Source organism: Suricata suricatta, chromosome 12 (genome assembly GCF_006229205.1).
Source record: "Suricata suricatta isolate VVHF042 chromosome 12, meerkat_22Aug2017_6uvM2_HiC, whole genome shotgun sequence".
NCBI lineage: Eukaryota > Metazoa > Chordata > Mammalia > Carnivora > Herpestidae > Suricata > Suricata suricatta.
The window spans coordinates 21,023,237-21,084,184 of NC_043711.1; the positions used below are offsets into that span (position 1 = coordinate 21,023,237).

The 60,948-nt window shown below is 48.5% G+C and overlaps 1 protein-coding gene across 5 annotated transcripts; it reads right to left on the reverse strand.

Annotated features, from left to right (window-relative positions):
• Window positions 1-16,516: 16,516 nt before the first annotated feature.
• Window positions 16,517-60,471, reverse strand: RFT1 (RFT1 homolog). 5 transcript variants are annotated; one of them, XM_029917094.1, is made up of 13 exons: window positions 60,246-60,471; window positions 56,625-56,710; window positions 54,256-54,372; window positions 53,070-53,259; window positions 52,174-52,275; window positions 47,987-48,124; window positions 41,177-41,255; window positions 38,278-38,328; window positions 37,218-37,348; window positions 35,919-36,063; window positions 31,760-31,865; window positions 26,679-26,928; window positions 16,517-17,120 (listed from the first exon to the last, which is right to left on the reverse strand). In XM_029917094.1, exons 1-13 carry the CDS (start codon window positions 60,306-60,308, stop codon window positions 16,530-16,532), a joined length of 2,049 nt encoding a protein of 682 aa, XP_029772954.1. In that variant the 5' UTR covers window positions 60,309-60,471; the 3' UTR covers window positions 16,517-16,529. The 5 variants fall into 5 exon arrangements, with proteins under 5 accessions (XP_029772954.1, XP_029772955.1, XP_029772958.1 ...); XM_029917098.1 differs by lacking the exon at window positions 16,517-17,120 and adding an exon at window positions 24,321-25,656; XM_029917097.1 differs by lacking the exon at window positions 16,517-17,120 and adding an exon at window positions 25,733-26,124.
• Window positions 60,472-60,948: the final 477 nt, after the last annotated feature.

Here is a 60,948-nt window from a genome sequence, read left to right on the forward strand (position 1 = left end):
GAGAGAAAGAGAAAGAGAGAGAGAGAGAGAACATGAGCAGGGGAGGGACAGAGAGAGGTGGAGGCATGGGATGTGAAGCAGGCTCCAGGCTCTGAACTGTCAGCACAGAGCCCGACACAGGGCTTGAACTCACAAACCATGAGATCATGACCTAAGCAGAAGTCGGATGCTTAACTGACTGAGCCATGCAGGTGCCCCTTTATTTATGCTTAAATCATCTTATTTTATGCATATATTCTACTCTAATAAAATATGACATATAAAACATATGCAAATATATAATTTTTAAAGGGAGTTGAGAAAATATCAAGTATTATGTTAAATGATTATATTAATATTAAAGAAAAGTATATTAATGATATCACTAAAGAAAAAAATGGGATTGAAAATGCTTTCTTTAAATTGCTGAAGTATATGAAGACATACAATAAATTACACATATTTAATGATACAATGTGATTAGTTTTGACACACAGCCATACCTATGAAACTATCAGTACAATAAAGAAAACAAATATTTTCATCATCTCCAGAAGTGTCTTCATATGTCTTTGCAATCTATCCCTCCCTCTGTCACCACCCCAGGCAGCCACTGTTCTGCTTCTTTAAACTACAGATTCATTTTGGGGTGCCTGGGTGGCTCAGTAGATTAAGCCTCCAACTTCGACTCAAGTCATGATCTTCCAGTTAGTGGGTTCAAGCCCCACCTCAGGCTCTGTGCTGACAATTCAGAGCCTGGAGCCTGTTTTGGATTCTGTGCCTCTCTCATTCTCTGTCCCTCTCCTGCTCGTACTCTGTCTCTCTCTCTCTCTGTCTCAAAAACTAATAGGCACTAAAAAAAATTTAAACTGCAGAGTAGTTTGCATTTTCTAGAATCTTATGTAAATGGAATTATATGATAGGCACTCTTTTTTGCCTATCTTCTCTCATATAGCATGATGTTGCAATCCTTTCATGCTATTACATGTGATAGTTGCTGATTCTTTCTTCTTGCTGAGTAGTATCCCTTGTATTGATATACCACATTTTGCTTATCCATTCCCTCGTTGATGAGCATTTGGGTTCTTTCCAGTTAAGACTACTATGAACATATAATTATTACTTAGTAATATAACATATGTATGAAAATGTAACATATAATAAAAGGTAGTGTGAAATATTAATGGAATCTGTATGTAATGTGAAATACATAATAAGGAAAGGAAAATATAATTTTATAATAATGCATATACTATAATTGTATTAGATAAAATATAACATGTATTAAATATATTCAATATATGTGTAAATGCCTTATTTACAGTCATACATATCAAGTATATACACATACTTTTATATGTAAATATATAAACATACCCTTTTATTTAACCTGTATGTCTTTAATGGGTCATTTAGTCCCCACTCCTTGTGGTCCTCTACCCATTTGCTGTGGATAGCACATTGAAAACAGCACCGGGCTTCACCCCAGAAAGGCAAATCTTAAGACCTAGGGGTCAGGCTGGGGCTGAGGGGCTGGCATTTGAAACCAGGACACCAAGCCTCCCTGTGCTGGCCAAGGATTCCTATCTCGGGCTGCTTGCAGCACAAGAGCCAGGAAGGAGTAGGGAGCAGAGCCAGCTTAGCCATAGAACATTCTACAGACCATTGTGGCCCTCTTGGAGGGTCAAAGGTAGAATGTTTGTGAACATAACTTGCTATTGCGCCCTTGGAAAGGAGTCGGCAGCTCAAGCTCTCTCAAGCCCAGGAGAGGAAAAGGTAAAGGGAGATATGACCACAGACCCTCCTATTCTCTCCCCAGAACCACTCGCTGGGCTTGGGCAAATATAGGCTGAATCCCTCTGATGCTCAGGGTTGTCTATCCATCGCCTGCCTGCTTGCTGTACTAGAGACCACAGTCCCCACCAGTCAGAGCCCTGTGTCCCACTTCCACCCTTTCCCATGCTGCCATTTTTCCTTTTTTTATTGAGGTATAGCTTATATACAGTAACTGTTAGCATATCGGTTTGAATCTAGAAAATGTTAACAAGGACATTTTATAGCAACAGTGCAGCTTAATCTCCCTGATGAACAAAAGCCTCACAGTTACCTTGCTGGGCTCACTAGCCAAAAGCATGGTGCCCCCAACTTGGTTCCTGCCTGTCAGCACTGGGTAGATTTGGGAGGAAAGAGATTTCTGCATAATATAGACATAATCCAGGAAAATGCCAGTGGACCTTGCTTTACCCAATGGCTTTGTACAAAATGAAGTGTGGTCAATTGAATCCTTATTTTCTCATTACTTACTATGTAATTCCTGGGATGTGTGATCTTCATTCATGCTGGGTCTTGCTCCTAAGGCCTCCAATTTCCATTCTCCACTGTCTTCATCCAGTCAGGTCTGGAGTGCAAAACCTGAGGCAGTCACTTCATTTCCTGATATCAATTACTTTATCCTTAAATTTCGGCTGGTAGCACATGGGCTGTTGAAAGCAAAGCACTGTACTCAACGATGTCTTCAGCTCTGAGATTCGGGATTTGAGCTGTGAACACACTTGTGACTATTTCAGAGAAGGACTTTTCTAGCATGTTTCCAAGCAGCAGAGCTAGACTAAAGCACTCATCCATCCTTCCTGTTGTTGACGCCTGCTCTGTGCCCATGCAGGCTGGGCTGATGCTCACAGGCAGGACTGTAACATGCCCTGCCCCCAGAGGTGCTCCCAGCCGGTGAAACTCTCCCTAGGGTTGCTTCCATGACAGAGGGGCATAGAAAAAGCCTCTCTCCAAGGGAAGAGGCCTAATTTCCTCTCCTAAGAAGGAAGCAGGAAATCTGAGTTGTAGCCCAGCTCTGCTTTTACTCTGGGGCTTCAATCCCTTCTTTCTCAGGGCCTTCTCTTCCTCTGTGCAGGGGGCTAGGGATAGGCAGGTTGGAGAGAGGGACTAAAGACCTTCTCAGTGCCTTTGTGCTGCGTCATGTAATATACCCAATATGGTGCTGGGGAAAGGGCTGCTAGGGACAAGCAGCCTTGATGGCAGGCTGTCTTCAAACAGCAAATGTCTTATCTGCCCTTTCTCACAGGACCCCAGCAACCAGACGATTTCATCCATAAGACCATGTATCTAAAGGTTTTTGTGTGGTGCTCAACTTTTAAGCTGCTGCTCACCAAGTGTGAGTTCCTTCCCCCTCTTAGAGGGTGTAGCCCTCACCTGCCCACATCAGCCAGACCCCTCTATTGCGGCAGGATTCCGGGTCCCCGGAGGATGTCTGCCACTTCTACCAGCCAGGCTCATCTCCAGATGGGGCCAGGGGGTGGGCTCTTGGAGGCACCTGAGGGTTTGGAGCACAAGGACTTCCAAGGATGAGAAACTGAAATTTGCATACATTGCTACTGGCAGTTTCTTACGAAGTTCAACACAGACTTACCCTGTGACCTAGTTTCTCCACTCGTAGGTGAAGAAATAAAAACATGTCCTCACGCAGACTTGCACAAGAACATTCACAACACTTTTATTCATTGTAGTAAAAAACTGGAAAGAACTCAAATGCCCACCAACAGAAGAAAAAAGGCCCAAATTGTAGTACACCCATACAATGGAACACCACCAGTGATAAAACGGGACAAACGAATGTTACATGTGACAGCAAGGATGAATCTGAAAAACATTATACTGATCAAAAGAAGACAGACCCCAAAATGGACATATCATGTGACTACATTTACTTGGTACTCTATCACAGCAAGACCAATCCCTGATAATAGAGGTCAGAATAGTGGTTCCTTCTGGTAGGATATATTGACTGGGAAGGGACACAAGGGAATTTTCTGGAATGACAAATCTTGCTCAGGGCCCGAGTTACATAGGCATCTGTCTACATAAAAGCCATCAAGTTGTACAGTTATGATCACTGCACTTTACTGAATGTAAGGTATTCTTCAATAGGAAAAATTAGCCTTCAGGGTGTACCCTTGGGCAGGGGCAGCTGTGGGAAAAGCAGGTGGTGGCTGGTGCCCACACCCTAGTGCTCCCTCCTTCCACCCCATCCTGCAGGACCCTGGCTGGGAACTCATCCTCCTCGCTTGAGTGTCAGACTGAACGTGTCGCCCACTGGCTGGAGAAGGAGCTCAGAAACATGTCTGGAGGGTTAACAGCATGGAGACTTTGAAGGCTCTTACCAGGGGCATGCCAGCAGATCACAGCCTGATAGGCCATATCCTGCCCTCCGGTGGGCTAGATCACCTTTCACTGCTGCATCCCTGTAGCCCTTGGGCTGCGTGGCTGGGGTGGATCCTGAGGGCCAGTGGAAGCCAATTTTACCGTGAGGTGCTGCTCAGCACAACCGTTTCCAGAGGGTCCACCCTGTTGTAGGAGCCAACAGGGCTTACCCCTAACAGACCTCAGCAATGGCACCCCAAATGGAGTGACCTGTCTGGGTTTTTTTTCCTGCCCTGTTTCTCCCCAGGCTCAACCTGTCCCCTCCTCCCTCCACCCATGCACCAGCCTTCCTCAGACTGCCGCCTACCTGCCTTCTGAGCACTGGTTCTGCGGGAGAAACGATACCCAGGGACTCACACCTACACCTGTGTCAAGACATGGTTGTCCTCATTTGGAAACAGACCACACACACACACACACACACATCCCAGGAGGACCCACAACAACAGACGTGGACTTACAGGGGTGCGTGGGGGCTGCAGACATGGCCCCACTGACAAGTGGCACCAGAGTAGGAGTCACCATGGATTGGACTTCGATCTATGAACTCCAGGGCAATTTTGGCTGAGCAGTCGCTTGTGGCCCACGTCATATGTGTGCAGCACCGCACCAGGTGGTCCGTTCCTGTGCCAGCTCAGTCAGTCCTGCCACGGCCCTGGGAGGGAGGCAGTAGCCTGCCGGCTTTACAGACTGTGAAGCAGAAGCTCCAAGAACCATCACCTGCCCGTGAGCCATCTACTCAAACATTCTCCAACATAACCTCCAAATCGCCTCAGTCAGGCAGAAGGCCCGGCCCACCCTGCCCCCTGCACACCTCCTCCCATGTGGGGCCTTCTTTGGTCAAAGGGAAGTGAGTCCAGACCTCCTAGGAACAGGCTTTTCCATCATGACTGGGGTTACCCTCTATTTCCCGGGAGCCCTTGGTGGCTAGCCAGAAATCTCAAGCGCCCTCTGTGGGAGGGCATGGGGGAGGGCTGGCGAGCTCAGGCAGGAAGTGTGGAAACGCTCGAGACCCAGTCCAGGACACTTGAGCCTCTCCTGGCACCTCGAATCCACCACACGGAGTTCCCAGGACCTGAGCCCAACCTTCTGGCTGCTCAAAGCCTCTCAACCTCCTGTCCCAGGTGCCCCTTAACCCCATTTCCTGGAGGCAGAAAGTAAAGCCAGAGACAATGAGATTACTCATCCAGAGGCAGAGGTCCAGGAAACGTTGACCTTTTCCAAGTGGGTCACCCAATAGGCCCAAGCAAGGGCCATGTCCGCCCTGTCTTCAGCCAGCCCTGCTGTCAGATGTCAGGGAAAACTTGGGGCCAGGGTGTAGTCCAGGTCCAGCCAGGAGGACAGGGCCCCTCAAGCAGCTGACCCCAGTCTCCAGGGTCTCCCAGGCTCAGGAAAGGAGCCTCGGTCAGGAGCTGGCAGGCTGTGCTTCCTGAGAGGCCTTACCAGACAGCTCCTGCCTCAGTAGGCACAAAGACCTTTGGGACCAGGTACCTCCCACCTCTGTAATCTGGGCATGTCCTAGGGTGATCAGGCCCTAGGGTGATCGTCCCCTGCCCCTCCGTGTGAGCTGAGTATGAGAGGTACCTCCTTGGTTCAGTAACGCAGATAGGAGGGCACGATAGGCTGCAGGCTCCAGTGAGACCCTCAGCTGGGCGGGGGAGGGCAGAGGTAATAGAGCTGAGTGACACCCAGCTTCCCTCCCCGAGAAGAGCACTGTCAACAGGAAGCCCAGCTGGACCCAAAACCAAGGCAGCTCAGGATCAAGGGCAGGGGCTGGGCCTCAGGAGAGGGAGAAAAGTGGGAGGGGTCCTGGAGTGGGGTGGAGTGAAGGGGCTAGGTCTCAGCCAATGGAGGAGGGATGGATATTTAGTGGGGGTAGACTAAGAAATTGTGAGAGGCCTGGGGAGGGGAGGGACAGAGAAGGATGAGACATGTGGAGACAAGGTCCGGAGGTGGGGACATGGGTACGTGCAGGGAACAGTGAGTGGAGCTCCTGGCTGAGCGCGGGAGAGAAGACCAGAAATGGTTTGGGGGAATGATCACAAAGGGCCTTGATGTGGGGAACAGTAATGAGACTGACACTGATTGTACCAAGGGCTCACTCTCACTGTGATCTTCCCACCACAGCCGCCAGAGGCGGGGACTGTCCTGAGCCTTATTGACAGCTGTGAACCCTGAGGCTCAGAGAGGGCCCCTCAGGGAAGGACAGTAGAGCCCCAGGCTTTCAGTCCCTGAGCTCCCCCGCCAGGCTACAGGCATGTACTGCACTCTGTGGATACAGCCAGGAATTTGTGCAAGGAAGACGCAAGCTCAGGCATGCATTTTAGAAAGCAAGTATATGTCCGTGTAACAAGTGACACCATACGCAAAGTTATAATGCAAGTGAAAGGCTAGAGAAAATATCTGCCATATGTGTAACAAAGGATTAAAATCCCTAATGCATAGTGCTATGAATCAGTAAGAGACAGATAAAAACAGTGGGGAATGGACAAAGGGTATAAACACTCTTGGGGCACCTGGGTGGCTCAGTCAGTTAACTGTCTGACTCTTGGTTGTGGGTCAGCTCATGATCTCACAGTTTCCTGAGTTCGAGCCCTGCATCTGGCTTCATGCTGACAGTGGGGAGCCTTCTTGGGATTCTCTATCTTCCCCTCTCTCTGCCCCTCCCCCACTCGTGTTGTCTCTCTCTCTCTCTCTCTCTCTCTCTCTCTCTCTCTCTTAAAGATAATAAAACTTAAAAAAAAATTTTTAAAGAGGAAACAAAAGTGATCACTAAATTAGAAAAGACGAGTCATCAAAATGAAAAGGCAACCTGGAGGGGCGCCTGGGTGGCTCAGTCGGCTGAGCATCTCACTCTCTTGATTTTGGCTCAAGTCATATCTCATGGTTCATGGGATGGAGCCTGGGTCGGGTTCTGTGCTGACAGTGCAGTGCCGGCTTGAGATTCTCTCTCTCTGTGTCTCTCTGCTCCTCCCTTGCTCATGCTCTCTGTCTCTCTCTCAAAATAAATAAACTATTTTTTTTAAACTTTAAAAAAAGAAAAAATGACCTGCAGAATGGGAGAAAATAGTTTGAAACCTTGTATCTGACAACGGTTAATATCCAAAATATAGAAGGAAGCTGAACACCTAAAAAGCAAAAACAAAATTACTTAAGAAATGGGCAAAGGAACTGAATAGACATGTTTCCAGAGAAGACACACAGACGACAAATAGCCAACAGGTATGTGCAAAAGTGCTCACCATCACTAATCAAAACCACAATGAGAGGCGCCTGGGAGGCTCAGCCAGTTAAGTGTCCAACTTCAACTCATCAACTCATGGTTTGTGAGTTCAAGCCCCATGTCAGGCTCTGTGCTGACAGCTCAGAAGCCTAAAGCCTGCTTCGCATTCTGTGTCTCCCTCTCTCCGCTCCTCCCCTGCTCGCACTCTGTCTCTTTCTCTCTCTCAAAAATGAACATTAGAAAAATTTTTTTAAAGCCCACAAGGAGATATCACCTCCCAACTATTAGGATGGCTATTATTTAACAACAACAACAACAAAAAGATAAGTGTTGGTTAGCACATGGAGGAAAGAGAACCCTGGTACATTGTTGGTGGGAATGCAAATGACATAGCCATTCGGAAAACAGTATGGAGGTTTTCCAATTAAAAATAGAACTACCTATGACCCAGCAATGCCACTTGTACTTAACTTATCTACAGAAATTGAAACCGGGATCTTAAAGAGACATCTATACTCCAGGTTCAATGTAAGCATTGTTCACAATAGCCAAGACATGGAAACAACCTAAGTGTCCATCAACGGATAAGTGGATAAAGAAAATGTGGTACACACACATACAGGAATATCATACAGCCTTAAAAAAAAAAAAAGGAGGAAATTCTGTCACTAGAGACATGGATGAATCTGGAGGGGGTTATGCCAAGTGAATTAAGCCAGACACAGAAAAACAAATACTGTATGATCCCACTTATATGTGATTTCTAAAATAATCAAACTCACGGAAGCAAGGAGGAGAATGGTTACCAGGGTCTCGGGGGAAGGGCTATACTGGGGGATGTTGATCAAGGTGTGCAAAGTTTCACTTATGCAAGATGAATGAGGTCTGGAGATCTAATGTGCAATATGGTGACTGTAAGTAACTATCCTGTACTGTGAACCTGAACTTTGTAAGAAAGTGGACCGTAAGGTCTCATCATACATACACAAAAAGGTAACTATGTGAAGTGATGGATGTGTCGATTATCTTGATGATCACAATGCATATGCATTTTTTCTTTTTCTTTTCTTTTCTTTCATTTTTTTTGAAAGAGAGAGCGTCCAAAGGAGGGGCAGAGAGAGAGAGAAAGAGAGAGAGAGAGAAAGAGAGAATCTCAAGCAGGCTCTGCCCTGTCAGCACAGAGTCCAATGTGGGGCTCAATCTCATGACTGTGAGATTGTGATATGAGCCAAAACCAAGAGTTGGATGCTTAACCAACTGAGCCACCCAGGTGCCCCATGTATTACATTTTTTAAATGAGGATGTGTTTATGTATTTTTTACATAATAAAAACTAAATATTTCATTTTAGAAGTTAAAATAATTTCTTTTTGAAAGCTGAAAACAAGGAAGAAAAAGAAAAAACTGAAGTCCGGGAGACCCATGAAGAAGCTGTTGGCCAAAGGGTGGTGAAGACTGAGCCAGGGCGTCCTCATCTGTAAAATGGGAACACCGGCTCCTTGGGTGCACTCTGTAGTCTGGGTTTGTTCTCCAGATACTTGGCTGGATGGTGGGGTTCCTCTGTGTCCAAGTTTGTACCTGCCAGTAGAGCTACCCTCCCAGGCCTGCCTGACGCTCATGGTTTTAACACACCAGGGACCAGTATGGGCTGTAGAGAAAGAATGCTTTTAGGGCTACCTCCCCATTGGACCCCAGCCCTTGACGGGGTCCTGATCTCCAACCCAGCAGCCGAGCTGGGGTCTCCATTCAAATCAACCTCATGAGCTCTTATGGGCCACAACACAGCAACAGCTTCACAAACAGGCCCCCAAGACACCCTCGATCTCCAATGCTCCCTGGCAGTGTTGGGCCAGCCAGGATCAGCTTCTTGTTTGGGGTCTCACTAGGGATATGATGCCCAGCAGCTCCAGGGCTCCAGGGCTTCTCCCTCTCTGTCACAGGGCAGAAGTGGGGCTGCCTGAGCCAGGAACTACCCATCCCCTGCCCCAGTCAGAGAGCTCCAACCTTGGTTGAAGGAGCTAGACCAAGCAAAGGGCTCAAAGTGGGTCCTGATCTTGCAGCTGCAGGCACGGCCTCAGGAGGTCAGCAACCTGCCATTAGTCCCCTTAATCAGCACCCACTTCCCCATAGCACCAAGGGGCCCTATATGAGGAGTGGTCAGAGCATGGAACAGCTTCTTGCCCAGGGACGGCAGGGGGAGGGGGTTAATCCTCCTGGAGCAGGTGCCCGAGAGGCAGTGCTCCTTGGGCTCACTGTTGGCCAGGTCCAGATGAGGGCAGATGCCTCAGACTGGGAGAGGACCGCATCGCTGCCATAGCTGCCAGGGGCCCTGTGGGCATGCAGACACATACTCATGTCAGGGGGATTACAGGAGAGTGTCTCTAACCTGTTTGATCGAAACCATGTGGTGGCTCAAACAGAGGCTCTTCCGTTACTCTGCCTGGGCTGGAACCTGGGTACCACCCTTGCTAAGGCAAATGAAAGCTTCTCTGAGCCTCAGTTCCCTCGTCTGCAAAAACAGGGTAATTCTAACAGTACTAACTCCGCAAGGAGTTACCATGTGAATGCCTGGCTCATGGTCAGCCCTCAGAAAATGTCTACCCCAACCCAAACGACGGGATGCAGCCAGGTGAATCCTTCCCTGCCTCAGTTTCCTTAATGTACCCAGAGGAGCTAGAGGGCCTGTTCTAATTGCTCCTCGCCTGCTGAAGGGGAGACTAACTGGGCAGGCTCAGGACTGCCCCCCTCCTCCCACCCCGGAAGTGAAAGCCTAAAGGGAGGTCTTGTGGGGTCCGGTGCCAGCATCCCAGCCTCCGCTGGAACCTAAGAGCAGCCTGTGGCATAGGACGTCTGCATCCAGGGGCCTGTTGCGCCATTGTTTTCCTTCAGCCTGGCTCACCCACTCACTAGCCTCCTGGAGGAAACACATGGGAAGGTTCTGCCCTCTAGTGGCCACTGGTGGCGGGGCCTCTCCCCAGCTCGTGGGCCTCACAGGAGCCCACCTCCCCCACTGCCTTCTCTAGTGCCGGCTTGCTGCATGGGAACAAGCCCATTTCATAGGGATGGAAACTGAAACTGGTCCCTGGACCTAGCACCCAGGAATCTTAATCTCTGAGCACTTTTGAGCCCTGAGGCCTTGCTCCCAGATATGAGCCCCCAGCCCGAGGCCCTGAATGGTCCTAGGGTGACAGGGTCTATGAGGGATACCTGCCCATGCCCAGCATGAGGGTGCTCATGGATGGTCAACACAGCACTCCAGGGGTTAGGAGAGCCTTAGCTCTGGAATGGGGAGTGTGCTCCTGCCCAGTCTGGAGAGGGGCCTTCCCCAACTGTAGCCTTTGTCATCAGGCTGTTCCCAGTGCTCATGGGGGTGAAGTATCAATGGAGTGGAGAACTTAGCCAAGAGCTTGACACAAAAAGTGCTTTGCCTCTGGACACCCCCATCTCTGCCCCAGGAGAAAGGGGGCAGGGGACATGGGGGAGGAGGGGAATCTAAGGGGCAGTCCCACTTCTCCAGGGAGGCAAGAGTGTGCCTGAGCAGACAAGCAAGGCTTTCTTTGCCTTTACTGAGCCATGGGCTGAAGCTAGAACCTCAGCTTCAGGAGCCCCCCAGCCGCTCCATGCCAGGCCCTGAGTCCTTCTACCCTTTGTTTCTAGAGTCTGAAGCTAAAGAGTTGTGGATCTTGCCAGGCACAGGATTCAGCATGAACAAGGTGGGCCTGCCCAGCCCTGGGGGCAGCTGGGACCCTGGCTAGGAAGTGGCCAGGACAGCCCGAGCCCTCTGGACAGAAGGACTCTATGCACATGTGGTTCGGTATGATCCCACTTGGGTCCTACAGGAGACCCCGCAGCTCTGGATAGGGGCCTGTTCCAGGAAGCCTCTAGGTTCTGCCAAGAGTACCCCCCCCACACACTCTTTCCTGTTCCCAATTAGCACTAATTAGACAAGAGGGAGAACTTGCAGACTGTGCAGCAAAAGCAGCCATGTCTGCAGGGTCCCAGAGAGGCAGGCCCCATGAGGGGCCAGGTGAGTGGGCTTTGGGGGTATGGGCCCTAGGGTCCCTGTCTCTCTGAGGGGGCATCAAGTGACAAGGTCACATCTGCCAGGGATCCCAATGGTCCCTCTGGAAGGTGGGAGCTTCTCCAGGGCTAGGGCAGAAGCTGGGGGATGGGGGAACTGACATATCGCCCCCTCTCAACCTCATGTCTGAGGCCTTCACACCAGTCACTCACCCCCAACCTGGCCTCTCATTTCCTCTGCTCCCAGTCCTCACACATCCGTCCATCCATCCATCCATTCACTCACTCATTCATGCATTAAGTGGCCATTGCGCCCCTCCTGTGGCCAGGGCCCGCAACCACAAAGATGACATACAGCTATGGGCAGAGACTTCGGGGCCAGCTCAGGGCCAGGGCCTCATCCCAAGGGCACTGGATGGTCAGAGACAGACCAGTGATTAGGTGGGCCTCAGGGTAGGAAGGTTCTGGTACTTCATTCCTCCACCGGAACAGCCCTCTCCTCTACTCACCCCCACCCAGGCCTGAGGCCAGGTTGGCATGGACCACGCTGGCAATCCTTTAGGCTGGCTCCATTTTGTTCTTGGTGGGAAGAAAAGGCCGGGAGGGCAGCATGGTGTGCTTGTGACTGGAAGGGCCAGCCCCACCTCCTCCTCCATGAAGCTGTGGTTGGCACTCTCTGGGTGAGACTGTTGTTCCCTCGGTCATTCAGACTGGACTTAGCGGGTGTGCCATTCGTGAGCGGGCCTGTGGGTGCAAGCACGGGCAGGAAGGCCCAGGACAGGGGGTCGGGGAGAGGTCGGGAGGAGCAGGGGGCTCCAAGTCCAAGGTGCCATGCAGTGGGGCTGGAACACCTGTGCCTAAGCAACCCAATCTCAGACCCCAGAGTGAGTGTCCTCAGCCAGTTACACCATGCGGCTCAGGCCCTCAGTCCTGAGCTGGGGTGATGGGAAGAATGCAGGTGTGTCCAGCCTGGCCCGCCTTCTCCAGAACATCCCCGCCAGGGAGACTTGGCTCTGCTCCCCTCCCTTCCCCACCTTAGAGATCAACCAGTCCTGGGCAATTTGGTGTTGCCATGACAACCACACACCTTCTTCTTTCCTACTTAGCAGATTGAATCCGAATTGCAGATTAAATCCTGGTGAGTTGTCTGTTTAGAAAGCATGCAGCTGCTTGGAGAGCTCTATGCATCTTCAATTTCCCAAGTGCCTCTGACGCCCACTCCTTGTTTCCTGGCGGCTGAGGCAGGGGCGATATGCCGTGCACTGCTTCCTATGCCCCTGGGGGGGTGGTCCTGGCCTGAGATCTGGCTTCCCACCTGCTCAAGCACATGGACAGCATCTGGTGTATAACCTCTGAGGTAAGCTGGACGGCGCCGACCGTGGCCCAGACAACAGGTCTCTGGCGAGAGCTCTGGACTCAGGAGACTCTCTCTGTCCCCTTCAGGGGCGTGTGCTGCTTTTAGGGACTTGGACAGCCATGGCTGGCAGTTGCCTTTGTGTGAACAACCGAATGAGCAGGCCCACGGGCCCCCAGCATGACCTTAACCTCCACACTTTCCTCAGAGCTGAACTTAGCCAACTCTTCCCAGCAAAGGTGGGGAGTGGGGTCAGAGATCAGCCTTCCAATGAGGGAGACCTGGAGGGTAGGAAAGAATGGCCCCGTCTGGGATGAAGAGGGTACTGGTGGTCCTGGGAGGCATGCAGGGCAGTGGGAGGGGGCATCACATGCATGGAGTCCTCTCCAGAGGGCTTGCGCTGTCATGAGTCACCTCCTACCCTGGGTACCAGCCTGGGTGGGCTGGGCAGGCCCACCTTGTTCATGCTGAATCCCCAGCGCCTGGTAGGCAGCCACGACTCTTTACAGTTTCAGCCTGGCAGTTTGACGGGACCTGGTGTGGCGGATTTAAGGGAAGGTAGTCAGAGGGTGATCAGAGACAGGAGTGGCTTTGCCTATGGTCAAGTCAGCCTAGGTTCAGGGCACCTTCCCAGGAAGGGCCATTCACAGTGAGCAGCAGGACCTGCCTCTGTGCTCTGCACCCCGGACTGACGTGCTGGCCGGCTGCACTCTAACCCCTCTGAGAGGTTATGTGGACACGGCCGCCACCCTGCTGGGCGACAGCAGCCTCGGGCCCCCATGTCCACCCGATCGTACCGCATCTATGCTGTCAGGCAATGGCCCCCAACTTGTCTTAGTCTCAGTATTCTCTCTCCAGGGAAGGAGGGCCCATGGGTGGGATAGTGAGGGGTGGGGCAACATCTCTGGGGAGAACATGCAGTTCACCATACTGCAGGGCTTAGTCACGTTGGCAAGAGCTTTATGGTGTTTGCTCAGAGTTTTCTGATTTTATAGGGGAGAACACAGCGCGCGCGCGCACACACACACACACACACACACACACACACACCCAGAAGCAGCAAATGGAAAAGAGAGATAATTAATAGCTTGAGGAAAAACAATGGATTATAGTGAAAGGAAATAGTGTACTACTTGGGTTAGCAGAGAACAATGTTTACATTGCTTTAAACACATAAACACTGAATATCAATTTGCCCCAGACTGTGACACTGGAAGGATGGGAGGGAAGTGTTTGGAGAAGTGGCTATCAGAGCTCATTTTCCCATACTCTGGGGTCTATATTCTAAAGGGAGGGGGGAATCAAGAAATAGCAATATAGGGTCACCTAGATGGCTCAGTCAGCTAAGCATCCAACTTCGACTCAAGTCATGATCTCACGGTTCGTGAGTTCGAGCCCCGCATCAGGCTTTCTGCTGTCAGCACAGAGCCTGCTTTGGATCTTCTGTCCCCCTCTCTCTGCCCCTCCCCCGCTCATGTGCCCCCCTTTCTCTCAAAAATAAGTAAAAATTAAAAAAAAAAGGAAATAGCAATATAAGCAAATTGAGAAATAAGATGGGAGACAGAAGAAGAACTGGCCAGCAGAAAAGAAAGGAGAGCAGACCTTGAGGTGGGGTCAGAACCTGCCAGTGTGGAGTTATCAGCCTTGTAGTACTGTTCCATGTTTAAAACTCTGGACATGTATTATTTTGATCAAAAGAAAAATTGAGGGGGACCTGGGTGGCTCAGTCAGTTAAGTGTCTGACTTCAGCTCGGGTCATAATCTTGCGGTTTGTGAGTTTGAGCCCTGATTCGGGCTCTGTGCTGACAGCTTAGAGCCTGGAGCCTGCTTTGGATTCTGTGTCTCCCTCTCTCTGCCCCTCCCCTGTTTGCATTCTGTCTCTGTCTCTCAAAAATAAATAAACATTAAAAAAGAAGAAAAACTGAAAATAAAAACAGGTAGGGTTTTAGATAGAGAGTAGGCTGAGGCCCAACAGTGAGTAATCGCCCACAGTCAGTCAGGAGATAGCATCGCACTCAGTTCTGTGGCCAAAGGCACAAGAGCTTAGGGTGAACTTCTCAAGACCAGGGACCGAATCTATGGGCCAGACAGCTCACCAAGTGCCCACAAAGGCTGCAAAAATGGGCCTCGAGCCTAAGGGGATGCACGCCATGCTTCTGGGTAGGGAGACAAGGTCCAAAGCCACTAACCAGTGGAGGGCACGTCATCCCAGACACAGAGCAGGAGCAGGGGGCAGAGATGCCTTCCCAGGTTGTTCTGCCTCCTTTCTGCTTAGTGGTCGCTTTTGTCCCCAAGTCAGCCAGGCTGATTAATCAGATTAAACAGAGAACTAGGGCATCAGGGACTTCCCTGACACTTTTTGGGAAGCAATTCCTTCTGACAGATGTACACTCTCTGCACTGAGCCTGCTGCACCCTTCTGTCTGCGGCTGAGGATGCAGTAGAGCCTGAAGTATCAGGTCTTGGTTGCCAGCTGCGGTCACCATGGAGGGCTGTTTCTCCATGGTTTTCCTGGCCTTGGCAATTGTTGCTTGAATGACCAAAGGACAGGCTGTCATGACACCACAGTTAATGTTCACCACTGCTGGGTGCCTGACACAATGTGTAGCCCTTTCCAGACATGGAACTCAAGTGAAAGGAGGGATTCAGCCCCCTGGCTGGCAGGTTGAGTTCGGGGCTCCAGGCTGGCCAGTTGGTCATGACCTTGGCGTGGCCTGGGCAGTCTTCTCTCCATTCCGGGCTTCCATTTGGGGCCCAGGTGAGTGCTGAGAGACAGTGACCTGCTCTGTTATAGTAAGTGCACTATCAGGGCTAATCTGCAGGCAAAATGCAGAAGAAGGCCGACTACTTAGAGGTCTCCACATCAGGACAGTCACGGCCATACAGTTTATAACAGCAAAAACCTGCCAGCAGCCTTACATTGTGTACCGCGAGGTCAGGAGGAGGGTCGCAGAGGGCAATATCAGCCGGGCAAGATGAGTGCGCCACGTGCAAAGTGAAGAGACCACGGACAGGATGTAGACTTTTTCACTGTCTACAGGGCACTGGCTGCCCCAGCATAATTTATAATTTACAATTTAATATTATGAAATATTTAACATACATAATAGTAGAAGGAGATAAAATCATTTAAAATTTTTTTTAATTTGAGAGAGAGGGAGAGATAGCATGAACAGGAGAGGGACAGTGAGAGAGGGAGAGAGAGAATCCTAAGCAGGCCCTACACTGTCAGCACAGCACCTGATGCGGGGCTTCAACCCATGAAATGTGAAATCATGACCTGAGCCAGAATCAAGAGTTGGACACTTAACTGAGCCACCCAGGCAGCCCATAATATCATTTGCTATCAGGAAAAACTGTGCATGCAGACTTCTGACTCTAGTCTACTTCCCCTGCCTGGACACAGCCCAGGCTTCCGCCTCGGAGTGGACAGGCACGCCCACTCTCCAGCTCCCCTCACCGGCACCCAGGAAATGCTGCACAGTGACTTTTCCTTGGCTTCCATGATGGCACCAGAGCAATAGAGGGCAGGGATTAGAACCTTCTAGAGATAAAAAAAGAGGTCAAGTTAGCCCCCAGGATCTTTTTAAATTTTTTTCTGTTTTGTGTTTATTTTAGAGAGACGGTGCGAGCAGGGGAAGGTCAGAGAGAGAGGGAGACACAGAATCTGAAACAGGCTCCAGGCTCTGAGCTAGCTGGCAGCACAGAGCCTGACATGGGGCTCGAACCTACAAACCATGAGCTCATGACCTGAGCCGAAGCTGGATGCTTAACCAACTGAGCCACCCAGGTGCCCCAACCCCCAAGATCTTATGAAGAAACAAAGGCAGGGCTGGAGTTAAAATGTGCTTCTCAGGCTCTCTGGTTCTGTTGATTATCTGGATCAACAGCTGGTCCCAGGGCCAAAACATCTCCCAGGCTGTGAAGGCAACAGGAGCCCTGGCAGAGGTTGGAGGAGTGGCCCACAGAGGCAGATAGGAATGGGGGGGCGTGGAGCAGTGGGTGGTACGAGACACAATCAGGCACACCCAGGTGACAGTTTTTTGAGGAGTAGCAAGAGGAGGCAGAGGTGCAAAAGGAAGGCCTGATGGAGCCCCTGCTAGATACCGAGTGTCAACAGCCTCACCAGGGCCCGCACATCTGGGGCCTCTACGCCTGGCTAAAAGTCCTAACTGCGGCCAGAACACGTGTCCCTTCTTAGGAAACCCCACCTTAATGGTAATACTCAAGACAGCACCAGCTGGGTACCCCCAACAATGGGCCTTTCTCTTCCTCCCGGCTGCTTCAGGAAGGAGAAATCCAGTTGATCTGCATCTGGCACCCTCCTCCCAGTCCTGTGAAGGAACAACAAGAAACAAGCACGGAGTTTGCAGAGGTTAAATCTGACGGGCTGATTGCAGAGGCAGTGCTTGGTTTTCATGGTTTTTTGGGGGTAAGGAGGAAGAGCTCAACAGGTTTTTTTTTTAATTTTTAACGTTTATTTATTACTGAGAGACAAAGAGAGAGACAGAACATGAGCATGGGAGGGGCAGAGAGAGGGGGGAGACATAGAATCTGAAGCAGGCTCCAGGATCTGAGCTGTCAGCACAGAGCCCAACGCGGGGCTCAAACTCAACGAACCATGAGATCATGACCTGAGCCCAAGTCAGACGCTTAACTGACTGAGCCACCCAGGCCCCCCTCAACAGGTTTTAGATCAGCCATGATGAGTGGGTTCAAGGTGAGGGCCCTGGCAAACTGTTGAGTGAGGCTGTGTAGGGGTGCCACGGCCGGGGGCCTAAAGCTGAGGCCACGGGGCTGAGCCAGAGCCTGGGCCGCCCACCCGCACAGCAGGACCAACTCAGGTCTTCTTTAGGAGCTGCCGACAGTGACTGGCCCTCCTGGGATAAAACCACATTCTCTTTTATCACCAGGGGCCCTTTTTCTTTCTGCTTTAATCTAAGGCTGCAGGGAAATCTAAACAACCAGCTGAGGCAATTTCTGAAATTGCCGAAAATCATTTAACAAGCTCTGAAGCATCCCCTCTTGTTCTGGGGGCTGCTCAGGCTGGGTTCCCCAGAAGCTGGGGCTTTGCCTCTCTGGGCCTGGCCACCAGAATTCGCCAAGATTCAGGGGCCTTAAGGCCTGGTTCTTTGCAGTCTCCCTGACCCACATTTTAGCCTCATAAGCCCCTCTGGGCAAGCAGAGCTGAGAAAGAGCTTTCACTTCCTCCTTGGTTATAGCTTTGCCTTCAAGGAAAGGGGAAAGAAAGGTTTCTATTTAAGGAAGAAAGGACTCTCCACCACATGCACATAGCTTCTGTGGACTGGGGTTCGATGGGGAGGAGGAAGCAGGTAAGGGTGAAACAAATGTTCCCAGGACCACAGTTCCTCACTACCTCTGGTAGACTTATCATTCCACCCACAGGGCAAACCCTAGGCTGGCGCTGGGCACCCTGGCTCAGTGCCCCTGCAGCCTTAAAGCAGGGGGAGACACAGAATCTGAAGCAGGCTCCAGGATTGCCACACATTGCTCTTATGCCCATTTTTAGATGAGTAAACTGAGACTCAAAGGGAAACTGCCTTGCTCAAGGTCACACAGTTTGAAGTGGGGCTGGGTTTGCCTCCAGGCCCCTCTCTGGAACTCCCACCACAACCTGCCTTCCGACAGAGAAAGAAAACAGGGCTGTTGGAAGAAAGGGAAAGGCATGGGCTGGGGACAGAGCAGCTTGGAAGGTCAGAGCACAGGTACCTGAGCCTGACTGGGACAAGGGGCCAGCAGCTGGGGAGGAGAGGAGAGGTGTGGGGGCTGGAGGCTGGACAGCAGGTGTGGACAGCAGCTGGGCTCCCCACAGCACCCTTCCCATCAGCTAGGGCAGGAGCTGAGGAAAGCAATGGGGGCTATGTTTATAATACAGCACATTCTGGGTCAATGCCTTTCGTGGGCAACAGAGCCAAGGAAAAGCAGTGAACTTCAAGGGTGTTAATGTCTGTGCTTCTCTCTCCTCTGCTAGCTCAGCCAGAAACAGGCCTTTGAGTTGGGTCCACAGGGTGGGAGAGTGGAGCCCCGGTGGGTACGGAGGCTGGTGGGGTGTCCTCAGAGTGAACCTGGCCAAGGGATGGAGGGCAAGAGAGAAAGGCAGGACCACGAGGTGCACAGGAAGCCTTGCTGTGGGCCGTTTCCCATGCCTCTCAGAGCTGCCTCTGTTCTTCCATGCCGCCGGGGCCCTGCGGGGTGGCTAGTGACAGATGACAGACAGCAAGATCTCCTGGTAAGAAAGTGGCCTGGGAGTTTCAAGGGCAGCCACCCTCCCAACTCCTTGGTGGGGTCACCTGGGGTCAAGGATGCCCATACACAGGGGGCGTGGGCTTCTTTGTAATGCAGCATCATTTTTTGGCCAGATTTATTTCTCCCAGATATTTCTTACTCAAGTCAGTGCTAACGGCCGTGCAAAGCAATGACCTTACATTCTTCAAGGCTGAGGCAGGGGAAGAGTTGCAGGGGAAAATGAGCCCTAGAAGGTCAGAGCTCTCAAACATCAAACCCTGTGGATTTCAGGGTTTACTTTGTTTTGTTTTTTAACAAAAACAACTCTTCTGTCAAGCAAACTCTTAAACTAACCCCAAATTTCAAAATGAATAAAAGCCATGCTGCCCCCGCTGGAACAGGGGCAGGAAGAGGTCAGCGCCCCGGCCAGTGCGTCAGGGAGGCAGGCCCGGGGTCCAGGGCAGGCTCAGGAAGCAGGCATGCGGGGTCAAACCAAGTCCCACCACCTTCTTCTTCTTTTTTTTTTTTTTAATGTTTATTTGTCACTGAGACAGAGACAGATAAGAGTGGGAGGAAGGGCAGAGAGAGAGGGAGACACAGAATCCGAAGCAGGCTCCAGGCTCTGAGCTGTCAGCACAGAGCCTGAGGTGGGGCTCGAACCCACAAACCATGAGATCATGGCCTGAGCCGAAGTCGGAGGCTTAATGGACTAAGCTACCCAGGCGCCCCTCGTCACCTTCTTCCTAGCTGGGTGGCCCAGGGCAAACCAAGCCACTTCTCCGGGCCTCAGCTTCTTCAGTGGCAGACAACTGATGAGGCAGCTTGAAGGTCTAATCCGCTGACACATACCAAGTGTGCGGTCACCTAGGACCCGGCACGCGCTCAGTGCTCCATAATTGGCAGAGTGAGAGAGACTTGTTCAAGGTCAGCCAGTGAGTTAGGAAAAGGCAGCCATCCTGGCATATAACTGATGGCATGTGTCCATCACCAAGTGTCATTTAAAAAAACAAAACCCTGCTGTGTGCTTCTGAACGCAGACACGGACACAAGTGGGTTTCCTCAGTGACCCCACGGATGGAAGAAACGCTGCAGGCAGGACGCCTCTGGGGTCCTGCCGCCCAGAGCCTGGCTCTCAGTCCTGTGCTTGCAGGTTTGCTGCAGGAAAGCCGAGGAGGCGAAGACAAGTCGCCAGCGTGCCCGGGCATTATGCCATCAGCCCCGCCAGGGAGCCAGAGCACCACATGATTTCACTCAGATACAAAAGAAATAATGGCAAGGAGCTCTGTCCCTTCTATTGACCCCCCACAGCCTGACATCTGCACACCTGCCAGAACATTCTCGTGTCATTGGAGAGATGCCCCTTAGGGATCTCATGAGTTACAGGAGGAAGAAAGGAATCTTGAGCTGTAGTTCAGGAATATAAAAAATGCACTCTGTTCATCTGGTTTGTTCATAAAATTGTTGTGTTAATGCCCTAGGGGAAACAGAAAGCTATTTTAGCAACATTCCCTAGTTTGGTTGGGATTACGTGTAGAGGAAAACATTCCCATTCCTATCCTGGCTACAGTCTCGCTTTTCCTGTGTTTTCATGGTTCCCCTGCACGGCCATGCCAGGCCCTGATAGGGCTGGGCAAGACCGTGCTCCGAGACTGCGGAGGCTGGAGTTAACCAGCGCTGGGGGATTCACGCATGTGTCCCCGGAGCTGTGTCATAGTTCTCCTGGGAACAGGGTGGAAACGAAAAGCCCACCTGAGAGAGGCCTTCTGGCACCCTGCATGCCATTCTGTCCTTGTGTCACCTTTTGTGATTTACCAAAGCAAGCGCAAAGAAGTGAGTGAGGGTAGGTGAGCTGGGAACAAACCAGCGCTGCCCACGGTGAGTCATGCTTTCCTTCCAGATCACCTCCTCCCCCGCCAGGCACGGCCGTGTGGAAGCCACACACTATTACTTCCACGTAATTGAAAAGTGTGTCAGGGTCTCCCAGACACGGACCAGAAACATGCTGCTCAGCTGTCATGTCCAATGTGACTAATGCAGTCGTGTCTTAATCAGTCCCTGCTCGCTGCCTGCTCTAACAGCATCAGAGCCCTGCTCCAAGGCCCCACTTTGTGACAGAGTGGTGCAGAGGACAGGCAAGGACCAGGAGGTGTCAGCTTTTCAGGCCCCTTTCCCACCTGGCACTGTGAACCAGGTGGCCTCTGCCAAACGCATTTGTCAGGCCAGGGCAACGTTGAGACAGTGCAGTCCACAGGGTCATAACTTGGGAACACATTTATCACTTATTGGAGGGGAGGAGGAAATGAGACAAATCAGTGGTGATTTCGGAGGTTCCTCTGCAAGTCAGCCGTTCTGTCATGGGCCCTCAGGCAGCTCCTGTGGCTGAAGCGGCAACCTGGATGAAGCGTGCCACCCTGCCCAGCCATGCCCAGCAAGAGCTGACTGACCCGGGGCTCAGCTGCACCAAGAGCAGCTCACTGTGGCTCACTGTGACCTTGCCCCACAGTCTCTGCCTGCTATGGGTAACCTGGACCAGCTCCCTTTTTCCTGAAAGGGCTTTGCATTGGGAGAAGTTACAGCTGAGAGGACTGGGGGCTGCACACAAAAGAGGGTGAAAGAGAAGGTCCATCAAAGACAATGTCACTCAGCCTGAGGCAGCATCTGCTTCTGAAGACTCCTACTTTCACTGCCCACCAGCCTGCTCACCATCTGGGGCCCCTGGAGAGGTGAGAATCACCCCAGTAGGAAGCCAGGAGGAGCCTAGAGGGCCAGGAGCTCCCTGTGTCTCACCTCCAGCCTCATGGCCAGGGGGCTTCACAGGTACTCCTTCCTCCTTCCCCAGTTCCCGGGGCCCTTTGTCAGCCTCCAGGGGCCCTCAATTCCTCAGGAACCTGACACAGTGACAAAACAGAATGCCAATTGGCCAACTACGGCTCTCAGGCACCCTGTGCATTCACTATGTTTAATGGGGGGCACAGTGTCCTGCACTAGGTCTCGCAAGCCGTTGGCAGGAGCGGGGCGGGGGGCGGGTCTCCAGAGCGTGCTGGAGCCTGCAGAGGCTAACGCTAGGTCGCTAGGTTCTGGGGGCACGGACTCTGGTGAGGATTTATTCCTGGGGGAAAAGACCTAACTCTCCACATCTCACTTCCAAGCCCTTTCCACCAATGCGGCACTGCCCAGGGATGGTGGAGAAGTTCCAGGGCAAGGCACTGACTGCACTTTCGGACAGGGGCACCCAGCCACTTCTGTTAATTAAGAAGCATTTATAAGACCTTCATTAGGCCCCTAAAGGAGGTTGAATGACACTAGGAGCCCAGTTTTCTGATTTTACTATGATGTACTCAGATGAGTCTGGTTAAAAAGCAATGACACAGACTAGCGGCACTGACTGTGCCACAGTGACTGTGGTCAGATGATGATGCAAATCAGTCCGCATCTTCCTTTCCCTCAAAGTCTTCAAAAAAAAAAAACACCCCTTTTCTTCTTTCTTTGAAAATTAACTAGCAAATGAAAGATTTACATTAAGGGCTACTTCACCCAAGTACGGCAAGTGAGAGTAAAATAAAGCAAGAGCATCTGACTGGCTCACAAGTCAAATTTCCAAATTAAAGACATACATGGTCAAGCACCTGATGGAGGAAGATGTGAAGGTGAGAGGGTACCCTGGACTCCCCCAAATCACACGGTCGAAAATCACACACTTGCCCTACCTGCCTGACAGGAGTCCTGATCCATCAAAGGATGGCTGCTTTATTTTTTAAAAATGACCAAGACAAGGAGCAGGCCAGACAGAGAAGACAGGAGACAGAAGAGCACAGTAAATGATGGGTACAGTGGGGCAGGAAGCGGAGAATGGGAGTGTGCTGCTAGGCCTTTCTGTCCCAGACACAGAAGGTCCCTTGCAGAGGCCGGAAACTGTCCGGCTTTCAGAGTTAGGACCCACAGGCCAGTCACAGCATCACTGCAGGGAAAAAAGGTCCCAGGCAGAATCAAGGTGGTTCATACTCCAGGATCTGCCTGACATCGTTCTGAAATTTTTTCTTCTTGGAAGGAAAAGGTGTGAGTAAAAGGACTGGTTTGTTTTAAAATCAGGGGAATGACTCAAAACTAGCAACACAAATTCAAAAGGAAACAGGCAAACAGGCGTGCCCCCTGCTGGATGCAGGCGGGCGCGTGACCACACAGCACTTCCGGAGCCAGGAGTGAGTGTTAAGTAGCGTGGCAGCAGCATCCCCTCACCCCAAATGGCCAAATCTGAAGTCACCAGCACATACACATGGCCAGAGCAGTACCGAAGGAATACACGTTATTCTCACCATCAAAGGTTTCTTCGTTTCATAAAAGGATATGCTTTAGAGACTGGTTTCCATGGAGAAGTAGCCTCACTGTATTTTAAGTGGTACTCAAAGCCAAATGTATGGTTCCCCCCAGAAGCCCTGCTCAGGTACAGTGAGGGAGCTCGCACACACGTCCACTAGCATGGTGTGGCTTTAGGATGCCGGCGACATAGAGGCCACAAGACAGCACTTGGGCCCAACTGCGCTACCAGGAGTCGGTCAGGGGGTGGGGGGCAGAGTCCAGTAGAGTCCAGAGGGCTTGCTGCCACGGCACTGACAGCCCGGGAGGCAGGTGCTGATAGTGAGAATACACCACCTCCCAAACACTCAGCCGTGGGACTACTTTTCCTTTCTAGAAGCAGGGAGGTAGGACATGGGAAGGAGCCCCAGACTGCTGGCCCAGCTGGCTGCCTTTCAAGAGGAGCCAGCCCTGGGGCACCTGGGTGGCTCAGTCAGTAAAGCGTCCAACTCTTGGTTTCATCTCAGGTCGTGATCTCATGGTTTTGTGAGTTCGAACCCCACGTCAGGTTCCATGCTGACAGTGTGGAGCCTGCTTAGGATTCTCTGTCTCCCTCTTTCTCTGCTCCTCCCCCACTTGTGCTGTCTCTGTCTTCCCTCAAAATAAATAAACTTTAAAAAAAACCAAAGAGGACCTGGCCCTGAGCACAGCAGCCCCATGGTGGGGTGAGGGATGAGACCAGAGTATCGGCTGCTGGGCATGGCCTTATGCCAGAGAGTACCGCAGAAACCTGGGGGGCCACTCCTGAGAACTAGAGTCCACAGTGCTGTTGGGTAAACAGAGGCTCTTCCCGGGGCAGAGAACGGACATTGTGAACATGTGCGAAACCGGTCCGGAGCCCGGAGGCGTGTGAGGATGACAGAGTGTGCCAACCTTGGTTTGCCAAAAAAGCTGATCCCAGTGTCCCGCCCCCAGAGATGATGGTTCCACAGGTCTGGAGTGGGGCCTGGGAAGTTGTATTTCTAACGTGCAACCAGGCGATTCTGAGGAAGGTAGTTTAAGGGCCATTTTAGGAGTCTGGGGTCAAATGGGCATGGGGTGGTTAACAGGGTTCCAGGAGAGGGGGTGGTGGCCAAGGGCAGCAGAGGAGGAACTTGTGAGACCTAAAGTCCATTTCTGTGCACTCGAGACAAATGAAAGTACATGGAGGGAGGGAGGGCTGCTTCAGTGCGTACGGCCCCCCATCCCATGGGACACTCAGCTCTAAGCCTGACCATGCCTTACGAGAGCACAACCAAGGCCACGCTTGTGGAGGATCTCTGGGCAATGACACCCTGCATGTAGGTACTTTTCCAATCAGTGCAAAGCATTCTCTTCTTTGAGTCCAAGTGACTTGGTGCAAGTCTCTGTGTGCTGTGAATCTTGATCCTCGGCCCCTGGGTGTGCATCAAAGGGGTGCATTTGAGTCAAACCACCACCTGATGCAAGTTGCCCTTTTCTCTGGGCGTAAACAGAAGGTGTGGGACATCAGGGCCAGATGATCACTATTACCATCCAGGATACGGTTTATGTCAGTGATCCCCGAAAGGAATTAATGTATCAATGAAAGAAGAAAAATGCATTGCGGCCTCAGAATGAGGCCTGATGGTGTTGCCTGCTGGCTGTAGGTGCGAGATGCGGGGCTCACGCCAGGCCTCACCCCATGGTCTGGAGGACCAGACCCCCAGGCCTGCCACTCTCGCCCTGAAGCTGCCATTCAGGGATACTGACCAGTGCTGCAAGCAATGGGTCGAGGGGAGGGCCCTGCCACACAGAAAGTGCCCATTTTATTATGAGGGAAAAAATACCTCACTTCTGCTTCTGCTGCCGCCTGTGAGGTCTCCACGAGTGCGCTGCTCCCTTCAGGAGCTCACGCTGGCTCCCCGCTTCTTTCAGGGCCTCCCGGCAGGTGGCCAGGCCACGGTCTTGAGGCAGCCTGAGCCAAAGGTGGGAAGGCACGTGGTCCGGGGCACACAGCAGTCAAGATGAGGTGCATGGCTCCCCCTAGCTAACTCTGGGAAGCGGGAACCGAAGACCCTGTGTTTTCATTTCTTGGACTTCTCACTGAGGAACATTGTTCCCTCCCTGAAAACCAGCCCGCAGTGCTGACATGGAGAAAGCCACACCTCCAGGGCCATCTCTGTTCCAACCCGGTGCATAACATCAGGTCTCCTTCCTGCTTCCACAGAGTAAGGGCCACCATGTTCCTGTGAGGGGTAGAGTGGCTATCTGTTTCCAGGCCAGGTTGTTAACTGTCACGTCCTGGAGATAGTTTGTTGGTGTTTGTAGCTCCTTAGGTCAATCACATCCAAAAGGAATATGTTAATCAAAAGGAAAAATACTGATTAGAACAAACTGGTGACAAAAATAATGTATCGATTTTAAAAGAGCTTTTTGGTCTTCCCTTAGAACTGGAGCTCCTCCTTCCCATGGGAGGCTTCCAACGGATGGCGTTCAGTCCGGGGGCTCTCTGACGTGTCACCTGCCTGGGTCCGTCCTACTCCACCGCAGATCCTCTCAGCAGGGCTCCTCTACACCCACAAAACCGCCCTGCGGCCAGTCCAGGTGCCATAGGTGTCCATGCCTCTGAGGTCACGAGGTTTTGTCAGCCAGTCTGGACACACCTAACTGAGTCCTAACAAAGTGGATCAGCTTGGTCTCTGTGAGGAGCACTGTTCCAACAGTCATTCCCAAGCAAAGGGCCCCCACGGCAACGTGCGCCAGCCTGGCTGGCCAGCCCTGATCACAGCAGAGCCACGCCTGTGGAAAGAAACCACAGTCATCGCCTGGCCCACCATCCATACGACATTCCTCTGGGACAAGCCACGGAAAGCAGAGGCCCTACTATTCCAGCTTCGGGTCAGATAAAAGAGGTGACAACTGCACACTGAGGGGCTTCTCTGTTCCCACTGGTGACACTGGCCACATCTACCATACGATGCTATCCTTGAGGCTTAGGGGAAGGGGCAGCAATCCAGTAGAACCCTGGATTGTAACTTGTTCTGCGAGTGTTCCACAAGACGAGCACACATTTCTAATACATTTTAACTTGATAAACAAGCAATGTCTTGCAGAACGAGTACCATGTGGCAACAAATGTCACATGATCACAACTGAGCCAATGGTTCTTGAAATTCGCTTTGATATGAGTGCTTTGGATTACAAACTTGTTTCTGCAATGAATTATGCTCACAAACCAAGGTTTTGCTGCACTTGCCCAGCTGGTTCAGGAAGAGCAGGAAGGGGGAGCCTAGAGCAAAGGACAGCGGGCAGCCTGCAAAATCATGTAGTGTGAAGGCTGCTGGGACTCTCACCTCAGAAATAGCAGTAATCCCACCACTGAGGGCGAATGCTCCGAGGAGGGCCAGTGATAGGCGCAGGCCCACCAGGGGTCTGTAAGGGCTCTTCCGGTAGTAGCGGTGGATGAAGCAAAGGCTTTGTGTGATCCGAATGCCCATGTTAAAGCAGTTGGCCAAGATGAAGCCCACACTGCCACACCACTGGGTCAGGAGGTAGGATAACGCCAGGAACGAAGATGATAGGGCCAGCATTGTGAAATTGTACCTGCGGAGAGGGAGACAAGCAAAGCGGGGCAGTGAGTACGTTGTCCCAAGACAAGACTGCTCCTACACAAGTGGCCGTGAACATGAGATCACAGAAAGCACCTCTGAGTTGCCATGACCCAGCTAGTTTTTGTAACCGTGAACCCTATATGGATAGCATGGAAATGCCATGGTCCTGCCCCTCCTCCCCCACTGAACAGAAGAGTAAGAAAATGAACAATTCAAGATACTTATGGTTTTTAAGGATACAGGATTAGCTTAAGTGACACTTTGTGATCAAAACACATAAAAATCCTGTTCAGCCCAAGTCTTCAATGTGAGGCACAAAGCATACGACAGGGTAATAATTATATACGAAAGCCAGCTCTGTGACAGGCTCTGTGAGGGAGGAGGGGATACGCTGGCGAGTGAACACACGTGGCCCTTGTTCTGAGGCTTCGATGCATTCTACAGGAAAGGACACCAGGCACAGAGAGGCTGAGTAATGTGCTTTAGGAGTGATCTGACTCTGGGCCCTAAACTTGGGGAAACGCATACCGCTTCCCTTGGGAAATGCCAAAAGCCCTGTGACCTTGGCCAGGGGACCTTACCCACAGCAGATGACCAGCCTCCAAAATGACATGCACACAGGGAGCAAGGCCTGAACCACGTCAGTGTCCCCATCCTTCCCTCTGCTCTTCACATCGCCAGAGCTCTCTGGATTCCTGACTGGGTGGACTACACTGCCTTTCCACTTCTCTGGCTTCAAGCAGCATGAAGCTTAGTTACCTTGAGGTCTCAGCAAGGGCAACTGAGTCATAGCAAAGATAAAGCAGCTGCTGTAGTTTTCCAAAACGCTTGTACGGCCATGAACAAGATTCTCCAGCATCTGGTTTCTGCCTAGTGCACAGCAGGCATTCTAGGTACATAGTTGTTGAGGGAAGCAATCCATTAGGCCCCCAGCTAAGTCTGCTGGGTTAGGAAACCTCACAGGCCACTCAAGTTCAGCACACAAGGGGTGGTAAGAAGGCCACTACGTCTGCCGAATGCCCATGTGCTGGTCCTCAGGCTGACCAAGCCCAAGGTGCTATGGAAATATATTTTATCAGAGGAGGTGGTGAGAATACTACACACACACACACACACACACACACACACACACACACACACACACTCCTCCAACAGGGAAGGCGTACTTTTCAATAACTACTGATCAAGGATCAGAATGGCCAACTTCATAACAAACCACTGAAGGTGGGGACCATCACAGACCGGTTACATGACCTCTTTTCCAAAAACAGGTAGACCTATATAATCTTTTTTTTTTTCTCCCAGAAAATGTCTCAGACAGGTCTACATGAATCCCTGGAGTTAAGGCAAGAGGTTCTAAAACTTTCAAAGTCATCCTCACCCAACTCCAAGTAAAATGTCAATAATGAAAGAAACTAGTAGCTAATTCAAGCAGGGATGCATTCAACAGTGTGGCTTCTTTGGTGTGGCCATTTGGGAAGAGCTGATAATGATAAGGGTCCACTGTCTTTCACTGTCAGAAGATAGCTCTACTGTAGGAGTTTCCAGAACTCACAAATCTATAGCCTTAAAGGCATAATCCACTTCAGGAAAAAAAGGGAAATTTAAAGATGCAATTAAAATACCACTTTTTAAATCAATTCAAAATTAGTGACAATAATGACTATTCTATAAGGTTTGGTTTACATGAAGTAAATTCTTTATGAATGCTGATTTCTTCTCTTGATAGCTTAAAATCATGCTATCAAGAGATAGATGGTCAAGGATGTGGACTGTGGCAGTAACTGCAGTGTCCCCCAGTGGGTGCTGGTTGAGCATATCAGGGCACAGCCATCAATGTGGCCTCCTCAGCCATGAAAAGGACGCACCTGTCTCTTAGGAGCCAACGTGAGATGGCACTCATCCTTCACTCAACAATTATGGAGTCCAGCTCCATGCTGGACATTCAAGGGCTGAGAAATCAGACAAAGGAGCTGTCAGCCTCAGGCCTTTGTGTACCTGTCCCTGTGTGTGAGAGGCTCTGCCCCATCTTTGTACAGCAGACCTGCCTGGTCTCCCAGCCTCAGCCTGCATGCTGCCTCCTCCGGGGGCCTCCCAGTCTGAACGAGCCCCACTCTCTCTGCATAACCCTGTTGTAGTTATCTGAGCCGCACAGGATTTCCTTATTCATTCACGTTTGCTGTCTGCCCCCCGCCTCCCACTGCCAGCTTCAGGGGAGCAGGGATCGCGTCTCTCTTCACTGCTGTGTTCCTGGCGCTTACCACAGTGCCCATTAGAGAGGAAACGCTCAGAAAGCATTTGTCAAATGAAAAGAAACAGAGAGCTCCTTAACAAAACAGAACAAAAATTCTTCAACAGGACAGATGAAAAAGCCATTAATCAGAGTCTATATATATTATGAGGTTATTGACAAAAAAGCAACTTGGAATTCAAAGGATGTTCTAATATTCCAGGTCCAACCAAATGCCCTATTTTAATTTAGAAAAGCACTGATTAAGGTTTTAAGTAAAAGTCCATGAGTTTATCACTACAGTATTTTTCTTTTTCAATTCAGAATCTAAAACGCCCAACGTAAATCAAACATAACATTTAAGTAAGCTGCCCCCTCCCACTATAAAAATCCTTACTGGAATTCTATGCCAGGTTAAAGTCACAGAGATAAAACAATGCTGCGGTCCCTGGTGAGGCCGGGTGCCATGCGCCCACTGGAGGGCTGGGGGCTGGGCACGGGCCCAGACAGAACCTGGCTGCTGGGTTTAATCCAGGCAGGAAGAACGCTCTTCACTCTTAGGGGGAGTGCACTGCCACAGATGAGAACTGTATTAGAAGGCGTTCTGGTTCTGTCTTGTCTCTTTGCTGACTACTAATACCATGAAAATAATTTTCCAGATGTTTATATATCATCAAAATCCCATTACAATGAACTCAGAAAGTTGTTTCTTTTGGTTGATATAAGAGCAATATAAGAGCAAAGAAAGCAGCCAGCCACTGTCTATATTCCCTCAATATTTGACTGTAAGATACATTTTAACATTTTAAGTAGGCTTGGTGCTGACTCTCCCCCTCAACACTAATGCTGAAATTATTATAACAAAATTCCCTCCAAAGAGATAGATTCCTAGTCCAGAGCTCTTTCCACTGTGGCCCAGTGCCTCATTTAGTATATTTTACATTATATCTAAAAATTATTTCACGTTTGAAGCATCTTTTAAATAAAAACACAGTATTTCAATATTAAACTTAAATACACCTTTTCATCCATAGGAGGAAAAAAGGGTGGGGAGAATGGACTCCGAGTAGTTTTATCACTACACATTTAACTATCTGAAGTAAAAACCCTATGTGGACCAGTATTTGAAGACTGCAGGCTGTGACCTAGAAGTAGGCTGGGAAATCAGTTTAGTGGGTCATGACATGGCAGTTTGAAAAATGAAGTCTAACAGAATTAAGACCCATCAGTGTGTCTTGCACATAACTGGGGTATTTACTGCTTTGTGAAGGCTTCACTCAGTCATGTCCACCTAATATATACAGGGTCACAGTGCTCAGTGCAGTGTTTACTGATAAGCTGGCCTGGGCTGACAGCTCCTAAGGCCATAGCTGTCCACCAGAAATCTAGAGCTATGTGATGAAAGATTCCCGGGCCTCAGCCCCTTCCATGCTAATTCAGTTGGTGTAGGAGGGGCTGGAATTCCTAGGGGACTCTGGGGGGCTGGGCTAAGACACTGCTCTGGGCTCTAGTTCTCAACTGTGGGGTGACAAGTTCACCAAGCTTCCTTGTGAGACAGCCCCAGGCTGGAAGCAGAGAGAGGATGCTCTGAACGAGAGGACGGGTTCCCCAAGTCTGAGCTACTCTTTCTTGTCCCACCTCCACCACTGGGCCCCAGGGTTTTTGATGGCACTCAAGGCCTCAGAGAGGCAGTACAAGACCTCCCACAAGGGACCCAGGCCTCAGGAGACAAGAGGGTCACCAGGACCACTTGCCTCATTATCTGCACACACCCCTCTACTGTCTTTCCCTTTTCCTCCTCTCCTTTTCCCCTATCCGTTTTACTCTTCTCCTAGACGTCATCCTGTAGTGATGCCTTAAGATCCTGCCATGCTACTTCTGGCATTTGGGACACAAGAGATGAGTGATGCTGGGTGAGGGTCGGAAGTGCTAAACTAGGAGTTTGTGTCAGGATCACTGAGGAGCTTTAAAAAAACACATGTCGGGAGCCCACTGGTTTTGCAAGTGTGCCAGGAGAGAGTGGTGCAAGGGTGGACAGGAATCTGCACATCTAACAGCTCCTCGGGGTATGCTGACTGACCACCAGTGTTCAGGAATTTGAGGCACCAGAGCAGAGGTCCTGATCTGGGGTCAACGGATGGGAAAAAATTGTGGCAAATGTGTGCACTTGGGCCTTTCTCCGAGGAAAGGTGTCACAGATCCCTGAGTTTCTCCAAGGCCTACAAATCAGTCTCAGGTGGAGGACTCTGCCCCTTGAAGAGACTTCCATGGTACCCCACAGGGGTGCTGGACAAGGTGGTGGAGGAGTGGGGCTGGTCCTGAGCTGGTCTCTGCAAACCTGGACTAATAATGCCCCTGGGCCCAGATTTCTTCCTCCCCCAGAGGGAGGTGAAGGGCAGTGCGTGGGGAGGACTAACTGGATGCTGTGTGCGCAGCCACCGGAGAGTCCGGGCACGGCGCCATGCTAGTGCTAGGTGCTGCCTCTGCAGAAAGCTCTGTGAACGCATGCTCAGGACGCAAGGGGAGAAGACTGGCAAGTCACTGCAACTCGGCTGAAGGCTGTGATTGAAGGCGGGTCTTTCAGGTTACCTACCTGTCGACCTCCTCTTTGCTCATGGCAGCAAATGTGAAACACTCGGTCACTCCGTTGATGGCAAGCAGGAGGACGTAGAGACAGTAGGAGCGCAGCAAAACAGGACCTATGAGGAAACAACCCACTGAGACTCCAGAGCCAAATGGAAGGCCCACAGGTCCCAGAACTGGCTCAGGAGCCCTGCCGGTACCGTGAATGGGCAGGCATGTGTTCGAGCCTATGGTCTTAACTATCTGGAAGGCTTCCCAGTATTCCATGGCACTGATTAAAATAAAGAGCTAAAAACGAAAGGACAATTAAAATTAAACCTACAAATCTCTCTTAACAACTAAAGTCTCATCTGGCCAGGAAGCAGGTGTTCTCACGTTGTGTGTCTGCACGAAGAGGTCTGCTGGTTTGAGCACTCAAGGCCACTAGTGGCCCTGCGTGTACGAGAAGCTTGGCCGAACAGGTCCTGAACAAAAGACGCTGGGGAGAAGCCCAGGGCCCGAGAGTGGCAGAAACTGGAGACAGAACACCTCCACAAATCTGCAGGGAGAGTCGGAGTTACCATCTTGTTATTTTCTTCTAAATCATAGTGATGTAGTTCAATAGCTAACAAGTTTTGGAAAAATCTGCTGACAAAAGACTGGGAGCCTTAAAAATGGAATTGATCCCCTCTTATAGGAGGGCCATTACCAAGAGGCAGCCAAGCAGCTTTTTTTAAAAAAAAATTTGTTTCTTTTTTGAGAGAGCGAGGAAGTGCACATGCACACGCACATGCGCATGGGTTGGGGAGGGGTGGAATGGGAAAGCGGGACACAGAATCTGAAGACAGGCTCCAGGCTCTGAACTGGCAGCACAGAGCAACGTGGGGCTTGAACCCACAAGCCTTGAGATCATGACCTGAGCCAAAGTCAGATGCTTGACTGAGCCACCCAGGTGTACTGCAGCCAAGCAACTTCTAATAAAACAACCTATGACCCAGAAGTTCCACTCATAAATATCCATCCAACAAAAATAAAGGTACGTGTTCACAAAATCCCTTGTACAAAAATATCCATAGGAGTTTTACTCATAATAGCCCCAAATGACCATCAACAAGAGAAAGAATAAACTGTGGGCCATCCATATAAAGGAATACTTCTCAGAGAAGCAATCAAAGAAAAAAACTGCTGATCCATGTAAAAACATGGATGAATCCCAAAAACTATATATTGAGGGAAAGAAGTCAAACACCAAAGTGTCTATGCTTTTTTTTTTTTTTTTAAATAGGTACTTGGTATAATTCTGTGTTACCAAATTCATTTATTTATTTAATGTTTTTTATTTATTTTTTGATACAGAGAGAGACAGAGCATGAGAGGGGGAGGGGCAGAGAGAGAGAAGGAGACACAGACATGGAAGCAGGCTCCAGGCTCTGAGCTAGTTGTCAGCACAGAGCCTGATGCGGGGCTCGAACCCACAAACGTGATCTGACCTGAGCCGAAGTCGGAGGCTTAACTGACTGAGCCACCCAAGCGCCCCTATGCTTTCTGATTTCATTTATTTTTTAAAAAATTTTATTTACTTTTTAAATGTTTATTTATTTATTTTTGAGAGAGAGAGAGTGAGTAGGCAGAGCAGAGAGAAAGGGGGACAGAGGATCTGAAGTGGGCTCTGTGCTAACAGTGGAGAGCCTTATGTGGGGCTCAAACTCATGAACTGTGAGATCACAACCTGAGCTGAAGTTGCACACTTAAGCAACTGAGCCACCCAGGCATCCCTCTGTGATTTCATTTATATGAAGTCCCTTTAAAATTTTTTTTTAATGCTTTATTTATTTTTGATACAGAAGAGACAGAGCATGAGAGGGGGAGGGTCAGAGAGAGAGACACAGCATCTGAAACAGGCTCCAGGCTCTGAGCTAGCTGTCAGCACAGAGCCTGACGCGGGGCTCGAACCCACAAACGTGAGATCTGACCTGAGCCAAAGTCGGAGGCTTAACCGACTGAGCCACCCAGGAGCCCCTGAAGTCCCTTTTAAAAGCAATACTGGGGTACCTGGGTGGCTCAGCTGATTGAGCTTCTAATCTGCTCAGGTCATGATCTCACAGTTTGTGGGTTCAAGCCCCGCACTGGGCTCTGTACTGACAGCAAGAGCCTGATTCACACTCCCTGTCTCTCTCTCTCTCTCTCAAAAATAAACAGTAAAAAAAAAAAAAAAAGCACTACTAATCTACAGTGATAGAAATCAGAATAGTGGTTACCTCTGAGGGAGGCAGATGACTGGAAAGGGTACTGAGAACTTTCTGGGGTAATGGAAATGTTGTATATCTCAACCGGAATGTTGGTTATATGGGTGTATGTATTTGCCAAAACCCATCAAACTGGGTTTTACTTTATGTAAATTGGGCCTCAATAACTTAGCCACCAGAAGAAAAACAGTGCTCATATTTTCTGGCACAGGAAAGGCATTCATATCCAGAGGACTAGTCCGAAGAGTCAGGAGCAGAGCAGGGAGATGAGGGAAGGAAAGCCAGCAGGGGCCAAGGTTGGGGACGTACTACCAGAAGCCACCATTGGTGTTAGAGAACACTGGAAGTTTGGTCAATGTGAGAGGCAGCTACCACGGGGAGAAAAATGCTCGAAGACCCTGTTAGGACAGTGTCACTGATGGAACCCTGGGCCAGGCAACAGATGACAACAGTCTGACGCACCAAACAGCACACTGATATCAGGGACTGAGAATCCAGATCATTCTTAGGACTCTCCTATTTCTGAAGATGATACCAAAGGAATATCTTTTTGATTCCAAAATTTTATTTTTTAATGGCATTGTATTAGTTTCAGGTGTACAATACAGTGATCCAACAATTCTACACATCATGTTGAATCTAAAACTATTAATGACTTTGACATAAGCCATTAGAAATGGAATTTATTACCTTAGAAATCAACTAACATTGACCCTTTTAACTGGTAAGTCTATTATCAATGCTGGAAATGGGCATCAGCCTCTCACTTGAGCAAAAGGGCTACACAATCGCCGCAGACTGTTTCTGAATCTTCTATGACTAATTACTGCACCAAGTGAACACTGTATTGATGGGACAGCCTTCTCCTCATGAAAATGTCCTGTGATTTCATTACAATAAAGGCTGTTGCTTGATTACCTTTCCTTAAGGAGGCCCTGCTCCTGTGAAATAGTCGAGTTCCCTGTCTCTGCTCACTGACTTACACTAACAGCCTCCTAACGAGGCCTCCCCGCCAGTGCGTCTCATAGCACAAGCCCCAGGGAGCTGCAAGCCACCTCAGTGGGTTCACAGCAAGCATTTCTCCAAACTTCATGACCTTTGTTCTTGTGTAGAAAGTTGGCCCCTCCTCCCCTAATCCCCAAAGTTTAGGCCCATTATAGCAGAGACCAAAACATGCCATTGAACTTGTAAAATGGCATTTGACAAAGCCCTTTACATTGAGACAGAGCAGCAGAAAGACTTCAGGGTTCTTGTCTAGTGACCTGAGGAACTGAAACCTCTTTGCTGAACCCAGGATGAAACACTGCAAGTGGACTGCCAGTCTGTGGCCCAGCATATTTTGAAATTGGTGAAGTCCCCAAGGGCCTAGCAAGTGCTGTGAGATGCTCAGTGCCCTGGGCACTAGGTGTTTCAAAGTTAGACATGTTCGATAACTTTGTCCTTCAAAAACCAAGAGTCACTGGATTAAATATACCATTTTACTTGCCGAGATCAATTTTATTCTCTGCAAATGGCTCTGAGTTATCCTTCTGAGGCTCTCATGCATCAGACCGTGAGATTTATGTGGCATTTACTACCTTCAGATGTGGTTAGTATCAAGCGGAGACTCATTAGAGCCTGCTCTCTGCCTTCCTCCCTCATCTGAGAGGCTGCACAGGGGAGTGCCCAGCAAAACACATTTTAAGCCTGGGAGGAAAGCCAAGGATTCATAACGACTTCTCCAAGTGAAGTTGGGGGACTGACTGATCTTGTGCCAAAGCCCCCTAACGATACCCAACTGTTTCTGACCTTGTGTGAAGGGAACGGCCTTGGAGCCCCAGCCACTGACAATGTCCCCTATACTGTCAGGTACCAACCTGTATGCGTGCAAGTTTTTGAATTTCTTAAGACTCTCCTATTTCTGCTCAGAAATTAGAATGAATCTGGCAAAACTCTTGTGCATACCTGATCCAGAGCTAAGCATGACTCCTCCGTAGATATCCAAAGCCAGCTGAGAATAGGCAAAGCCAAAAGTGGTGATGGTCAGGCCGGTCAGCAGGGCCAGCTTGAGCAGGGACTCCAACACCGCAGCGACCACAACCATGTCCTCCTGAGGCAGGGGGAGAGGGAAGGAAGTTGGATGACTCACGAGCTAAAAAAAAAAAAAACTTCACATCTGGCTTCCTCTCTTTGCCGTCTCACAGATCACTCGTTTACCTGCTGAGAGGCGCCACTGCTTTTCTGCAGCCTGTGCTGTTTCCATGTCAATTAGCACGAAGGAAATGAAGGAAGACAAGACAATCTGTGCCTCCTTACGTAGTTCAGGGGAGGTTTGGTTTTTAACTCATTCAGGATAAGTTATTTCAAAGGTTGCTTAGAAAACATTCACTTTCCTCTCTGACATTTATTCTTAAGTGGACAGCAAGTTTCTACATTGCTAGCAGGCTAGCTTTGTCAGTGTGCTTCTCCCAACAAGCGACTCCAAATCCTGACGTTCCTGTCAAAGTATGCTTAGGAAAATATTCCTAAATTGACTGAGAACCAGAACAGTTCATTTTGAGATATCGTGCAAAAACTGTATTTTGCAAAATGTCTTCTAAGACATGTAAGAGCGTGACTTAGCTTCCTTTTAATTCTAAGCTAAGTCAGACATTTTCAATGGTTTTAGAAAAAGGAAAGTTTCAACAACCAAATACGCCTGGATTAAAATCTCTTCCGTCATTCATCACTAGGAGCACATATGTGCTCGTGGTAAGAGTGCAGCTCTGGGCACTTCACGGTCTTTAAGAAGCTTCAACAACTGGTGTGGTGAGTGACAGCAAATGGCCACATCCTCCCGTCCCCACGCCCTACCGAGCCTGGCCCCAGACTCTGCGTCCTTCGGCTCACCTGCGGTTCTTGAGAGTGTGAGGATGGAGGAGGCAACCTCAATTCTCCCAGCGAAGCCTAGACCGGGGAGGGGGTGCGCGCGCACTGGGGATGGCTGCAGAGTTCTGAGAGGGCCGGATCAAGAGTGAGCTTACAAAGACGGACGAAGAATGGGAAGGGAGGGGCCAGCCGGGGCAAAGGGAGGAGGCTCCAAAAGAGGTGAGCTCAGAGTCCTGCCATCATTCAGAAGGAAGATGAAGATTCAGGCGGAAGAATGAGATCTAGAAGGACATTTCAGATCAAACGGAAAGGAAACTGGCTGCTCCACATTTCAGTCTGTTTATCCTGCAATTGGAGAATTCACTGGAGAGACAGCGACCTAAGAACCAAGACTACCTGCTTCTGAAGCGTGGCATCCTTTCCTCTCTCCAGCACCTTGGCGAAGAATATGTAAAAACTCTCCTCTATTGGCTGGAAAATTAATCTGGCCACAAGGGAGCCGAGATTATTCACTATATCGTACACGCCTACAAGACAAAAAGGAAGAAACAACAATCCTATGGGTTTTCTGATTAGAATTTTCAAGGCACCATTAACATTTTTTCTAATTTAATTTTTTTATTGAATTTTTTGAGGTAATTATGGATTCACATGCAGTTTTAAGAAACAACAGCTCCATACCCAGCTACCCGAATAGTAACATTTTGTGAGAGAACAGGGCGCGGTACGGCAGCTGGGGAACTGACACGGACACAGTCAAGACAGGACGTTTCCAGCACCAACGCTTTTTTATAAAAATCATTAATGCCAAGTTGATTTAAATTTTTTAAATGTTTTTATTTATTTTTGAGAGAGAGAGAAAGAGACAGCGTGAGCAGGGGAGGGTCAGAGAGAGAAGGAGTCACAGGATCCGAAGCAGGCTCCAGGCTCTGAGCTAGCTGTCAGCACAGAGCCTGACGCAGGGCTCGAACCCATGAGCCATGAGATCATGACCTGAGCCGAAGTCGGACGCTTAACCGACTGAGCCACCCAGGTGCCCCATTGCCAAGTTGATTTAAAAAATTTTTTCTTTCCACTACTTTAGGATTATAGTAAAAAATAAGTCTGAAGGAAATACTGAGACCCATCTCGCCACATGATCACAGGGCAGAGCTGTGATTATGACGGCAAGCTCCCTTTTCTCCCAGCGCCCCTGAACCCCGATGGACACCAGAGCTCTCCAGGAATGAGGGGATCTCAACAGAGGACCTGCCACGCAAGTCACATGAGAGGCGGCAGTCAGTACACTGTATATATTTACAGAGACCAACAATTTCCAATCTTTAGGAAACATTTTTTTTTTACAATCTCCGCCTTTTATAATCATAGGGCTTATTTTTCATTAAATGTATCAAACTGCAGAGAAAACTATTACAAATTATCTACTAACGGTGCTCACTACAGAATTTCATCTTACCCTGATCGCCAAAATTTAACACGTTCAAGAAGGTCATTACATATCGCTCGCCTACAAAGAGAAAAGGAAAATAATTAGCATTGCAAGGGCACATTATTTTCTTGTTTCCTTTTCTCTTATTGACTATCAACTTTCCAGCTGGCAAATACTCTCAAAGGAAAAAAACTACAGTCAGTTAAAGACATGGTCCTAATGTTGATTTTAAATAAGATCCCATCCATAATCTCAAAATAGTAATAACTGGGCAAAGGATGAGGGATTTATTGACAGCAAATCTCCAAACCAGTTAAATTAAAAACAAAAACAGAATCAATAAAACCAGTCTAATAACTTAAAAAAAGGCAGAAGGGTAGGATTACTAAAACATTAATAATAAAAATGACTGCTCCAAATATTAAGTGTAGGTTCTGTGAAATGAAAGGTCCATGGTCATGTGCACGGACTCATCAAGTGTCCTCCTTGCGCTTGCCCACTGTGAATGGACAGAGCTCTGAGCAGTGCCCACAGCCGTAAAGGGCAAGTTCTCACCTCCTAGCAACTTGCTCAAAAAGGAAAGCGAGATGCAGAGACCAGAGGCAGTGAGGATCTTCTCTCGGATCTCCTTTGGGTCCTCCCTGCACCCTCCCAGACTCAGCCCCCAGGACCACAGGCCATCACTAGCGCCTATCTATGTCTCTGCACTGCTCTGATCCATCCTCACTGCTAACACTCCCAGCGTCTGCAAATACGGATCTTAAGGCAAATCCCTGCTTTCACACCTTTAAATGGTTCTTTATGTTTATAAAAAGTCCAGGCTTAATTCTGCATCTGAGGCCTTTTGTAAATTGACCCTAGGCTATCTTTTTAGCTTTCCTTCACCAACCTCATCCCCACCTACCATCATCCCATGGTCACCCTCTGCTTCACCCCACCAGGTTTGAGCCCCTCCAGCTGCTCTGCTTCAGGCTGGCCCTTCCTGCTCCCAGCCTCGGCTCTAAGCATGCTGGCCACATAGACTGGCTTTTTGACAGGAACCTCTGTGTGTTTTGGCACAACTGGCTTCTCCTTCCCAACTCTGTAAGCTCCCTGGGGGCAGGAACCACTTCTCCCTCAGCTTGCTGTCCCGGTCTCCTAGCAGAGCTCCAGGAAATGCAAGGGCACTCGGAAGAGCTAATGTCTCCAAGTATAGTCTCACAGTCCTGGTTCGAAGCTAATCGCACAAATGTTTGTATCTTTGGTGAGTGAAAGAGCTCCTTGAGCCTGTGGCCTGTCGCTCATTCATCTGTGTTTTCTCAGCACCTGGCGCACCGTGTTCAGGAAACGTGGGGGCAGAGGTAACAGCATATATATTTTGCTATTACAATGAATGATTTCAACTTTTTTTTAGAGTTGAAGTTTTTAGATAAAAAGAGCCTTGTGGGGGTGGTCCTTGTCCAGCCACTTCTTTGTCTCACAGCCACGGAGGTGGGAGCCCTGAGAGGTACCTAACAGCCCTGTGCCAGTCAGGCCAGGGTGGCCAACCATGGAGCGAGCAAGCGTTTGGCAGCACATCCAGGCCCGGCTAACTTACACCTGCTGCCACAAACACACGCCTGGCCATGACAGTCCAGACAACCAGGCCACTGCTTGGACTGGATGCATTCCTTAACGCAATTCAACTGCTCTCAAAACTCTGGGAGGAAAAGAAGGTATGTACAAGCAAATTCCCTCCACTGATTTTCCTGCTCTAACTATGTGAGCTATCACGATATACAATTTCACTTCAGACACCTTTCTTTATCAAGAAGTATTTGTCGAACCCATATCACAACCAGTCCCAGCAGGGTTCTGGGGGGGATGGTGGGTGACCAGCACATCCTGCTCCCAAGAGACACAGAGGTAAGGCACCTGCACTCAGCTCTCCAAAGGCTTCTGACCTTACTTCCCCCAGAAGTCTCGTGAGCGAGTTTCACTTTTGTAATGGTAGTGTTGCAGAGTCAGGCCAGAAATAAGCACTCTCAAGGTTCAAGGGCCCGCCGAGCCCTCCTATTTCTATGCCTTAACTCAGAGACGGTGAGTGTGGGCTCAGGGCGGTTACTTCCCTGAGCATAATTAACGAAAAATAAAGATGGGCGGGGAAGGAAGTAACGAAATAACAATAATGATGGTTATATTAGAATGCTAGAATTATAGGGAACTTTCTTCTATTTTCTAAAATTTTTATAATAAATATTATTTTTAAATTAAAAGATAACTTTTGAAAAGACTTAAAAAACAGGTTCAGTCACAGACATGTGGAAGTACAGACATATGACATTTATGTGGAGAGAAGCCGCTGCCTTTACCAGCTTCCAGCTGCCTCCAACCTCATTCTCTGAACTACAGATGGGCAAAAATAAGCCAATACACACACGTGTAGCTCTGTGCCAGCCCTCTGCCTGCACTGCTCAGTCACTGTTAAACTGAAAAGCTGCAAGAAACTGGAAGGCTGGCCAAACTTTCATATAAGGGTGACTCTGATTGTTTAAGAAAATAAAATGATGAAAACCCACTTAAAAAAAAAAGTGTCTAAAAAGTTAGAACAGGATAATGAAATTATGAATAAATTTTCTTTATTTCCCAAGTTTTCTGTAATTCATAAAGAACTTTAATACATTTCTTTAGATAATAAAACATAGGGTTTAGGATTTAGATGTGGATTCAAATTAAGTTGTTACTCATTACTGTAGGGCCCGCAGAAGTTATACAACGGCACTGACCCTCAGTAAGTAAGTGTTAGTGTTAGTGTTAGTTCCTTATTTAAAAAGCTCCCATTTCTGAGCTTCCTCTAGCCAAGGGGCTGTAGAAAGCAAATGGTCTGGGTCTAGGTAGTCACTTCTGTGAAGTTCCCTCACTTATATATACTTGGTGTCCAGTCTGCTCACAGTGGTCTTTCACTTACCTTCTGTCAAAATCTGCTTCAACAAAGACTGTTTGAAAAAACTCCAAGTCAGTTTAGCCTCTTTCCAATTTACAAAAGCCTAGAAGAGAAAACAAAACAAAGCGAAAGTCTGTAAGTCTAAGAGTACAGTAAAGCTACATGAGAGGGAAACTCATTTTGGCCCCTAAATGCCAATTTGGAGAGTCCTCACTAATTTTTCATTTAATGCTAAGCACACAGAAGGCATCCAACAAATCCCGGCAAAGACTTCCCATTGCTAAACATGAAGACAAAGTCCTAGGTGGAAAGAGCCTGTCTGCCAGGGGCCTAGAAAGCTTCATTCACAAGGACCACTAGGGAACCGTGCTGTCCCCTTGCTGCACAGATGGTAAGCTGAGCATATCTCACACACAGCTCACAGTCCCTGACCTCCTTGAGATCGGTCTGCAGCACGCCAAGCTGCAGAACAAATTCTTCCATACACCCCGCATCTTAATGCTATACTTCTCCATCCAGGGTTCCTTTAAACAAAGTATATGAGCTTCGCTTGCGTATTTCAAAAGGCAGCCAGGCTTCTCAGGTCAGTCAAACCACTCAGAACTGTTATGACAGAAGGGAGGAAAAAATAAACCCCAAACTTTGGATACGGCTCTTCTAAAATGCTCAGGGAGGCACCAAACTGTCCATTTCCTAAGGACAAGGGGGATAAGGAGAAAGTAAATGCTTAGGAAGGGCAGAGTTCAACCTGTAAGAGACAGGCGGCCTCAAGGCCAGATTGCTGACCACAGAATGGAGGAGTGAGGCAGCTGGCAGGACCTGACTTGTCTTTCTATCTCCCCCAGGTCCCCTCTCTCTCATGCAGGCACCCTGAGATCCCAGAACTTTCAGTCTAGGTGTTAGGTTCTTCATCTCAGGTACCTGCATTTTGAAAAATTCTTATTAATGCGAAGTGATGACTTTGAAAGGGAGGATTTCAGGAGACTCTTGGGGGTGAATCACAAAGGCCAGGCCCACTCCAGCTCTCCAAAAGATCAGTTACAGCTATGGAATTGGGCCCCAGGGCCGATGTGGAACTGTCCCAGTCACATGGGTCCCTGATCTTGGCCCAAAGACCCTCTGCGTAGTGCACTGCTGTCCAGTGGAAATATAAGGCAGGCTATATCTATAAATTCAAAGTTTATAGCAACCACAGTGAACAGGAAAAGAAAGGTAAAATTATTTTAATATATTTTATTTAACCCAAAATATTATCATTTCAACATGTAAAAGAAAATATTACAGTCGTTTCATATTATCTTTTTCATACTAAGTCTTTGAAATCCGGTGCTTCTGGTGTGCTTATGGCTTGTCTCAATTTCCAGGGCTCTAGAGCCACATGCAGCCAGTGGCTACCATTCAGGATGGAGGAAGTCTAGAGCATCCCTTAAAAAACGAGGGTCATTTGCAGGCTTCAAATCTCACCACCCCTTGGTTTCAGAGCCTTTCTTCTAGACACTGTGAGGACAGGCCTGAATCTCCCAAGCCACGCTGCCCTGAGAGCATCAATGGACCTGGAGCAGATGGCTCGGGGAGCTCCAGTCCAGGAGTACATCTGCCCCAGGGGCAAGGGCATTGGGCATCTCCTTTCCTAAGAACAAAGAGGGCTAGAGCACCTATCACCACTAGGGGGCACTGTGAGCCACATGGTCCCCAGCACTGATTCCTCCTTTAGCTCCAGGGGAGTGTGGGCAGCACGCCTGCACCCCACCGCAGGGTGGTCCTGTTTGGCTGGGGGTGGGGAGCTGCTGCACAGCAGTGCCTGTGCTCTTTTCAAAGGAATGAACAGTCACAGCTGCCCATGGGCTTTTGTGAAGCCTACGTGCCAGGAGGTTATAAACGGGTCTGGGAAGAGGACTTGGCTCTCTAAAAGATTGTTTACCAGAGTGAAATCTTGACAGTGCATTTGACCTGAAAGCTCACACGTAAGCATTCCATTCTCCTAATGCTCTTAATTTAAATGGACCCACAGTTTAGAAGGAACTGCTTACTATCTCCAAAATGCTCATTCAGGACATAGAGGCAGGAAGTCTGATCAGAGACTGGATTTCTTCTCAGTGGTCACTGCTGAGAAGTGGGAGACATGAAGCAGCACATTCTTTGGGCTTTTACCATTTTGTTTAGAATGGATACGTCACTTGGGAAGAGGTCAAAGAGGCCTATTTCACAAGAGCTAGGTTGGTATTGCTTAGCTGGTCTGCGTGGCAGTGATTTCTCTGGAATCCCCTGACGAGAAAGCCATTCCATTGCCTCCCGTACAGATGGAGAGACAGAGGAGTGGATGGCAAAAGGTAACGTGCAGAACCACAGGGGAATGTCTGCAGTCTGAACTTGGGGGCTCACAAAGCTTTAATATGAGTCACTCTTCCTCTTTCCAAACTCTTCTGCCTTAGGATGGTCCAGAAGCCACGTGCCTCCCACACTGACAAGAGTCACTGGGGAGTCTGCAGCCACGGTCTTGTCTCCGAATCACCTCTACATCCCACACACTAGCCCTTCCTCTCCCTCTTGCTCTGGGGCTATGGCCTCGGCCCCGGCTGTGTTCATGCTCATACGTCCTCCGACTGTCCACATCACTTCTCATCTGGACAACTGCCACCGCCTCCTTGTGAGCTGCTTCACTTCCAACCTCTTCTCTAGCCCATCCTGCTGGGAGAGTTCGGGCTTTGGAGTCAAGCTCAGAGACCAAGGCTCAAACTGCAGCTCCCCATTTCTTAGTGCTAAGCCTCTGCTTTCTCATATGCAAAATGGGATAAGGAGTCTTATTTCCTGGTAAGAGGACTGAATGAGAGAAAACAAGACACTTGATAAATCTGAAACAGATGGTAAGTGCCTCCACACAGGCATCTGAATCGCAGCTCTGTTTGCAAACCTTTCATTAGGCACTGCTGCCTCTGAATCAAGCCCACACTCCACAACACCAAGGCCACTGCTACCTGGCCCTAGTGCAGCAGGGCCATAACCTCCTTCCACCTTGCTTCCTCTCTCTTCCCCCACTGTCCGGCCAACCTAAGTACCCCAGTCACCTCTGCAATCCCAACGCCAACCCAGTGATGGGCAGATAATGGGTCCCAAGCAAGCGTCTTCTTCCCGCAGCCACAAATGAGCATTTCTACCACACACACCCAATCACTTGTCTGCCCATGTGTCAAGGCCCTGTTCACAAGTAGCTTCCTCCAAGAAGCTCTCCTCAGTGCTCCTGCGTGGAATTCATCAGCACCTTCCCTGTGCTTCTGTTCTGTTAACACCACACGCACGCTGTCTTGCGGTGGTTAGGCGAGTACACATCTTATCTCACCACCACAATGCAAGTTCTGAGGGCGGGGACCCCACTCGCGGCACCTGGTACAGTGCTTAACACAGAATACTGCTAATGACATGCTTGCTGTGTTAAATTCCTCAGCTTTACTTAAATGTTAGTAGATCTCTCATATGAAATCACACAGAAGTGTCAAAAAATAGAAAAGGTCTAAAAGCGCCATTATGTGAAGTATCATCTATTTATTTTAAGGCCAAATAAGTCTTTTTGGAGAAGATGGAATTCTACAAGTACAGGAAATAAATCTCCCAATTTGGTCAAACTGACTATGAATGGAATTGACCAGCTCTGTATGCGGGAAACCACAGTGTAGAGAGCAGCTTTAAGAGTCAAGGTAGGGGGCACCTGGGTGGCTCAGTCGGTTAAGCGTCTGACTTCGGCTCAGGTCATGATCTCACAGTTCATGGGTTCGAGCCCCACATCAGGCTCTGTGCTGACTGCTAGCTCAGAGCCTGGAGCCTGTCTTCAGATCCTGCGACTCCTTCTCTCTCTGACCCTCCCCTGCTCATGCTGTCTCTCTCTTTCTCTCTTAAAAATAAATAAAAACATTAAAAAAAAAAAAGGAGTCAAGGTAGGCATATGGTACTGGTGGTAAAGTCATCCACTGCATTCAGATTCAGCTCACTTCTTTTCTCTTAAAAAAAAAAAAAAAAACACTTGAGGGGCACCTGGGTGGCTCAGTTGGTTAAGCATCCGACTTTGGCTCAGGTCATGATCTCACAGTTCGTGGGCTCGAGCCCTGCATCAGGCTCTGTGCTGACAGCTAGCTCAGAGCCGGGGGCCTGTCTTCAGATTCTGTCTCTCTCTCTCTCTCTCTAACCCTCCCTTGTTCACGCTCTCTCTCTCTCTCTCAAAAATAAATAAAAAACATTAATAAATTTTTTAAAATAAAAAATAAACTTGAATAATGAATTGTTCCACCTAGAACTTCCCAATTGTTAAGTCAACAAATAACTACTTTGGACAATAAGCCAATTTCTTTTGTAAGACTACACAGCAGGAAAATTAAACATACAGATTAAGGTTAGTCCACAGACACAAGTTAGAGAGAAGTGGGTCTAGAATCAGATATGTGATTTTGGTTTGGTGACTTAACTACTCTGAACTTCAGTTTTCTCATCTGTGAAATGGAGACAATATCTCATAGGGTTACTATGAGGTTTAAACACACAAGTCCATGCAAAGTGCTTAGCATAGTGCCATGCACAGAGTAAGCATGCAGTCAGTGGTAGTTATTATAAATGGTTCTTTGTTGAAGTTCAAATACTTTCACAATTCCTTAAGTCTTCAAAGGAGACCTCACAGGTTGTACAGACTAATTATCTCATCTTAAAAATAAGGCACCTGAGAGGAGCCTGGGTGGCTGAGTCAGCTGAATATCAGACTTCGGCTTAGGTCATGATCTCAAATTCATGGGTTTGAGTCCTACATCAGGCTCTGTGTGGAGAGCTCAGAGCCTGGAGCCTCCTTCAGATTCTGTGTCTCCATCTCTCTCTGCCCCTCCCCCCACTATGCTCACGTGCATGTTTTCTCTCTCTCTTTCAGTCTCTTTCTCTCAAAAATAAATAAAACATTAAAAAGAAAAAATAATAACCTTGAGGTCTGGAAAAAGTCCTGCAGTCTTCGTATCAGCTCTTACTGCCTCCCAAAGCACAGAAATGCCCGAGGCCCAGCAATCACCTTCTCACATGTCTGTATCCCAACAGCACCCGGCACAGGGCTGTGCTCTGTTAGCAGGAACAGGGGCACTGTGTGTAACAGGGACACATACTTTCTCACGGTCAAGACCTCTGTCTCAGAAGTATGAGCCTAGGTGCTTCCCGGAAGGAGTGCCAGATCCAACCACTGGGTTCCCACCCCAAAGCTGCCGGCGTCTGCCTTGCTAGGGTGTGCCGGTGGAGCTACCCCTACTCAGAGCAGCAGCAGCATGTGGGGCATGGTATCAGCTGTCACCTATGGACACCCACCTGTGTCAGCCATGGGAGTAAGTATTCAGATGCCGCATCTCACCCCGATCCCACAAGCACCTTAGGAGAAAGTATCCCCATCTGACAGACAAGGAAGCTACAGCTCAGAGTTGTAAGCCCACCACAGAATTAAATACACACTGAGGCTCTTTTCATTACCCTCTATCTCCTGGCCTGTATTAATAGTCCAAATGCTCTTTTCCAAAATACTGCTGGGCACACGAGCTAGCCCAGAAGGAAAAGCCGCTCTGGGGGCAGGTGGCAGACGCGCCAGGCGGGAGAAGTGACCCCAAGTCCTTATCCTCTGAGCCTGCAGAGGAGGCAGCATGGTATCTCAAAACTGCCATGTTGATTTAGGTTAGAGGTGAGATCTGTGTGATCGGAACCAAGAGCTCTTATCTAACAAATGAGAACATATCTGGCGTTGTTACATAACATCTGGTCTTGAAAGGCTGTGTAACAGGATTCCGTAAGTTCTGAGACTTATATCTCAAATACTTTCCTACTTTCTCAACTAATCACAGAAGAGGAATAAGAAGAAGTCCAGCTGAAGCCTAACCTCCACTACGTGCACCACATTTGGGCAGAAAACAAGCATGGGAAAAGGGAAAGTGAGTCAGCCCAGTTCAGAAAGCATCCGAGCAGAGGCGATGTGGCATATTATTACGTGCACCACTCTGGGACCCGGACAGAGCCCTGACCCCACCAGAGTCAGGAAATAAAAGGCAAATGGACTGAGAGTTGGAGAGTTCAGAAGAAAAAGGTTACTCCTCACTCCCACATATAAACAGCTAGAATCCTCAGTGGTCTACATGGGAAAGTGGGTCACCAGAAAGACTGGCCTGACACTATGTTAACGGAGCCATGCTGCGGCCATCCCTGCTGGCAGCATGCTGGACCGTCTGTGCTGGAAGTCAGTCCTGGGAAAAACCAAGACACAACAGAACAGAGAGATTGGCGCACGGTGGTCACAGCCTGTGCTCTGTGGGGATTCAAGCCGCTCTGGGCTCCTGCCCTCACTATGACCCTCACATTAGGCACATGGTCTCTAAGCCTCAGTTCCTAAACCCTAAAATTGCAATAATAACGTCAGCCCCACAGAGTGGGTAGAAGCATGAAATCAGGCATGTAAAGCATTCAGCATAGGGGCTAGCAAAGTGGTTCTCAAGGTGGGGCGGTTTTATCCCCCAGGGGACACTCATGTCTACAGACATTTTTGGTTATCACAGCTGAGAGGTTGTAGCTATTGGCACCTAGTGGGTTAAGATCAAGAATGCTGCTCAACATCCTACAATCCACAAGGCAGCCCCACAACAAGAATTATCTAGCCCCAAATGTCAACAGTGTCAAGGCTGAGAGACCCTGGCCCAGAACATAGTGAGCCCTCAATAAATACGAGCTATGAAGTTATCCTTGCTGTTACAGTCATAAACCAAGTAATGGCTTCTTTCTTTCAAGGATAATCAGGATCCGTGGTTAAAATGATAAGAGACAGAATGCATTACTTACTCTATTTCTTGTAATATTGGGTAACAGATCTGTCATTCTGGAGACAGGAAGAGTCTGTTGCTTGGTTGATTCTGAGGAGCCCAATAACTTTGTGAAATAAATAACATAGCAGAGCACCAGAACTGCAGTGTAGAGAAGCTGTAAAAAGAAAATAACTGATTCAAATTGAAGTTTTAATTAGGTAGAACTAAGATATACCTATGAATTTGACCTCAAAGGCCAACCAAGAAATGTCTTGAGGCACATGAGTGGCTCAGTTGGTTGAGCATCTGACTCTTGATTTTGGCTCAGGTCATGATCTCAAAGTTCGTGAGTTCGAGCCCCACATTAGCCTCTGTGCTGATGGTGTGGAGCCAGCTGGGATATTCTCTAAATGAATAAATAAATAAATAAACAAATAAATAAATAAATCTTCTGAAAATAGGGAGAAATAGAACAGTCTTTATTAACTGTACCTTCTAGCGAGCAATGCCCCACCCTCTGGAAAGGAACACTACTCACTAAGAGCCAGCTCTGCTGGGTCATCTCTGGGAAAGTGTTCCAAACCCTTGACCTGACTGGGAGAACAATGCTTCCAGGCAGGCAGAATGTAATTTCCATGACAGACATCTCCTGGTGCCACCACCACAGCAATGTCACGTATGTTCTCCAAATGTTTGTAGCTGGCCAAGGAACGAGTCTCCTGCCTAGACAGCACACTGCGAGGACCCACCCATGTGTGCTGTGCTAATATCCAGGGACTTGCCGTCATCTAGGAGGGGGGCTTTTCCATATACCCAGGAAGCCTGTGACACTGTGATTACAAAGCAGACATGAGCTGTTGGCTCCCTCCTCTCGGACCAATGCACGGGCAGGGCAAGAGCTACTACAGGACAGGGGAGGGAGTCAGGGGGGCGATAAGAGGGCCCACCCTTCCCTCCACTCACCCAGGACAAAAGGGTGGCTTCTGGCCAGGAGCAGCAGCCTGGGGTTTTGTTTGCAGGCTGGGAGGAGTATCCACACAGCCCCTTTCACCTGCTCCCTTCTCTCTTCTCTCCCCCACTGGAAACAGCAATGTACACTAGCTCAAGAAGGCACAGGACCTCCAGGCCCTGCTTTCAATCTGGCAATGCCAGGCCTGCTCCTGTGGCAAAGGCACAGAGCAAGCAGAAAAGGGAGTCTTATCCAGTGGGTTCAGGCTCCTCAGCTCTCCACCCTTGTCCATGCCTGCGGACAGAGCCTGCCATCTACCGTCCTTCTTTTGTGCCTCAAGCTCTTTAAGACACAGCAGCTCTGCTGTGAGCCACAGCACCAGATGCAACAGCTTCTACGACAAGAGGCCCCTTCTCCACCTCCCTCCATCTTCCCACAGAGCAGCACCTGGGGAGACAGTAACAACCTGTGGGTAGCCTTCGTGCAGTGAATCCCAACTACATGATCCTTCCCCCCTTTTTACTGAGGAAAAATTCACACAACATGATGCTGACTGTTTTAACTATTTTAAAACATACAATTCAGTAGCTTTTGGTACATTTACAGTGCTTTAAACCACCACCACTATTTCACTCCAGAACATTTCCACCACTCCAAAAGGAAATTCTGTGCCCATTAAGCAATCACTTTCTATTATTCCATCCCTAGCAATCAAAATCTGCTTTGTCTCTATGGACTTGCTTATTCTGGACATTATATATTAATGGAATCATACAATAGGTGGCCTTTTGTGTCTGGCTTCATTCACTTGGTATAATGTTTTCAAAGTTCATTGTGTTGTGGCACGTGATCATTTTTATGGCTGAGTAATATTCCATGGCATAGATATGCCACATGTTGTTTATTCATCAGCTGATGGACATCTGGGTTGTTTCCTCCTTTTGGCTGTGGTGAATAGTGTTGCTAGGAACATCTGTGTACAAGTTGTTTGAACACATGCTTTCATTCTTCTGGGTATGTACCTAGGAGTCAAATTGCTGGCATGCATCTGTTCTACATTTAACTTTTTTTTTTAATGTTTATTTTTGAGAGATAGAGCAAGTGAGCACAAGCAGGGGAGGGGCAGAGACACAGGGAGACAGAGGATCTGAAGTGGGTTCTGTGCTGACAGCAGAGAGCCCAATATGGGAGAACATGACCTGAACCAAAGTCTAACACTTAACCAACTGAACCCAGGCACCCCTACATTTTATTATTTTGAGGAACTGCCAAACTGTTTTCCACAGTGGCTGCACCATTTTATATTCCCACCAGCAAGGTATGAGGGTTCCAATTTCTCCATATCCTCAGTTAACACTTGCTATTTTCTGTTTTTTTTTTTATAATAGCCATCCTAATGGGTATAAAGTAGTTACATCATTGTTTTTAATTTCCATTTGCCTAATGACTGATGATATTATTGACTATTTATTTGTATATCTTGGGAAAAATGTTTATTCAGGCCTTTTACCCACTTTTGGGCTAGTGTGTCTTCCCGTTGTTGAGTTGTAAGAATTTTTTTTTTTATTCTAAAGTGACCCTTTTATTTGACATATGATGGGATAAGGGGCTGTGTAAGGAGGACCCTGGAGGCGAGCTGGACGAAGGGGAACCCCAGAGCCCTGGGCGGGGACGGCCTGCTGTGAGGCGCTGCTGGCCCTCAGGCCTCTCACACAGACCCAACAGAGAAGGTACCAGAGAAGAGCTCTCTGAGTCTTCTCATAAGAAAGCAAATAAACTTAGAATGGGCCTTGCTGACCTATGATGTATCCTGAGTGGGAGCTATGACCATTTAAAAGTCATAATGCAAGTGCCTTTCCCAAAAAGGGCCCACCAATAACTGGTGTCTCCGTGGCCTCCTGTTCTATTAGGGAGAATATATCAAAAACAGGATGAATGAGGGGTACTGTAGTCCCAGATCTCATAAATATGGCAAAAATCATCACAAATAATTTCTCCAAAATATGAAACTGTTTGCAGACTGCTTTGGGGAGGTAATTTTCATTCTTATAATATTATTTTTAAATCTATTTTTTCTGTGTTCACAGATACATTTGCAGTTTTTGCTTAGGACACAGGAATGATTTTCACTAAAATTGTGGCTAAGAATTTTAACTTATCTTCCTATACATTAGGAAAAATTACAAATTGCTTTGTTCTATAAGATGTTCTGGTAACTATCTTATCTTAGGTTTTGTTTTTAAAATGAGCACTGGGGGCAGCTGGGTGGCTCAGTCAGTTAAGTGTCTGACTTCGGCTCAGGTCATGATCTCGAGGGTGGATTCAAGCCCCCCATCAGGTTCTGTGCTGACAGCTCAGAGCCTGGAGGCCGTTTCAGATTCTGTGTCTCCCATCTCTGTGCCCAACCTTGTTCGCACTCTGTTTCTGTCTTAAAAATAAATAAACATTAAAAATAATTTTTTTTAATGAGCACTGTATTCTAGTCATACTTTTATTTGAGCTCCAGATACGAACTAGAACCAGAAACTGGGTGGGCAACAAGGCCGGAGCCGCTCAAAGTGAGAGTGCGTCCACGAAGACTCAGTTCCCGCGCTCTGCGTGGGGTGCTATTTCAATGCAAGTTTCAAACAGGCTTGGCAGAGTTTCTCCCTATTCTGAGAACAACTGATTAAAATCCAGGGAAAAAGACACACACACAATTTGGTTCCCCACGCACTCCCTCACTGCTTTTCTTTCTCCCTCCTCCCTGAGACAGTAAGATATTCAAAGGTGAGTTTGGTACAGGCTCGCCCACAGAATCTAAAGGAGTTGTTATGTTTGACAATGAGGCAGAGTGTGGGGCCTTCACCAGGCCCCTGGGGATCCCAGTAGCATCAGCACATGGCGTAGTGGGGACAGCCAAAGGAAAAGAACTTCGAGACCATCTTACTAGAGCTTCCAGCCTGCCTCACGTGCATGAATACTGCAAATGTAAACCACACAGTAACGGGAACAAGAAGAAAAAAATCAGGGGCTCCTGGGTGGTTCAGTTAGTTAAGTGTCTGACTTTGGCTCAGGTCATGATCTCGTGGTTATTGATTTTGAGTCCTGCGTCGTGCTCTGTGCTGACAACTCAGAGCCTGGAGCCTGCTTTGGATTCTGTGTCTCCTCTCTCTCTGCCCATCCCTCACTTGTGAGCACTCTCTCGCTCTCTCCAAAATAATAAATGAATAAACTTAAAAAAAATCAAATGTTGAAACATAGATTATACAAAAGTGAAAAGCCGTAACTCTTACCTGGGCCAAAGAGAAAATGTATAGCCCCCAGTGAGGCACCCATAGCACAAGAAAAGCTGTCAGGACACTCTTGAGGATGACCGACAGGCTCTCGGCAATCACCTGCAAATACGTATTAAAGGCTGCACTTTACATTATTAAAAACCAACGATGCACAGAAATGACAAATAGAAATCTAGGGTACTGGTTACCCTGAAAGTGGGGTGGGGCACGTGGTTAGACAGAGCACTGATAATGTTCTAGTTGGGCTGGGTGGTAAGTTCATAGATTTTCAGTATTATCATGCTTTAAGATTTACAACTACAGCAGGGGACCTGGGTGGCTCAGTTGGTTAAGTGTCTGACGCTTGATTTCAGCTCAGGTCATGATATTACGGGTTTGTGAGTTCAAGCCCTGCCTCAGGCTCTGCACTGACAGTGTGGAACCTGCTTGGGATTTTCTCTCCCCCTCTCTCTGTCCCTCCCCAACTCACACTGTCCCTGTCTCTCTCAAAAATAAACAAATAAACTTTAAAAAAATATTTACATATACAGCATATATTCTTTTATACATATCAGATTTTAAAAGATGAAAAATTAGTATTTACTAGTAAGCAATTAAAAACAGAATCACTAGAAAAATCTGAAAAACGTTTACAGTCCTCTTAAATTCTTATCTAAGCTAATGACTTCCCTTTTAGTAAACCTGTTTTTGTATTAATAGGATAGCAGATGTAAACTTAAGCCCAGCCCATCTGCCAAATTGCAAGGGAATGAATTAAACTGATCATGTTACCTTTTTCAAAGTTCTTTTTAAATGCAAATCTGAAAAAAATCACCACTCCTAGAAAATCTTCTTCAGAAACCACTCTTTCCCTTATTCTTCACATTTCCCATCAAAGCAGAAGACATGCTGACCTTGAGCTTGACAAACATCTGTGCTTGTGCCAAGACCCAGAAAGGCTCTCCTAGAAGCTCCACCACAGCAGAAAGACAGAACGCCACCACTCCGCTTCCATAGTGGGGGACGGCCTGGGGATCGGGTACTTCCAGCAGCTGTAGCCACACCCAGCCCAGGAGCAAGGCCCAGAACATACCCAGGGGGACGCTAGAAAAAGAAAAAAATGTTTTTTTTAATATGCTAAAAATAGAAATACATTAAAATAGTAACACTGAACAGAAAAGAAACAGAATTTAAAAAATAGCTACCACTTTATTAAGGCACTTACTACATGCCAGGCCCCAGATCCACCCCTCTACCTCACAGACACCTCACAAGGATCCTGCTATTATCCCCATTGAAATGATGAGGAAACTAAGGTTGACGAGCACTGGGGAATTTGGCCAAGGTCATGGACAGCTGGCCAAGGGCACAAGCAGGACCCGCTCCCCATGTAACTCATGAGCCTATACTCCCAATGCACAGTGTCCCCTAGCATGTGTACCACAGAGCACTTAACTATGACTGGGGAGCCAACAGTCATCCCGCTAATAAAATGAACACCTACCAGTCTCGTGACAGTCATTTCCATGAGGCAAGAAGGAGTTACGGAAGGCAGCACTGACAAAAACCTCAAGTGCCAGCCCTCCCTGCAGGAATCTAACTGCAAAAAAGCCATTACAAGTTTTAGCTGATGTACTTGATCTTCAAGAATATTCTAAAGGGCTGAGAACTGAAATCAACATAACAAAATTGAAGAAAGATATAATGAAAGCCCTAAAAGGTTTTTAAAAAAAAAAAATACTAAGTGGTTGTTAAAAGCTCAGAAAACACCACAGGGAGGGGGAAAGATTAGGAATAAAGAAGACAGCAAAGGTCCACTGGGGTCCAGAGCGGGCATCAGGAATGGCAGAAACAACCTCCCAGGAGGGTAGAAACCTGGCCCCGAAACCCCCACTCAGAGCCTCCTCCTGGCTCCTGGCCATCTGGAGAGAAAACAGCCAAGAAACTCCTTCCACATGGATGCCTTCTCCTTCCTGTCCCATATCCAGGCCCCAGAAACCCAAACTGGAGATAATTTAGCTTTGGCCAAGTGCTGCTGTTTAACTTACAAGACTTACGGACAACCGCTTTTGCACGGTCTCCTGCCAAAGCACAACTCACGTTAGCCACAAGAGGTTGAAGGTCTGGCTCCAGTCTCGCTGGGCACCCCCACTCAGACATGCTCTACGGAAGGCCTCTCTCGCCAGGAAGATGGTGGTCGAGTAAAGTAGTGTTAGCCTTTAAAGGAAAAGCAGAAATCAATAATGGGGTTGCCTGAGTGGCTCAGTAGGTTAAGCTTCCGATTTCGGCTTGGGTCATGATCTCACGGTCCGTGTGTTCAAGCCCCACATTGGGCTCTGGGCTGACAGCTCAGAGCCTGGAGCCTGCTTGGATTTCCATGTCCACCCCCTCTCTCTCTGCCCCTTCCCTGCTCATGCTCTCTCTCTCAAAAATAAACAAACATTAAAAAAAGAAGAAGTCAATAATGATCTTAATTTTTTTCATAGAATTTCTGAGATTTTGCCAGTGACAGGAAGAAAAGTCTGGGTCATATATCACTGGTGGTAATATAAAGGGCAGTGAGTTTTTACATGGCCCTGGTACTAGTCTGATCTACTTGAACAACAGTTAGGAACCAAACAAGGGACACCAGAGTGTGTGCCTATAGCGTATTATACCCCAGATAGAAACTGCCCCAGTGGCCCCCAAAGCCTAAAGCCTCACGGCTATAGGCAGAGGTACAGCTCTGACAATAGGAGGAGAAAGGGACAAAATATGACCACACAAAGCAAGGGGACCTCTTGGTCACCCTGCAACTGGTGACGGATCCACTCTAATGAGAGAAGCTGAGGCTCTGAGTGGCAGCTCTGGCTGAAAGCATCTCAGAACAGGCAATAGGTAGTAGGCTGGTGGCCGTTACAGAGGCTGCTGCAGCCCAGGTCAGCAAGGTTTGTCTGCATCTTTCCTGGGTGGGCGATATTTAGGGGGACCCACCAGCACCTGCATGAGTAGTAGTTGAGGTTTTCCCTCAACAGGCTTTGGGTGATGAAGCCAGAATGGGGACAGCTCAGGGCTAAGATCTCTCTGAGGATGTCCAAGGATCATGCTGCTATCTAGTGCTTCTGTCCAACACTGGGAAGGAAGAGACTGAACCATATGTTAAGCACAGGGCAGGCCAGATAAAGCAGAGACCTGCCAATCTAGGGAAGACCAAATGGCAAGAGGCCCAAACTGCTTTCAAATCTGAGCACCTAAGAGATTTGGTCCTCTTCCTTCCTGCATTTATTATTTATTTATTTACTTTTAAGTTTATTTTGAGAGAGAGAGATGGAGAGAAAGAGAACCAGAGAGGGAGGGGCCAAGGGGGGTGGGGACAGAGGATCCGAAGCAGGTTCTGTGCTGACAGTAGTGAGCCTGATGTGGGGCTTGAACCCACGAACCATGAGATCATGACCCAAGCTGAAGTCAGATGCTTAACCAACTAAGCCATCCAGGCGCCCCCAGGATTTTATTTTTAAGTAATCTCTACACCCAGCATGGGACTTGAACTTACAACCCTGAGATCAAAGAGTCATACACACCCCCCACTGAGCCAGCCAAGCGCCACCCTTCCCTCTCTTAAAACAGTATTTCTCAAAATCTGTTTCCTGCTTCAAAATCACCTAAGGAGCTTGTCAAAATACTGATTCCTGGACCCCTTGTCAGCCCCACCTAGAGCAAAACTCCCCCAGATGATTCCTTTGCCAGTTAGAGAACCTTCTCTAAGCTCTCAGAACAGAGCCCAGAGCATATGTTTGGTGGGTATTCAATGGGAAATGCTGTCTGGAACATATTGTCTTGTTTATCAGGACATGAAGATACACCTGAGAAGCAGAGCTATCCTGAGCATTCACATCACTTCGTATACTTCCGTGTCATTTGTGAACACAGAATGTGCGTGGGTGCCCTTGAACAAAAAGGAGAGCAGAAGAAACAAATGGAGTCTAAAAGACAAGGCAAGGCAGCTTTCTAAGAGCTGCCAAGGGGCTCATGACAAGGACGCACACTCTCACCCTCACGACCATCCCCCAATGATAAAAGGCACTAAGGAGGGCAGGCAGGCTGCCCAGCCCCGCCATTACCAAGCACATCCCCACCAGCTGCAGGATTCCTGCTTCCTGTGCTGTCAGCAGGACGAGAACACAGGATTATACCTGAGACAGGGTTTGCAACGAATTACTCCCACTCCTCTCCTGGGTTTTAAGAGCAGACAAACCGGAACAGCTGGCAGAGAAATGTGCATTTGGAGGCTGCTAATGGAAAACACTCCATGGGTCCATTAAAAGCAGCATTGCCTGCTCATTCCCCCACCCCGGCAGGCTCTTCCTCAGCCCACTGCTAAAACACTCTGCTTCCGGTAACGGCCCATGCTTCTAAAATCCGAGGGTGACACACAGGTACCCTGACTGGGGACATGAGTTGTGGTCAACGCCAGGGTACTCCCTTCTTACCTCACGTTCACTATGCCAACGATTTCCTTTGACAGGAAGCGAAGAATAAATGCATTCAAGACAAAGGTGATCAATCGAAACAACACCTACAGAGAAAGAAGAAAAACACATGAGAATAAATTATGTTGGGAACACTTATTTCATTAAAATGAAAACAATGTGGCTGCTCTTCCTGATAACACATTGACATATAGCAGCTTTGCCATAGAGACCCTCCTGAGAACGTGCCACCTGTCTGGATTTCTGCTGAAATTTCATTCTTTGGGGGTCCCTCAGCACTCCTGTGCGATGGGCGATGGTAGAAGAGCCCACAAAGGCACTTGGAAATCTCTCTAATTACTGATAAGAGGGAGACTCTGACATAGTGAATTTCTTTGGGTTTGAAGTCAGGCACTTCAGGAAACAGAGAATTCTAGTCAGCACTTCACACCAGCCCTCCCTCTAGCTTGTTTAGAAATAGGACACACTTATCAAGTGGGAGCCTGCAGGGAACGGCAGAATCTCTAGGAATCACAGGGTCTCATCTCTCTGCCTCGCAATACCGGGCATTCGGATAATGACATTTAATCTTTCCACCTAGTGCCAATTGAAAGGGATATATCCCAAGACTTCAAACCTGTCAATTCAAGAAAACCACCTGAGCAAAGAATTCTTCCATGAGACAGAGAGCAACAGGGTGCAAAGTGGGGATGCTACATGGGGATGCTGAGCAGAGTCAGACCTCAGCCCCCCTCTGCATCCAGGAAGCACAGTATGCTCCACAGCAAATGACAAATCCCTCTCTGATTTCTCCGTGAACAGCTGCAATTTGAAAGACTCAATCAAAATATGCCAATGGACCACAACAGTCTAGAAATCTCCGGGGAAAGGTATGACCAAAAAAGGAAGAGTGCAGTTTAACACACTGTCACAGAGCTCCCTGAAGTGTTAAGGTCTCCAAAGCTAAGATATCACAATATGGAGTCAAAAGCGGCCTTTTGAGAGTTCGATAAAAACTCTGTAGTTCTCCTTGGAAACATGTCGATACATATCTACTTACCAATTTTTTAAATTCAAATTTAGACATTTGAAGCCAATTCACGGAGCCCTGAATGGAAAAACTACTCAGCTGAGAGTCTCAAATCACCATTTAGCTGTTAAGTCCCTCATCTCCTAACTCTTACAAGCCTTAATTTCCTCCTGTAGAATGAGGCTACCTATCTTATAGAGTTGATAACAAGCATCAAATAAGATCTTAGAGGTGAAAGCATTTTTGAAAAATGGCATACAAGTGAAAGGCACTGGGGCACCTGGGTGGCTCAGTCGGTTAAGCCTGTGCTGATTTTGGCTCAGGTCATGATCTCACAGTTCGTGGGATTGAACACTGTGTGGGGCTCTGTGCTGACAGTGTGGAGCCTGCTTGGGATTCTCTCTGTCCTTCTCTCTCCACCCCTCCCCGACTCATGAGCTCTCTCCCTCACAAAATAAATAAACGTAAAAAAAAAATTAAAGGAATTAATGCTTTCACTATGGCCAGCTCAAATTCTTGCAGGATACAATATAATTGCAAACCTACCTCAAGTGTCTGTGCTGTAATTTGAGAATACATCCAAGACCAGATTAAAACACTCAGGAAGCCTAGATTATGGCTGTTTTTTAAAAAAAGACATGCATACACTTAGTTAACTTCAATGTCAAAGTTATCATGGTCTAAACCTAATTGGTTTGAAGAAAGGGCTGAGTTAATGAAGCTCTGAGGTTGTTCATGTGACCCATTATTTGCTCCACATTAAGTGGCCCTTAGTAGCAACAGTCTTCATTTAACTTGATAACGGACTTTACAGTTTTAAAAAGCTCTTTCACATCTGTTAATTATTTGACCCTTAAAAGCAACTGGATAAATGCACAGGAATCAAGTTAAAACTCAGAGCAAAGTGATCCGCCCAATGTCACATAAAAATCATATGACCCAGCTTGACTTTGTGGTAGCCCACCTGACTCCTAGTCCATTGTGTTTTCTAAGACTTGTTTTCTCTTTTTTAAAATGTTCATTTATTTTGAGAGAGGGAAGGGAGAGAGAGAGTGTGTGGGTGTGTATGCGTGTAAGCAGGGAAGGGACAGAGACCCAGAGTCCCAAGCAGGCTCCGTGCTGCCAGCACAGAGCCCAACATGGGGCTCAATCTCACAACCTCGAGATCACGACCTGAGTCAATATCAAAAGTCGGACACTTAACCAACTGGGCCACCCAGGTGCCCCAAGACTTTTCTTTTTATGAAGCCAATCTGGGCAATACAGTATCATCAAAGCCTGAACAATCAGCACTGTGGATAAAGCACTGAACTCAGTTTTTTTATGTCATGGATAGAAGAATAAAACCTGGTACATTCAGAATCCAGCCAATTTAGGGTTAAGTCAATGTTTATTAAGCACATAACTTGTGCAAGGAACTCTTCTACACACTTTATGTAGATGTTTCATTCCATTCCTATAATGACCCTTTAAAAAATCCTTATTACCATAATAAAAATACCTAACATTCACTAAGTACTTATATGCACCAGGCACTTAACAGGGATATCATCTAATCTTGCTAATGACCCTATGAGGTTACATTAATGTTCTCATCTAAGATGAGGAAACTGATACTCAAGTAAAGTGATTTTCAGAAGGGCAGGGGACTACCAAGTGACAAGGACGAAAACTTGAGCACAAGTGTGCCTGGGTCTCTCTCCTGATATCCAAGTGAAATGTTCCCTCTAAAATATAGGGGAAGGGTGGATTCGGGACTCTTCTGAATAAGGGCTGAATGGCTCGAATGCAACACAGAAAAAAATGAGCCACTTAGAATGACTAGCTCCTGACGTTAAAAGAATCTTTAAACACCACTTGGCCCAATTGGCATGTACCTTATCTGACAGATGATGAAAATTAGGATCAGGAAGGGGAAGTGACTTATCCAAGGTCACACAGCCAGAAAGAAAGTGCAGATAACATTTACTAAGTGCCTACTAAGAGCCAGGTACAGCATTAAATATGATTATCTGAATGACTCCAGTCAAGCCTTATAGAAACTTGATGACCTAGGTACTATTATTCATCCAATTTTCCCGATGAGGAGCTGAGGCTTAGCAAGAGAAATCCTTTGTCTTAGTTCAGGCAGAAAGCACATGGTAGAACCGGGTTTCCAATCTAGGGCTGCCTAAGCCCAGGTATCTTTTTCTTAGGTAAGCCATACTGTCTCTCTGAACTCAGCGAGAATCCGAGAGCTTGAAGAAAGTGTTTGAGGGTCAGCGGTGGGGGAAGGAGAGTGAATGAACCCCTTGCCTTAAAAACATCAAATTCTACAGCACCAAAGGCGCCCCTGCCACCTGACCTAACCCTCTCCTACTACCATATGGTAAATGTAACGCTCAGAAGAAAAGCGACTTGTTTGCAGTCTCCCAGCCAGGACTCTGAACTCCTGCCCAGGCGCCCGTTCTCCGCCGCCACCGCCTCCTGTTGAACCCTCAGTAGTGGGGGTCCACGCCGGGACTGGGTAAGCCCCGGCGCCTGCTCGCAAGGGCCTCCAGGGCCGCCTCCCCGCGCCTCCGGACCGCAGGTCCGGCTGCGGGTCGGTCTGCGGCCGGCCGGGCAGAGAGTACCTGCAGGAGCAGACCGGAGGAGGCCAGCCGGGCCGCCTGGCCGAGGACCTCTCGGCTGCCCATCGCCTCGGTCACCAGGAAACGCCGCCGCCAGCCGGCCTCGTCGCGGGGAGATAGCGTCACGGGCCGGCTCCCTCTCTGATTGGTGATCTCGGGGAGGCGGAGACGGAGCACGAAAAGTTCTGGCCCTTTAAGTGAGCGGCTCGGTTGACGTCAGTGTTCAGCGCCGCGTCTCTTCTCCTTTTGTGTGAGTTGAGGTGCGTTCGGTGCTGTACTTCCCCGTCTCGAATAAGTTAAGAGAAGCCGTTAAAGTAGTCGAAAGCCTCTTCCCTGAGGCTTTCAGCCTGCTAACCAAGAAACACTGATTTCTCCGACCTCAATAGTAAGATTCTTCCTTTTTGGCCTTGATCACAAGGTTGCGCCACAGCCCCCTACATTAGGCAGGACAGGAGTTGCCCCCGTTTTACAAAGAAAGGAATGAGGACCAGAAGTTAAAGGCAGCATTTTTTTTCACGTGTGTGGTCTTGTGTAAGCCTTCCTAAACGTCTGAGAATTGAGCCCTGTTGTCAGAGGAGTAAGGGGAGACGTGGAGATTCGAGGTGACTTGTTCAAGTCTGCACAACTTTTGCCTGAGTGGAGTGGACCCTGGGCTTCTGACCCTAAACTTGCCACTTTGGCCTGCATGCTTCCAGCTGTGAGGACA

Bases quoted from the DNA above. Each gene is read 5' to 3' on its own strand.
- RFT1 (XM_029917094.1), bottom strand. From the start codon at position 60,308: ATGGGCAGCCGAGAGGTCCTCGGCCAGGCGGCCCGGCTGGCCTCCTCC. The intron at 36,064-37,217 runs GTAGTCTTGGTT...CCCCTGCCTCAG, and splicing joins ATGCCACGCTTCAGAAGCAG to GAGGACATGGTTGTGGTCGC. The intron at 26,929-31,759 runs GTAGGTAACCTG...CCCTCTCCGCAG, and splicing joins AGCAAAGAGGAGGTCGACAG to GTACAATTTCACAATGCTGG.